The following is a 72,089-nucleotide window of genomic DNA, read 5'->3' as shown; positions in this document are numbered from 1 at the left end:
GGTTGGCCACTATGAGACTAGCTGGACTAGATGGGCCTTTGGCCTGATCCATCCTGCGGGGCTCTTATGTTCTTATGCCCACTAACCTGGGAGTAAGCCCCATTGAACACAGTGGGACTTACTTCCCAGTAAACATGCATAGGATGGTGTGGTAGCAGTATTTAAAGGAGACTTTTTGTTATGTGTCCATAAATGACTACAGCAACTATAGCAATAAAACTGGCCTAAATGAACAACACTTTATAATAGACCACAGGTATTCCCACGAATGTTTAACAAGACTTGTTTGAATTTGCTTTAATTAAAATGTTACTGTTTGCAAAGATCAAAGAGCTGAATCTTTAACATGAGCAAACTTACTCTTGCTAACCAGCTCATAAACATCTTATGAACAGCCCACAATCCTCATCATCTGGGTTTATACTGGTTTACAATTTTTGATGTCTTGCCAGTTAAATCATACTGGGGAAGGCAACAGCTGCATCAAATATTTCATCCAGATAGAAATGACATATGGGCTATGTTCTTAATCAGTGAAAGCCAATGGTACGTTTACCTTCCAGAAGGTCTACATTGCAGCCACAATCCACCACCCAAATGCCAGGATTTGTCAGAAAGAATCTACATTTTCCCAAGCTGAAGGAGGAGCTTCCTTGATGGAATAAGAACCCATATAATCAGAAATGGTGTACTTCCCTTTGATTTGTGAGAATACTTTTTCATTTCCCCCTCTCTCCATGTTTTTAAAGGAAGTTGAAATTCTCAAAACTACTTCAATTGTAAAAAGAAATTCACATCCTTCAGGCTTCTTGGGACTGTATCACATCTGAATGCATGCATGCATGCAGATTGTAGATTTGAATGGAGCCCTAAGTAAAAACTTGCTTGCATGTGGAAAACTAGCTGCTCATTGAGAAATACTCTGCTCTAGCCTCTTCTTGACATGCTAGATTTTCATTTTATCAGGAAAAACAATATGTACCAGGAGTTATTACCAGGGGAAGCATTCAAAGTTGAAATCTAACATATGGAAAGAAGGTTTGTCATTTCATCCAGTTACATGTTTCCTTCCTGTTTACAGACATTACTGAAGTAGTGTGGCATCAGACCACACAAAAGAATATTTCCCTGATCCTGTAACATGTAATTCTGCTCTTTTAGGCTGCAATCCCATACACACTTTCCCCTGGGAGTAAGCCTATTGAACACAATGGGACTTACTTCTGTGTAGGAATGCACAGGCTTCTACTATAATTGAGTGATGATGATACCAATGGCATTTCAGTGCCAGCTACTTGGGGGTTTCAGGTAAAAGATTTATAGTTCTAAAGATGATGATCCCTAAGGGAACACCATCCCTTATATGAAACCCTACTTCTATATATGCTCAAGTAGGTTATCAACTGAGGCTGCAATCCTATCCACACTTGCCTGGATGTAAGCCCCATTGACAATAATGGGACTTACTTCTGAGTAGACAGGCATAGGATTGGGCTCTGAGGCTGTTTTATTTATTTGTTTTTATTTTTGCATTTTTATACCACACTTCCTCTAAGGCAGTGTTTCTCAAACTGTGGGTCGGGACCCACTAGGTGGGTCGCGAGCCAATTTCAGGTGGGTCCTCATTCATTTCAGTATTTTATTTTTTAATCTATTAGACTTGATGCTGCCATGCTATTTGACTGCATTTGGGGAAATGTTACAGATCTGTACTTTGAACAGGCTACTATGTATATGCTTTTAATAATGATAGTCAATGGGACTTACTCATCGGTAACTTGGGTAGGACTGCAGCCTAGGATTGTTAAAAAATTTTCCTGCTTGATGATGACACTTCCAGTCATGACATCACTTCTGGTGGGTCCTGACAGATTCTCATTCTAAAAAGTGGGTCCTGGAGCTAAAAGTGTGAGAACCGCTGCTCTAAGGAGCTCAGGAGGCTGTGCATGGTTCCTTCCCTCCTTTTGTCCTCACAACAAACCTGTGAGGTAGGTGAGGCTGAGAGAGAGAGTTACTGGCCCAGGGTCACCCAGGAAGCTTCAAGGCTGAGCAGGGATTTGAACCTGGATTTTCCAGGTCTCAGTCCAACTCCTGAACCACTACACCATCCTGGCTCTCTGGTGTTTTAGGTGGCAGATACAGGGAGGACTGAAAGCTGGAGACTGCTTGCTATGCCCTGTTGCAAAAGTTCTGCCGTGAAACCTTTCTTGTCGGCAATGCTTTGTCTTGGACAGCTTTGGAAAAACTTAACTGAATGCATCTTTAATTCCCTTGTGAACTGTTAGTAAGTCTGCTGGCCTGGTTTATTTACAGATATGTTTACAGATATGGTTTGATGCTGATTTTTTTAAAAAAGTCATTTGTAGGCTGCCTCAGGCCTCCTAGTATAGAGCCAAAATCTGAGCTAGAATAAATAGTTCATTGGGGCCAAATCCTGAAGTACTTGCATCAACAGATTCCAGTAGGAAACCTCCAAGTGTAAAGTCTGCTGCCCTTAGTACATATTAAGCACTATGTAAACAAATGATTACGAGCAACCACAATTAAACAAATATTTCAGCTTTTGGGCTTGACATTTTCTGTCAACTGACTTGAAAACCCTGAGCTGATCAGTGAAGTGTCTTTCCAAAACGTACAGCAACACTAAGTATAATTCCTGAGGAGAGGTAGCGATTGGTTGACAGGTCTTATGTGCCCCAGAGCAGCGCAAACACAAAAGGTAAGGTGAGCTTATTCAAGCATGGGTTGGCATTGGCAGGTATCCCAACAACTTGAGACGCTGTCGAATAGAACTGTCTTTCATGAAAATGAGCAATGAACCTTATAATGAACTTTGCCTCGCGCATTACGGCACGTCACAGTCTCTCCTTAAAATGTGCTGTTGCGTTCTTATTGTCGCAAATAAATATCAGTTTTATTAAAGGGAAAGAAAGGGAAAGAAACATGGACCTCTGTTTTCAGCTTTACAGCAAACATTGCACAATGGACTGCAACATCTTAGATGTTTTAGAAGACATGAAAAACAGTCAGTATAGCTGGATTGAGGGGGAGATGAAAGGAGACAACTGGAGGAGTTTGAAAAGAGGCTAAAAGGAATTTCAGAACTATTAATTGTATTTCTGAGGTGGAATTAGCTGCACCTCTAATCTCCAAATTTCACCTCATAAGAAATTCAGGGGGGATTGGGAGAATTCTGCTGAGGCAAAATATCTGCAGGAATTTCAAAAGAAGCTTCATGAGTTTTGACAAGATTAGCAGAACTTCCCATAGTGTGTTCACACATCTCTAGTTAAGGACATGAGGTACTTTGCTCAGGCTAGAAACACAGAACTCAGGTGGCACGACTCAGCATGCCATCTCAAATGCATCACCTCAATAAAAACTTACAGCCTGATCTAACTATGCCCCTGCTGCACTTGCAGCACCAGTGCTGGGTGTCACCAGTGTGTGGTAAAGCACATTTGTGGCACCCCAAGAATAAGTGGCACAGGCAGGGAGGTCTGGGCTACCCCGTTGACTTAGCTGTTGAACCATCAGCTGCTGGCGGAGCAAAATTAAATGCCAAGCACCAGAGGGGCATGGGGAGGGTAACTTGAGGGGGAGAGGTGATTGAGTGGAGGGGGAGGGTGGAACAGTGGTGGGACAGGCCTCCTTCAACAAATGCTCTCCCAGGCTGAAAAGTATGCTTCTTGATTATGCACCAGTTATGCTTGCACAGTTCCAAGAAGCCCTATTGAGCAGGCTTGGGCTTTACTCAGGGGACATATGTCCCCTTACTCTGCGGAGACCTCCAGTCTGCTCAGATTCAGCATAGGATACAGTGGCTGCCATTTGGTGCCAGTGATTCTGTGCTGGATAGGATCAGACCTTTCAGGGTCTTTAGGCTGGATAGCCCAAGAAATAGATCATTCCAGTTTGTCTGCAATGTAGAAGTTTAGTCAATCATGTATGCTATTGTTGTGCAAATTAGATTGCTATAAAACAAATTGCACACCTTGCTGCAGTCTAAACTCAAAGGAAGCGGCTCATGCACATGGTAAAGCCAATTTCTCTGAAGGATAACATTGTGGCAGGAAAACGCAACCCAGGCCCTGCTGATACAGCAGCTGGGAGGGGGCACGAGCAGGCAGAGTGAGTTTTCCAACCAGCTTTCATTTTACCTTTACTTACTTTTGGTTCTTTCTGTCTACAGGCATCCTTCTCTCTGTTCATCTTTATCCTTCCTTTATACTGAATCCACTTTTCTTTTTTAATCAAACACTGTAAAAAAAAAAAAAAAACTTTGGAGAAAGATGTAGATAAAGAGTGGTGGTCCTTGAATTGGGGAAGAAGAAAGAAGAGGACTATAGGAAACTATAGGCCGGTCAGCCTAACATCCATACCGGGTAAGATGGTGGAATGCCTCATCAAAGATAGGATCTCAAAACACATAGACGAACAGGCCTTGCTGAGGGAGAGTCAGCATGGCTTCTGTAAGGGTAAGTCTTGCCTCACAAACCTTATAGAATTCTTTGAAAAGGTCAACAGGCATGTGGATGCAGGAGAACCCGTGGACATTATATATCTGGACTTTCAGAAGGCGTTTGACACGGTCCCTCACCAAAGGTTACTGAAAAAACTCCACAGTCAGGGAATTAGAGGACAGGTCCTCTCGTGGATTGAGAACTGGTTGGAGGCCAGGAAGCAGAGAGTGGGTGTCAATGGGCAATTTTCACAATGGAGAGAGGTGAAAAGCGGTGTGCCCCAAGGATCTGTCCTGGGACCGGTGCTTTTCAACCTCTTCATAAATGACCTGGAGACAGGGTTGAGCAGTGAAGTGGCTAAGTTTGCAGATGACACCAAACTTTTCCGAGTGGTAAAGACCAGAAGTGATTGTGAGGAGCTCCAGAAGGATCTCTCCAGACTGGCAGAATGGGCAGCAAAATGGCAGATGCGCTTCAATGTCGGTAAGTGTAAAGTCATGCACATTGGGGCAAAAAATCAAAACTTCACATATAGGCTGATGGGTTCTGAGCTGTCTGTGACAGATCAGGAGAGAGATCTTGGGGTGGTGGTGGACAGGTCGATGAAAGTGTCAACCCAATGTGCGGCGGCAGTGAAGAAGGCCAATTCTATGCTTGGGATCATTAGGAAGGGTATTGAGAACAAAACGGCTAGTATTATAATGCCGTTGTACAAATCTATGGTAAGGCCACACCTGGAGTATTGTGTCCAGTTCTGGTCGCCGCATCTCAAAAAAGACATAGTGGAAATGGAAAAGGTGCAAAAGAGAGCGACTAAGATGATTACGGGGCTGGGGCACCTTCCTTATGAGGAAAGGCTACGGCGTTTGGGCCTCTTCAGCCTAGAAAAGAGACGCTTGAGGGGGGACATGATTGAGACATACAAAATTATGCAGGGGATGGACAGAGTGGATAGGGAGATGCTCTTTACACTCTCACATAATACCAGAACCAGGGGACATCCACTAAAATTGAGTGTTGGGCGGGTTAGGACAGACAAAAGAAAATATTTCTTTACTCAGCGCGTGGTCGGTCTGTGGAACTCCTTGCCACAGGATGTGGTGCTGGCGTCTAGCCTAGACGCCTTTAAAAGGGGATTGGACGAGTTTCTGGAGGAAAAATCCATTATGGGGTACAAGCCATGATGTGTATGCGCAACCTCCTCATTTTAGGAATGGGTTAAGTCAGAATGCCAGATGTAGGGGAGAGCACCAGGATGAGGTCTCTTGTTATCTGGTGTGCTCCCTGGGGCATTTGGTGGGTCGGTGTGAGATACAGGAAGCTGGACTAGATGGGCCTATGGCCTGATCCAGTGGGGCTGTTCTTATGTTCTTATGTTAGGACAAGAATCACAATCGCCCCCTTTAAGGAGGTGATCGGAGTTTGTTTCGCCTGACCAGGACACAAGGGTCCCTCCCCAAAGGGGAGGTGTAGGGGGCTGGGTCGGGCAGCTACGGTGGTCCTTTAAAAGGGGACAAGACCCAGCCCTCTTCCTCCTTGTGCACATGGGCACCATGGGAACGCCCGCCCGCCCGCCCGCCCTAGAGACAGTCTGAGTTTAACTGGTTGCCGTTTGGGGCCGGGTAGGAATTTTTTTGCTGCCTGCCAAGATTGGCCAAAGGGCAGGCAGTTTTTTCACCTACCCCAGACTGTTATGGGCCAAGGGGTTACACTCCCCCTGTTTGCAAGCTGCCATTGGTCACTTTAAGAGGGCAGGTGGTGTGGGTTGAGAGGCGTGAATGGGACTCTGGCATGCACCTTCAGGCAGCATAGGCAGGGCAGAACCCTATTTCATTCCTCAGGGGCTTGGCGGCACGAGGACTTAGACGGGGCCCTGGCCGGGATCGCAGGGACCACCTCAGAGGCTTGAGGTGGCGCAGTCTGCGGTCCAGCTGCCTTCCCCTTAAGGGATAGACATGGAGGAGACGCGCCGTCCCAGCAGCGGGGCGCGACTCGGAGTCGGGTGCATGCCCGCCTGGGGGCAGAGGTTTCTGGTACCACCCAGAGGTCCCTCCCCGCACCACAGGGGCTTTTGCTGCCTCGGATGCTGCAGGTCTCAGCCTCTGCTCCTTTTGTTTAATGTACAATAAAGTGGCCCTTTCTTCCATATCTGTTGTCTCGAGTGTTCATTGGACAGTGCTGAAACAAAGCAAGGGATTGGCCAGAAGACCCATTGCAGATCCTGAATGGCACAGAACAAACTCAGCAATAAGACGACAAGTTACGTCTGGCCATAAACCAAGATCAAACACCCATCTCTGAATTTGGATAAACTCTGATGAGCAAAAATTCACTGCCTGATCTGACCAATTTCTGACATCACCCTGCACATAATGCAGAAATTGCAGGGCTAAGGAACAGATCTTGCTTGTAGTGATGTCAGTGGTGATGATAAAAGTACAGTGGGCCCTCCTTATTGTCAGATAACCGTAGATTTCAGCATCCGTGTATGCCAAACCCGTAGCTGGAGGGCCTCAGAGGACCCTCTGGACGCAATTGGATGTGCCTTTCAGTCGCATCGGGGTGGTGTTCTGAGGTGTGGGGAGGTCGCACACGACCTCCCAACCTCCTCAGAAGGCCGCCTGGACACAATCAGAAGTGACTTCTGGTTTGCACCATGACTTCCTTTCTCATCTGGAGGTGTTCTGAGGAGGCCGTGCCTGACCTCTGGAGGAGGTGAGTCCCTGTGACACCACAATCCTGGTTCCTGAGGATTTAATTATCAGTGGAATTCAGTGTCCTGTAACGAATTCCCCGCAGATACTCAGTACCCACTGGAGGAGTATTGTGTCCGATGTGCGTATGGGACTATGCAGATGAAGGGTGCAATCCTAACCCCTTATGTCCGTGCTTTCCAGCATTCACATAAGGGCAATGCAGCTCTGAGGTAAGGGAACAAACATTCCCTTACTTTAAGGAGGCCTCCATGAGTGACACCCAACTGCAGACTGCAGTACATGTCCCATTGGCACTGCTATGGCAGTGCTGGGATGCATTGGGATTAGAATTGTGCCCGAAGTAACATAAGCAAAAGGCAGGTTCCTGTCCCAAAGTAGTAACAGTCTAAATTCAGATGCTGGGAGTGGGGTAGGAAGGGGAAGACAACAGAAGAAGGAACTGTTGACAAGGGATGATAAATGCTTGCAAATGCAATTACACACATTTAGGCTTCAGTGCAGTTTGGGATGCAGACAAATTACCTTTGGGATTGTCGATACAATGCCAATTAGCATCTTTTAAGCAGCTTCCAAATTGTGCAGATTGTTGATTGTCAGCCTTTTATGATATACTAAAAGGCATCCAAGAGGCATGAAATGTGGCATCCCTCTGTGTCAGCATACACTAATCCACTAATCTATCAGAAGACACTCTTGTTATTTAGGAAAACACTCAGATTGATTAAGCCTGACACATATTGTACCTTACAAAACTGATTATTACTGTGCGTAATCGGCTAATCCTTAACTTGAGGAAGGATTGCTGTTTTGCGCACAAACAAACTCTTTCTACTGAAGAACTGAAGTGCTTTTGTTTCCATCTGGTGGGCCCATTTTTATATAGGGCAAAATACTTTATGGAACTGCTCACACTACTGTGGGTGCTGAAAGTTTTGTCTTAAAATTCTCTTTATTTCATGATCAACAAGCGTAGGTGTTAAAAGCACATCCAACTAACATTTAGACCACAAAATTAAGACAGTTTTGGAAATGGGGAAGGTATAGAGGGGGAAGATGGTGCACACCACCAACAGGCATTTTACAACAGTGGAATGCTGTAAAACCCTCCACATGCCAGCACAGTTAGGATTAGACTGTAACAGCTCGATCCTATTCAGCCTCTCCCCATCCAATACAGCGATGCTGAAATGGCAACCATGGCATCCTGTTAGGGGGTGTTGTGGAAGTCTTCTCTGGGTAAAGTAACAACCTCAGTGACACGGAGAGGGTCTACCTAGACCTGTGTTAGCAAAATTGCTGACACAGGTCCTCATTGACCCACATCAGTGGATTGGGTCCAGGAAGGGGGTTAGGATTTGATGGCCTCCACTGCCGCCGCACCCACTCCCTTCATTGCATAAGAACGTAAGAACAGCCCCACTGGATCAGGTCATAGGCCCATCTAGTACAGCTTCCTGTATCTCACAGCGGCCCACCAAATGCCCCAGGGAGCACACCAGATAACAAGAGACCTCATCCTGGTGCCCTCCCTTGCATCTGGCATTCTGACATAACCCATTTCTAAAATCAGGAGGTTGCACATACACAACACGGTTTGTACCCCGTAATGGATTTTTCCTCCAGAAACCTGTCCAATCCCCTTTCAAAGGCTTTGCCCATCCCCTGCTCCTGTTGCCACCCCATTCCACTCTCTCCCACATTGATCCACCATCTCCCACCCCATCCCGCCTCCCTTGCCACCTTATCTCCATTGGCTGCTGCTTCTGGCTGCTCCAGACCATGTGAGAAAGCTCAGGCCTTCTCACTGGTGCTCACAAATTTGCACACTGCTAGACCGCTTTTTATATCTGGGGCTGACTGCTATATGGTAGTCAGTGCTAGCAAAACACATGTTCCACTGCCATATTGATTGGACCATAAGTATCCTATAGACTGTGCAATGTAAAGATGATTGCTGAGTTTGGGACAAGGCTAAAGTAGCAACTAATGTCAAACTATCCACAATTCTCAGTCACATGAAAAGAAACTGGTATATTTTCTGTACCAGGAGCAACAGTTTGACACACTTAGAAGAAAAGACTGCTGGCAAAACCACAACAATAATTTTGGTTGTTCTAGAAACCAGCTAAGCATATGGTAGCATCTTGTCCTAGTCCATCATGTTAACCAGGGTGAAATATGTAGCCGCCTTGGGTGCCCTTCGGGGAGAAAGGCGGAATACAAATCTAATAAATAAATAAATAAAATACATATGTATTTAGATGTTAGCAAATTCTTTGCTGTCTGGCACTTATGCAAATAACCTTCAGACATGGTTAGGAGAACAGAAGATTCACACAAGCTTATAAGAGAGAAGTTACTTCATGCAGAATTTGACACTCTTCACTTCTATTGTTGAAACAGGTTTCTAGCCTTTAGGATTGAGTTTAGGCATGACTGGGGAGGAGAAGGCCTCCACTGGCATGGAAACTAAGCAGAAGGTGGTCCATTGTATGCTTGGAGTTGCCTAGACTGCAAGCCCTAGCTGGATTGTGGCTGGCATCACAGCAGCAGAAGAGACTGCTGATGGGAGCCAACATGGAATCTAAGAAGGGGGTCCATACAGTTACCGTACAGCGAGACCGATAAAAAGAAAAGGTTAGTCACCAGCTAGGGTGAGAGCCAAATAGTCTGTTTTAGGGAGCTTGGTACAAAAGTGCAAATGAAGAGAGGGCCAATGGGCAAATAGGCAAAGGGAAGGGTGGTAAATTTCAAAGTGCAGGAGCCTGTCCTGACATCACCCCATAGCCGCACCCTATTGAGATTATTCCAAAGCAATCAGCTTTACACGTCTTCATTAGACTGTTTTCTTCAGCCACTTTTATTCCTACTTTGAAACTTATTATGCTTCATTTAAAGATGTTACCCATTCATCCCCAACTCATGGAACGGATTGCAATAGTTTTGAAACAAATATATTCCATTTGAGAAAAAAGGATTTAAAAGAATCCCAATCAATATAAAGTTTATGAGAATGCTAAACTATGCATTTTTATTCAGAAGTAAGTCCCACTGTGTTCCCTAGGATTTATTCCTAGGTAAATTGGCAGAGCATTGTAGCCTTAATATAACACAAGCTACATATTGTCTGTCATCAGAGCCCTTGGGAAAGATGATAGCCAAGACATTAACATGTGTCCCTAGGCAAATTTCTCCGTTTCCTTTCTGCTAAGCCTGATGTTGCTTCTCAGATAATTTTTTTTGGATGAAAAACAGTTTTAAAGGCAACACCTGAGCACTCCTGCTATAGGGTTACATTTCCATTCCTGCTGTAGATGTCATTTTCAACTGCACTACCTCCATAAAATGGTAGTAATGGAAACCAAGTTTGACTCTGCCCAGTCAAAGAGCCATAGGTGACTCAGGAGTATGTGTAGCTAGGCTAGATCAATGCAAGACCATGCAAAGGTTATTTTGCTGCCCTAAGCAAACTCTAGTCTTACCATATCTTCAGTGCCTTAATGTATGCTGTGCAGCATGACAAGAGCATGTTAATATTAAATGATCATGACTGTGATACTGTTTTATCATAATTGCTTATGTTTGTCACTTCACTTTTACCATTTTACAATTTAGAACATGAGTGTCCAAACTTTTTGGCAGGAGGGCCACATCATCTCTCTGACACTGTGTTGGGGGCCAGGAAAAAAAGACTTAATTTACATTTCAAATTTGAATAAATTTACATAAATGAATATTTTAGAGATGGAAGTTATATGAGTGAATGAAGGTCTTGCAATAGTTCAAGGCCAACCTTTCCTTTGCTGCCACTGCTGCATCAAAGACGTGAAACAGCAAGCAGTGGAGGGAGCCCTTGTCCCACAGCTCACACGAGACGTCGAATGGTTGGCTGTCACGCTGAGTGCAGTTGCATCAGGCCAGCACAGGCTCCAGCAAGTCTCCAGAGGGCCAAAGGCTCATTGGAGTCTGGGGGCTCCCTGAGGGCTGGATTGGGAGTCCTCAACTGGGGCCACAAGTGGCCCCAGGGATGGGATTTGGGCATCCCTGTGCTAGACGTTCAACTATTTTCAACACACTGGTGTGCCGTGAAAGGTCCACAGGCTTGACTTTGGAGCACAACAGTTGAAAGTGGCTGAAGAACTCTTTCAGGCTATGCCAGGGCTTTTCAAACTGGGGTGTCCCAACGCCCCAGCCTGCGGGCCCTGGCCCCTGCCCCCTTAAGGGGCAGGGGCAGCCTGGAGGCAGCAAGGAGGCAGCGGCACTATCCCCAGGATCGCACCACTCAGGGGGGCTGCAGGGGCTTGGGTACGTGTACCCAGGGGCTTGGGTACGTGCCTCCCCCCTCCCGCCCACATAAGAACTTAGTGGCTCTCAAACTCTCCCAGAGAGTTTGAGAACCACTGAGCTATGCAGCTCTGTTTCTAGGGCAACTGTTTGTAGTAACAACTTGTCTGAGTTGTTATGGAAATGGAGCCACAAAAGAACCTAGAATAGACTCCCGGAAGCTGGAAGTGACATCATAAAAGATAAATAACATAGAAGTCAGTATGACCTGAGAAGAAAAATGTTGAAAATCACTGTGCTATATATAGCCTGAGAAACCAGAAGCTCTCCCTCATGTTCCCTTGGTTGCAGGGAAGATAACCAAACATTTCTGTTGTGCTGTTTATATGCACACCCTCTAAATGTGAAGGCAGTGGCAGTTTGCCACCACATTCATGTGGAGCAGAGACCTACGCCCCTAGAATTTTGACATCCTGTGTAGTTCAGCTTGTTTGCCTTTGTGGTTGGGTCACACCTCTTTAAGAGTGGACCTAAAAGGATGCTGTGGGCAAGGCGAGCCCAAGACCTCCTGGAACCTGAGGCAGTGCACCTAATGCTGTCCGCCTTACCCAGTGTCATGCCAGCTGCCACCTCTGCTACCCCTCTTCCTCCTGCATTTGAAAAGAAAGAGGAGAATGAAGAAGGACTTATGGAAGAGAGAAGAGGTAGAGGTCCTCTAGCCAACACATTTCTGCTTCCACTCCACCTCCCCCTCTCTTCCTTTTTCAATCCCGGGAGCAGGAGAAGGAGGAGTGGCAGGGGCAGGTGCTCTCTAACAATCCATGGCCTGATGCAGCTGCCTAAGTTTGCCTCATGGATGAGCCGGGCCTGGCAGTGAGTGGTGTTGAGCTGTATTGTATGAAGTTCTGGTTGCCACATCTCAAACAGACATTGTAAAAATGGAGAATGTGCAGAAGAGAGCAACCAGAATGATTTCTGGCCTGGGTCACCTCCGTTATGAAGGAAGGTCACATCATTTGGGGCTGGCTCTTCAATCTAGAAAAGAGGCATGTGAGGGGGGGGCATGAGTAAGATGTGCAAATTAAGCAGGGGGTGGATAGAGCAGATCGAGGGATGTTCTTTTCAATCTCACCCAACACCAGAACCAGGGGATATCCACTAAAATTGAGTGTTGGGAGAGTTAGAGCAGACAAAAGAAAATATTTTTTCACCCACTGTCACCCATTAGTCTTGCCGCAGGATGTGGTGATGGCATCTGAACCCGATGCCTTTACAGGGGGATTGGATGGATTTCTGGAGGGAAAGTCTATCATTAGTCTATTAACCCCTGCTAATTGGGTAAGAGGCACTTTTTCAAGTGGGTGCTCCTTTTTTTAGCAGGGGGAGAGTAACTGGCCCACCTCACCCCAGCACTGTCTGTTCTAGTGGCTGTCTGCTGGTATTCCTTGGTATCTTTTTAGATTGTGAGCCCTTTTGGGACAGGGAGCCATTTAGTTATTTGACTTTTCTCTGTAAACCGCTTTGTGAACGTTCAGTTGAAAAGCGGTATATAAATACTGTTAAAAATATATATATATATCATAGGTTACAAGCCATGATGGGTATGTGCAAAGTCTTGATTTGAGCAGTAGGCTACCTCAGAATGCCAGATGCAAGGGAGTGCCACCAGGATGCAGGTATCTTGTTGTCTTGTGTGCTCCCTGAGGCATCTGTGATATGCCACTGTGAGATACAGGAAGCTGGACTAGATGGAGCTTTGCCCTGATCCAGTGTGGCCATTCTTACTTCTTATGAGCTTCTTATGTGAAAAGAATACTACTACTTCCTCATTCTCATATATTGTGTTATGAATCTAGCAAATTCAAGTATTCACTTAATTAGTTATGGCTTGTAGCTTCGATGATCTACATCAGCGCCGCACGAAGTGCTGGTCAGTGCCATTCTGTGAGCCATCAGTTGCCATTCCACTGTCAGTTTCCAGGACAGAAAGAAACGACAGTGATAATATGGCACAGATTTGGTACGTTGGCACATTGGGGGGACAACGACTGGCATTTGAGAAGCTCAGCTCTATACATGACATTCTTCCTTGGATGCTCTTCTATTTCTGTGCTCATGCATTCCATTCCTTGCCTGCTTCAGTTTCCCCTCCCCCTGTTTCTGTTGTTATCTCAACTTTTGCCCCAAAATCTCAAGTAGAGTACCTTGAAAATGAGTGGAAGCAGAAAGAATTCTGGCACTTACGTAAATATGTAGAACTATTTAGGGATGACTTACATGCTCACTATTCTGAGCAGAAGCAATGGCGACTTGGCTGGGTTTGTTTTAGTCAGAACATTGCACTGTCTGTAGAAATTACTGGTTTTGACTTTTTCCCCCCTCCTGTTTTATTGCCACCTATTAGCGCAGTGTTTGTACAGTAACCTCTAGGCACAAATTATGGTCCTAATCAGAGCCATAAAACATTAAAACTTCAAAGGTATTGGGCAAGGATCTGGCTGTCTGCCTTTCCCTTTTCAGCACCTTCCGTTACCTTAATTCCTCTGAACTAGACATCTCCCATCCTGCACTTCCTTATGAAGAAAGCTAGACTAGTCCCCTCCCATTCCGCTGCTTAGGCTGACCTAAATTGTGCTTGGCAGACTCTGTCAGAAAAGTTTACGAAACCCAAGAAACTCAGTGTTGCTATAAACACCTCAGCTCAACAAACAGAAGGAGAAAGAATTACTTTATGTTGGCCAGAAGGTAGACAACGTACAAACACGATGACTTCCAGACACAATCCCCAGAAAGAGTCTGAGAACCTATTGAAAAGAAAACGCAACACAACTTAAATTTCACAAAGTTTTCAGCAAAACCTCTGCTCTGATTAAATATTTCCACTAAGGATAGACCTACCCCAGGGCAGTGAACATTGGTACCTCAAGCAATAGATTTTGGATGCTCTCTGAGAGCAGAAAAAAAATTCAGTTTAGAAGTTTTAAGCCAGTGGTATATGTCCTTAATTCCTGGCCAGCATTTCATACATAAGAACATAAGAACAGCCCTACTGGATAGGCCCATCTAGTCCAGCTTCCTGTGTCTCACAGCAGCCCACCAAATGCCCCAGGGAGCACACCAGAGAACAAGAGACTGGCAACCTGGTGCCCTCCCTTGCATCAGGAGGTTGCACATACACATCATGGCTTGTAACCCGTAATGGATTTTTCCTCCAGAAACTTGTCCAATACCCTTTTAAAGGCATCCAGGCCAGATGTCGTCACCACATCCTGCAGCAAGGAGTTCCACAGACTGACCACGCACTGAGTAAAGAAATATTTTCTTTTGTCTGTCCTAACCCTTCCAACACTCAATTTTAGTGGATGTCCCCTGGTTCTGGTGTTATGTGAGAATGTAAAGAGCATCTCTCTATCCACTTTATCCTTCCCATGCATAATTTTGTATGCCTCAGCTCCCACTTTATCCTTCCCATGCATAATTTTGTATGCCTCAGCTCCCCAAACCAGTACTTCTCTACCCACAATTGTTCTTAAATTTCAGAGTCGCATACACAATAAACTATGAAATTGTTATTTTATTCATTTGTTTATATATTTATTATGTGTACGTCTACATAGTGTAGACGTACACTATTCCCCTGGGGGCTGGGGATAAGAATAGGCCCTCAGTTTGGCTGTACTTGTCGTAAGAGGCGACTAAACAGCAACCGGGTAGATGGGACTCGTCAGCCTGGGAAGGCAGCTCATCTGAGAGAAGGAAAACTCTGATCCCAAACCTCCACTGCCTTGTGGCTACATCCAGTTATGGAAAAGGCTTCAGGAGTCAACCTCGAGGCAAAATCCAGAGCCGGAGTCCCTGAGGCAGTTCGTGGCTGAACACAGTCACGTTCTGGCAACTCCTGTGATGCCGCTGGAACCAACCGTATTGGCCTCTGCCTTTCCATTGGACCATTTCAGTGAGGTGGAGAGGGGGGATTTGCTGCATGGGTAACAGCCTATCCTCCATACCTACTTTACCCAGGCTTCGCACACTGGAGAGGACACTCTGTTCCAGAACCACCATTCAGAGCGTGACACCATAGTCTTCCGAGACTGAAGGATGCCAACATAGTGTAACAAAGATATTACAATTCACATAACATCAACAGACACATCTGTTACAACAGTGGTCCCCAAACTTTAGCACCAGGATGGGACCCACCTAGGTTTATAAGACTTTAAAAAAATCTAGAAAGAAATAATATTTTTACTTTTTTATATATTTTTTTATAATGTGTATTATTACACATAATAATTAGCAGGAAAAAAAAGTTGCTTCAACATTTATCTCCCTTGCAGACTGCAAGGACTCTTTGCAGGGCAATTCAGATTTCTGAAAAGCCTCAGGGCTTGAGACAATTAGTTATCTGATCCTTCTATCACCTGTGTTTACATTGCAGGCTCTGCTCAGCTTCTATGGGACCTGCCAAAAATCACAACCCACAAGTGGGTCCTGACCTATATTTTGGGAACCACTGTGTTACAATGATCAAAAAAAAAAAATTCTCAATATGTGCAGTAACATCCTGAAAAAGAAAGCTGTGGATGCACTATTTCCAAAACCTCATACAATAGAAAGTTGCCAGTGAACCTTAGGTTGCAACAGGATTCCATATCCTCCAACTGTATCTGTTTTCAGGTACCTGGCCTTGGTAAGTCACTCTCCCTGTTTTTGTCTCTTGAGGATTTCTTATGAACAAGTTGCTAGTATGAGTTCCTGCCCCAGGATTTTAATAGTAAAATCTCTGAGCAAGGATTGCTCATTGTTTCTGATGGACTTCCATATAAAAGATGGGCACAAACATGGGTAACCCAATCCTATGCCAGCCTTCTCCGGCGGAACCCAGTATACACACTGTTGCAAATGTGCTGTAAAGCATGCTGCAACAGCACGGAGGCCCATTCTGCTTGGAAGGTAGGAACTCTGCAGGATGGCGGGAGGGGAGGGGAAGGCGAGACGGGGTGAGAAGGGGTGTAACATGGTGGGGATGTGGGTGGATCAGGGCCGGGAGGGTGCAGCAACTGCAGAGGAGGCCTCTGCCATATTCTATCCATCCTTCTGAGCCTGAAAGCCTGACATGGGTTGGCCTGGATTTGTACCAGCTATACAGGTGGTTTTGAGTATACAACTATGCAGTGGATTTGATTAGCCCCACAGAGGCTTTTGGGGCTTTACCTGGAGTAAGGGGATGAAAGTCCCCTTATCTCAAGGAGACCTCCAGCAGCCACAATTTGCAGACTGGATGTGATGGAGGCTGCACCAACCTTGCTACATGCAGCACAGGAGTTTGGTTAGGACTGGGCTGTATGTAGTGCACAGCTTCCTATTTTACACACTGCAGCTGCTGAGGTATATTTTGAACTACTGATAATAAATATAGGACAATTATGTTATTCTAATATACTCTTAACTCAAAGAGGAAACATTCTCAGTCCTGACTATTGCCGATGATTGCGCAATACATGAATGATTACACAGGGTAGAGTTTTCAGCAGTGTCCAAAACTAAAGGCCTAACTACACATTTACAAGGAGTTGGCCTGTGATTTTTTTTTTTCTCTTTTAAACTGTGCACAAGTATGTGTGAAAAGTGGGGTAATCTCAGCTGGGTAAGGCCTTTAGCACTTTGTCCCTGCCATATTCCAATCCTGATTGCAAAGCACCACCAGTCCATTAGTGCAGCCATTGGAATTTTACTGTAGATTGCACAGGGAAGGGATCATTACAGGGTTTGGAACCAAGGTGGAAGCAAGGTCTAAGAGCTAAGCTCCATCCTTCCACCCTTCAGCCACAGTTCCCCCATTTCATGCACTCCCTGCACAATGTTTTTGAAAGCAAAGGAAAAAAAACAAGTTGCTTATAACATGTAGTTTCACCTTAAGGGGAAGCTTTATCAGTGATCAGTGCTACAAGAACAGGAATACTGGTATCCGCAGATACCGGAAATCACAAAGGGAACCCAAACTTACTGTTTTGAGACGCACTCTTCTTGAGAGCCTCCAGAGGCCTTTTCTGGGTTGTGTCAGGCTGGCCACCCACTCTAATGGCCTCCATGGTCCTTAGAATGGCCCTCAAAGGCTACTGCCGCTCAAACTGGAAGTTGCATTTGCAACTTAGAAGTAATTTCTGGGTGCTCTGAGGACCATTCTGAGGGCCACAGAGGACATTAGAGTAGGTCAGTGACCCAACAAGACCCAAAGGAGGCCCCCAGAGTCTTCCAAAGACAGACTGGAGTGCTTCCAAAAAAAAGTTAATGGGCATGGATGCATGTGTGTGTGGAGAACCATGGAGAACTGGATCTGCAGATACCAGGGGACCACCTGTATCATAAGTACAGGCATGTCCCTATTTTAATCTGTGATTTGTTGGAGAGTGTGGAATTTCTAATTCCTCTTTCATACCAATCACTTATCATGATATTAGTCATATGACCTCTGTCCTGTACATTGTATTTTTGAGAAACTGCAGCCACCCCTAGGAAAATATATTGATGTTGCTGAAAATAGCTTTCAGCGGTGGCCAGAGGAGTGCAAAGGGATAGAATCAGTGGTGGGATTCAGCCAGTTCTCACCTATTCTATAGAACCCTTACCTAATCCAGCTGTTGGTTCTAAGAACCGTTTGCTGGCCAGGGAGCTCGCGCCTTGAAATGTCAGGGGTAACCCTCCTGGGGGCAGCAGCCGTGCGGGGCCAACCCATCCCAGGGGAAAGGGGGTCGCTCCCAGCGGGCGCCGAGGCTGCTGGGGCTGAAGGGGCGAGCCAGATGCGGCCAACTGGAGTCTCCCGCGACGCGGCTGCTGCTCACCAGCCCTTGCGAGCTCGCTTTCGCAGCTCCTGCGAAAGGGCGCGAACGGCCAGCGCACCCGCAGATGCAGCCTGCTGACGAGGGCGAGAGAAGCAGCCCAGCTGCCCGCCCTGCACCTCCCCTCCCTGGCTGAGCTGGCTGACTGGCGAGTAGACTGCTCCTCCGCCTGGAGGCTCCTTGGGCTTAGCTACCCAGTGGGTTGGGGGTGCAGGCGGGACAAAGAGGAGGGCGCCAGAGCAGCTCCTGCCCAAAGAGTTCAATTGGTCTTACTCCCAGGAAAGTGTGGATAGGATTGCAGCCTTTGACCAGAATCCTATGCATATCTACTCAGAAGTAAATCTCATTATAGCCAATGGGGCTTATTCCCAGGAAAGTGGAAGTAGGATTGCAGCCTTAGGGCACAATCCTATGCATGTCTACTCAGAAGTAAGTCCTATTGTGCTCAGTGAGGCTTTCTTCTAGCACCTGTGCAGTCACAATGCAGCCCTGAGGTAAGGGAACAAATGTTCCCTGCCCCCCACCACAGGATGCAGTGCATGCGCTATTGGTACAGCTGCACTGGCACTGGAAAATTGGATAGGATTGGGTCCTAAGTCCTCTTAACTGTAACTTTCCAGCACCAAGTCCTGGAGGTCTCCTTGTGACAAGGGAATGTTTGTTCCCTTACCTCGGGACTGCAGTGTAGCTGCATTGGCTCTGGAAAGTTGGATAGCCCTTAGGCTGCAATCCTACTCACACCTGGGAAGCAAGCCCAATTGACTATATAATGTGATTTACTCCTGTGTAGGCTTGCATAGGATTGGGCTGCTATTCCCAGGCAAGTGTGCTGAGGATGGTACAGTTAGCATTGCTCCTTCTCTAGCAGAAAAGTTCCTTTAGGTTATTCTCCCCCCCCCCCCCCCCCCCGCAAGTGAAATGGCAGGCTGACTAGAAATTGAAGATTTTTTGAACAAGTTTGCAAATTGGGTTTAGGTCTTATCACCTAATGAAGAAGAACTGGAGAAGCACTGGGAAGAACTTGTGATCAGGGTGAACCTCAAAACCTGCAAGGCTTGTTACATGTGATGTTAATTTTCATTTTTAGGCTGGGTTGTGGGTGCTTGGGCACCTACACAGCTGCAACACTTTCGAAGGACTGTGGTGGGGAGGTTGTGCCTCACCTGCCTCCCCACCCACTGCAGGCCCCTGCTTTGCACTCCCTGGTCAGTAGCAGCCCTCAAACTTGTGGGAGACTCGCCACTAGAGTAGACCAAAGTGATGGGTATCTGCTGTTGCCTGTCGGAAAGCAACCTAGAAGAACAGTCCCCTCATAGTACTTTTTTGCTCATTAGTGAAACTGTCCTTCAAGACTGCCGTTCTCTCTCAAACCCTGGAAATCAACAACTCCCCTTGAACTTGTTGGGCTTCTGAGTAGATGTGCATTGGACTGCAGAGTTGGAAGCTGGAGGGGAAAGCTTTAGAGTTCACTGGAATTCTTTTTGGGGCTGGGTGGTAAAAGCAATAGAGCAGCATTTCTCAACCAGCAGTACTCATACCACCAGTGATACTTGAGGTGGTGCCCAGTGGTACTCATGGCAGGACCGCCCCCCCAGACCTCCACTGCCTGGCAGTGAGACCAGCAGTACGATGCAACAAACAGTGGTAGGAGGCTCAGTTCTGCTTTTCTTGCACTCAAAAAAGCCCTCCCATCTACCCTGGGAGCCCAATCCTATGCATGTCTACTCAGAAGTAAGTTCCATTATAGTCAATGGGAGTTACTACCAGGAAAAAGTGGATAGGATTGTAGCCTAAGCCTCTTACCGTGGTTTGTTGCATCATGTCTGGCCTCTTAGTATGGAAATAACTGGTGATAAAGTCATTCCAGTTACTTCCAGTTGTACTTCCCAGAGGTGGGCCATGCAAAATGGTACAGCGGGCGAGAGGCAGATGCTGAGGAATACTGTAAAAGAACAAAAAAGAAGGGGAGATGTAAAGATGTTACTATGCTGTTGTTGCTTTTGGTTGATGGTGAGGTGTCAGACTATGTGCTGACCAGATGCTCACCACTAAAAGTGAACCAGATCCTTGAGAGGATTGACTGCTCTGGTAAAAATCACCAAGTTCCCACTGAGAAGGAAGGTGGCCCAGCTCAAAGCCCAGTGCAACAAGTTGGTTTGTGCAGATGTGAACGTGCTATGCTGCTGTGGTGTCTCCAGAGGTTGGTAACCTGGAGCCCTGGCAGTTCCCACCTCCTCTTCTTGGTGCCTTCCTTATTTCATTATACAACTGCCTTGAGAATTAAAGAAAAAATGTCCATTTGAAGTGTGCATTTCAGCCACATGTTTATCCTCCTTGGAAACTAGTGGCCAGAGGCCTGTAAGTATGACTATAGACAGAATTGCAGCCTTGCAATTTGGATTTAAACATTGGGCTAAAGTTACAGTAACTTGGTTAAAGTTACAGTGCAAACCTATGACTGTCTACTCAGAAGTCCCATTATGTTCAATGGGACTTACTCCCAGGAAAGTGTGTACTGTACAGTATAGGAGTGCAGCCGTAGTCTTTCAACTTCCTTTGCAGCAGACAATTGAAGCTGAGTTGCTCATTGCTCATTAGGACATAGAACCTGCTGTTAATTTATTTGAATCCCACCACTGGATAGAATCTATGTCTAATAAAGGTTCATTCATTCATTCATTCATTCAAGGGATAGAAACTTGAAATTGAAACAGCAAACAGAAAGCAGAGACTCTCAGAATGTGACATTCATAATCTAGTACCCAATTGGGTGCTTTTCTGCACATTAAGATTAAACACAGCCTTGAAGGTTATCCAAATTTGGAGGTAGGTAAGTGCATTATCTTATGCAATTCTAAACATTTTCAAATAGGTTATATTTTAGAAGTGTAATTGAATTCTATTTTCATTTTTATCACATGTACTTTTCAGTCTATTTATGTATTTTTCAACCAACTATTTGTTCTGTCCACTTCTCACTATGTTGAGAATGGAAGGGTTTCAGTAAACCTTAAAATGTTCAACTTAATTTTTTATGATACCAGACAAAGTTCTGTGAAGCAAAAAGCTGAAGCATTGCCCAGCAGTAATTGGATATAATTTCATTATTATTGCACTCTATAAATATAGAGTGAGACGCTACCATTACTATTGTATTAAACAACAAGCAATATAAGCCTAATAAAATGTAAGGTAGAATTTTCTCATCATTTTTATTAACTTTAAAAAAATATATGAGGACATAGCAGAAGCTATAATCACAAGAGAGACATAAGTAATAGGTAGGGAAGGGTAGGGCAGCCCAGATCCAAGGGAAAAAAAATGTTATAACAAGATGGATGTTGCACTTGCAAGTTTGATTGTTATCATTTAGCATCATGATGTGTTGCCAAGAATGAAACAATGTGTCCAATCCAGTCACACTACAAGCTGGATATCTGAAGTCCTCCATGCGCTCTCACACAAACCCACAACACAGAGAGGCGGTTGTGATGAGGGCAGGTGTGGGAGTCCACATATGCCCAACACCTCCCTCATCCAGTCACATGCATCAGAATGCTGGTATTGGTGACACAAGGAGGAACAGGGAGACAGGCAGGGATGTGTCAGAGTCACAGCGCTGAGTCTTGAGCCCTGAATCTCTACCCCCTTTGACTCGAGTTGCAAATGAATCCTAATGGGAGGCCTCTGTGACTTATCCAGAGCCATTTTGCGAGCCATTTCGACTCAAGTCTGAGTCTTTTCAAGAAACAAGTCAAGTCACAAGGGGCAGAAATAAAGCAAGCATACACACAAAACAGAGTCACACACACAAAAGCAAGTCTTAACTCAAGACCAGTTTAAAAAAAAAGACTCAAAAAACCAGTTTTTTGCAATTCGAGTCCAAGTCTCAGATGTGAGTCCGCATCCCTGGAGACAGGTTGGGCTAATCTTACTGGTACCACTAACAACTCACACCTCTGCTTTCCCAAATCTAGCATACAGGGTGCCTAGTCGAAATGAAGCCCTCAGAGCTCATCTTTATTTGTCACATGTAGTTTGGCCCTTTCTACCTATAGCAGTCAACGGGGCAATTGTTCTGGAGTGTTTCAAACTCATCCCCATTGTCTTTTTTGTTCCCTTTCAATTTATAAAATTATACAGAGAGGTCCTGCATAGTGTTCTTGCCATCTTGAACTCGACTGAAAGGCAATCTGACCATGGGCTTTTTCAGGAGTGCTACTCATTACGGAATATCTAGTGTGGGATCTTCACTTGGAATTTGGGGGCCCAACCCTATTGGTGCCTTGCACTGTGAGAACTAGCATTCCAGGAGCACAAGACCCTTCACAGCAGCATGAAAGCCATGCCACCATTGTGTGCTTCCAGGCTGCCGGCCTGGCACAAATGGGCAGTGAATGACATGCACAGGAGTGGCTCCAGAAGCTTCCATTGGTGCCAGTAAATTGGAGGGAAAAGCATGTCAGAAGCAGGGAAGGGGAGATGGCAGGGGAAGTTTCAGGGCAATTGAAGCCCAATCCTGAGCTTCCTGGTGCCTGCTGGAGCCACGGAGACAAAAGCGGCTACCGCTATATCCAGTGGGCACTGGAAAGCAGCTGGAGGTTTCTATGGGGGAAGGCGACTTTCCCATTCCCCAGGAAAAGCCCCAAGCCCTGCAATGGGGCTTCTCAAGTCTGCACCAGCTATTTTGCCAGCGCAGACTTAAGAGACCATGTTGGGCCTTCTGGCTCAACATGGAGTTCAGGATCCAGTGGCATCCCACTCTGGTTCCTCCTCCACTCTACCCTCCCCCTGCCCTCGTTCCACCCTCCCTGCCACCCTGAGGTTGCACCACTGTCCGGGGGTCACACTTATGCCTGGCAGTGGCATGTCCTTCTACCAGCACTAGGCCTGGTGCCTGACTGACGTGGGCCCAGCGCCAGTGCTCCTTATTCTCTGGGTACCATAAACATTCTTTATGGCATGCTTATGGCACCCAGCACTGGCACTAAGGCTAAGCGCCAGTGCTGAGGGAGCACAGGATTGGGGCCTCGTACATCTCATTAAAAGAAAAAAATAGAAGCATGTTTGACCACAGCGGCTGACTAGGAACATCCATTTTGCAAGCAGAAGAAGGTTGAAAAAGTCGAGTCTCACCACTACCATTCTGCAGTATTTGTACACATTTGTTCTTGACTTGTTTCTCTTCTCTAACAAAGTGGAATCGCAACTCTAGAAAGATTGCTGTGAAGGTTGTGCAAGAGTTGATTTGCATTGCCAGACTGCAACAAGTGATTGCACAGATCTGCACCACCCTTCATTAGAGCCCCAGATATTCCTTCACACCCTGTCCTGCCTGGCAGAGGCAGCGTTGCACGTATGCCTCCAGACAATGAGGCTACTGCAACTTCTGCCTCTAATTAAAGTGATTAAGGGATGAGTTGCATTTCAGACTGTGGCGGAAAGGCAGCTGCAGAGATAACACTGCAAGCTTTCTAAGAGGCAGCCCTCATTGCTTCCAGGTAAGAGATTCACAAACTGTAGACTGGGGGGGGGGGGGAAACCTGATCAAAATCTCACAACAGTCACAGTTGTTCCACTTCCACTGCTCCTACCCAGCAACTAGAGCAGCGATTTCTAATCTTTTTAATCTCACAGCACTCTGACAAGGTGCTAAAATTGTCAACGCACACCATCTATTTTTTTTTTTTTACTATTGACAAGGCACACCATGCTACTGGTAGGGGTCTCCCATCCCCCCAGTTGCCCTACTAATAAATGACCCTCCTTCAAACTTATGTGGCACACCTGGTGTGTTCCATTCCCAGAACCCCCACGGATGCAGAGGGCCAACTGCATAAACCACTTTGAGATCTCTCTCTCTCCCCCCCCCCCCATGTGTGTGAATTCAACTTGGGTATACTTCACTATCTCTTTCAAGCTACAAATTATCACAAAACCAATAACTAGAGAAATAAAAAAGCATAAAACATATGAACAGAACCCAACGCATTTTTTTCCCTTGCTTGTCTTAAAGGTGTGGTTCTGCCTTAGATGATCAAGGCAATTTCTAATTCATTTGGATCAAATTCACTATATAATTAGGGAGCGGTTCAAGAGTAAAATTCAGTTGTCAGCATCTCCCTTCAGGGAACCCAATCCATCATTCTGCTGAAGAATTCCAAAGTAGACTGAAGAACCCAGATCTTTAAGCTGACTGCAGGGGTGTGACTGGAAATTCAGGCAATGAAGAACTCTTGTCTTATCTGAACAAGATAAAAGAAGAATCCATCACCTTCTCGCAGCTATTTTGAACCTTATATTCTACCTATCTTCACACTGTGCTTTCGTTATTTTAACTCATACTTCATCTTTCTCTGTTTGTTAACTCACTGCAATATCAAGTAAGACTTAATAAAACAAAAAAGTAGTGGCCATTTTGTACCACTAAAGATAGTGGAGGATAATTATAGCCTGAAGAAGAGACTGAAACTGCACAGTGTGGCTGCTCCTCCGACAGAAGCAGAACAAACACCGTGCAAAAAGAAACCACCTATTTATGAGCCAACATCCACAAGACAGTCCATACCATCCACACTACAGTACGTCATGAACAGAAAGCAAGTTCAGCTGCAGAACTCATGGATCCAAGTCTGCTCGAGCAAGAAAGCCAAGCCACACACTTAAATGAAGAGGTGGTTTGTTTTGTTTCAGAAAAGGAGATTTTCAGCCAGTAGCATAGTTGGAGGGGACAGTAAGTACTGCAGGTGCCACAATATGCTATGTAAGTGGCCCCTACCACTCACTGTTGGAGCCATTCCAGGCAGTGATGGCAACGTGCAGGAGATGCTGTTTGGTTCGGCAAGCTCCTGCACATTGCCATCACTGTCTGGAATGGCTCCAATGGCGGCTTACACAGTGCATTGAGGCACCTGTAGTACTTACCGTTTTGCCCCCCTCTAGCTACATTACTGTTTTCAGTGCAATTCTGTGTATGTCTACTCAGAAGAAAGCCCCACTGAGTTCAATGGGTCTTACTCCAAGATAAGAGTGTGTATAGAAATGTAGCCTTTGAGCCTGAACTTCTGGACTATTTAAGATATGCTAGCCTGAACTTCACAACAATGTGACTCATGCTCAGATTCTCCTTTTTCTCCTTTCTGTTTTCCTTTTCATTGGCAAGGCTGCCACCACTGAAGCCAGCAGCTCTGCAGAAATTTTCTATGATGTATAGGCTCACTATGGATTGCACACTGAGATGTGAAGTACACTGTTAGCAGGCTTCAAACATTGCATTAGTTACATGCGAACCTACAATTCTGTTAAGCACACATAAAAAATATGAAGTATGAATGTGACAACCAGGTGTTTAAAAGCACATGTGCCATACAGGTATACTCATTAAAAATGCAAGATTGGTTCTGGTTCCCTACTGAGTGTGCAGTCAGTGGCAAACATGAGTTAGGGCCCGATTCTATCCAGTTTTCCAGTGCCAGTGCAGCTGTGCCAATGGGGCATGCACTGCATCTTGTGGTGAGGCAGCAGTCACAGAAGCCCCCTTTAAGGCATGGGAACATTTGTTCCTTTACCTTGGGGCTGCATTGCCGCTGCACCAGTGCTGGAAAATTGGATAGGACTGGGCCCTTAGTTGCTGTGTAAAGTGTGAAAAGACTTCATGGCAGAGCTAGGTCACCAGTGCCATACAGGTTAAGGAAATGTCAAGCGCCTCCTAATTTGGGAACCTTGACAAGACAGTTGTGCCTTAATTGTGCTTAAAAATGCTATATTTTATTATCTGAAGATCTTTTGTGTCACTTAATGGGATAACATCTGTGCACTAAGATCCAGAGGGTATCTGGCAGTTGAGAAAAGAGCTATTCATTCTGTAATAATTATACTAATAAATTGCTACATAAAATAACAACACAGTGACCAACCTTGAGGAGCAATGCCCTCTGCATTTATTCTGTTCTGGCCAAGTTTCTACTACCTTCACCGCACAATCCTAAGCATGTCTACTCAGAAGAAAGTCCCATTATGTTCAATGGTTACTTCTGCATATATGCTCTGAAGGCTAAAATTTTTGTATTTATTCATTCTGGAGATTTTTTATAAATCTCAACTTTTGGCTTTCAAAAGCTCTCCAAGGCAGTTCATATCAATTAAAGCACAGAAATACAATAAAAACATAAACATCTTCACAAAATCTTACTTCTCCTCCTCACGGGACAGTGGTGTTGCTGTGGCCACTGGGAGGGGGAGAGCAGCAGAGGCCAAGCTTAAAGGTACACCTGCAAATGGAGGCAGTGAGGATGTTTCTCTGCCTTGCTGGCTTCTTTCCTGTTCTTCCTCCTCACAAGGCAGTTAGTGTTCTGTTTATATGTTCCTTATGGCTGCATGGCAAGTGATATGCAATGCATCACTTTGGAGATAATTAGGAACACTTATAGCCCAATCCTGAGCTGCCCGGAGCTGCGGGACCCGGCGGCTCCACAAAGGGCTCCCACTGGATCCAGAGTAAGGGGATTGTCCCCTTTCCCCGAGTAAGGGAAACAGTCCCGCAATGGGACTACTCACTTTAGCTGCGACTGGTTGCCACTAAAGTGAAGGTGCTCGTGTAGGGCGTGCAGCCCTGCCCGAGCGCCCTGGATCCTGCGGAGCTTAGCTCCACGGATCCACCTCTCCCCCACCCCAACACACCTCCCCCACACCCCCAGTCATGCCTCCCCCTCCTCAGAACGCCTCCCCCACACCCCCAGACACGCCCCCATTCCCCGTTCTGCAGCCCGGCAATCACAGACACCGCCGAGACATGGAATGCAGGCACCCGCTGTGCGCTGGCTCAGCGGATCCACCTTTCCCCCACCCCGACACACCTCCCCCACACCCCCAGCCATGCCTCCCCGGAACACCTCCCCCACGCCACTGGACACGCCCTCATTCCCCGTTCTGCAGCCCGGCGGTCACAGACACCGCCAAGACACGGAACGTGAGTGCCCGCCATGCACTGGCTCAGCGTCGGCCAGAGCTGAGCCAGCTCTGGCGGGAGCCTGGCGGTAAGCCCCGCAAATGTGCCTTACAGCACGTTTGCGACTGTGGTCTGCACCACAGAGGCACGACGTGGACCACAGGATTGGGCTCTTAATGCTGCTTCATAATGGCGTGACATAACCTGATTTGGAGCAGAGACCTCATTCCTAAACTGAGTAGGGGGGAACCCTTTCTCAGAAACCATTGCATGTTGAAATGTAAACACAGGTACATGGGAACCTGAAAGTGTTACGTGGTAGTGGAATGTTGTCTTTAAATTCTAGGATGAAGCCAGCAAGGCTCATTCTTGTATGTTCTATCTCACGCATTGAGCACAAAAGGATCATTTTGGCATTGGCGAGCTAGTGAAAAGACCCACCTGGTTTTTCACAGGGTTTCTGCCAGGCCTGAGGAAGTCCTAGAATTGGCCTGCTGGCAAAAATACCTCTATGTCCAGGTATAGCAGCAACATGTTCCTAGTCCCTTTCAAGATGGCGGCCTCCTCTCCCAATGGTTTTTGGCAAGAGTTTCAGAGAAGTCTTGTCAAGATTGGAAGAGATCCATTCAGCTGCAGATGTACTGAAAATAGATCACCCATAAAACCATAATTCCCTGTATGATGGAAGAAGACCGACAGTATGCCACAAGAAAGAATGAAAGAAAATAAACAATAAAAGGCAAAGTAAGGGAGTAAAATGGGGCTTAGCTCAGTGGCACAACACAAGCTTTGCATGTGGAATCTCTGACATCAAGTAGGGCTGGGAGTGACCCCAGTTTGAAACCCTGGAGAGCTGTCAGTCAGTGCAAACCAGCCATTTTCATCTCATGGCACACTGACAAAGTGCTAAAATTGTCAAAGTACACCACCTATTTTTTGACAATTGACAAGGCATGCCATGCTACTGGTGGGGGTCTAATATGCCCCCATTGCCCTACTAATAAATGACCATCCTTCACATTTCTGCAGCACACCCAGGGATCATTCATGGCACACCAATATGCCACAGCACACTGGTTGAAAATCACTGACGGAGACAATACAAAGCTAAGGTCTGACTCAGCAAGAGGCAGCTTCCTATGTTCTCCCCTGAAGTCACCCACAGAGGAAGCTCTGTTTGACACATTTTTGCATGGTTCTCTGTCTGACCTTGCCTCCTCCCCTTCAGCCTCTTCTGGAGCTGGGAAATTTTGAAAGGATGTGACCAGACCTTTACTCACTCCTGATATAAAAACGCAGCAGAATTATTCATCCTCAGGGAGGCTTTCTGTTGTTTCTCTGCATGAGTCTCTGCTCTGGCCTCTTAATATGGAGCCATGCCCAGAATAGTTGGTTACTCATGGAAAAACAAAGTTGATTGGCTCCATTGACTTATTCCTACCACAGTCTAAAAGTGTCTTAACTTTTCAGTGTGTGTTACACTCTGGGAGGGGTGTAAGAGTGAAGTAAAACTGGATAGCTCTAGTTTTCATTCAGAAATTTAAAAAGCATTGCTCTCAGAAGGTTAGAGAACACATTCTAGAGTCTTCTTCGGATTGTATTTCCTTTGTTTGGTGGTTTGCTGGAGAAACACCGGAATGGAGCAGCAGGTCACCTGCAGAAAACCAAGTACTTGGAAAATTTCAGAGAGGGAAAGCCTCCACAAGATGTTAATCCTCTTGTAGGTGCACTCAGCATGACCTCCCCATCAACACAACTAGAATCAGCTTGCAGAAACTTTTTTTCCTCATTCCCTTGGCATAATTTGAATGAGACCCTGTGGGAAAGGCTTACAAAACCTTATTAAATCGAAACACGCTATGGTGCTCGACTCGATGTGATTAACAGTTTGCAGCAACACCCAGGGGAGGTTTTTATAGATTTTTCTAAATTCAAATCGCCTTCTGCTAGCAGGTTTAGGCAGAGTGAGGAGCAGTCAGCATCAGGGAGGAGAAAAACATACCTTGCAAACTTTGTAGTCCTGACTCGGTGTTTTGACATGCAGCCAGCATGCCATCTTTTCCACCGCTTACAAGGTTTCTGCTGTTCTCCACTTAATAGTTCATGGTTGATGGATGAGTATATGGCAAAGTGAGACAGCTTTGTTTCATAGCCTCAGGCAAGATAGCAAGAGAAGGAGGAAGAGAAACAAGTATCAGCAAAATAAATTGCACAACAACCAAATCATGAGAGTTGGAGCATACACATATAAATAGATTGTGGCCTACATACCAAGGAGACTATTGCTTTATTTTATATCTTGCCTTTCTTCTAGGAAAAAAATAGCATACACAGAGGCTCCCAGAAGGTCACCTATTCAGGCATCAACTAAACCTGCTAGCTTCAGTAAGGTGGCCATATCACAAGCTCTTAGACCAGCCATTGTCACAGTGTGCCTTGTCAATTGTCAAAAAGCTGATGGTGTGCCTTGACCATTTTAGTGCCTTGCCAGTGTGCCATGAGATGAAAAAGGTTGAAAAACACTGTCTTAGACCATGGCCTCAGCCTTGTAGTAACAAAGAGGACTTTATATTTTGCATGCTTTAGGATGACCTGAAAGTTTGCCTACCTGGTGTTTCCCAACCTGGGGTTGTGACCCCTCCCAGGCAGTCGTGCTTTTGGGATGCTATCCCTTTAAGGAAGGTAGCAAACCAACTGGGGACCCATAGGTGTCATCAGTACAGCACTGCCAGGTATAAGAACATAAGAACAGCCCCACTGGATCAGGCCATAGGCCCATCTAGTCCAGCTTCCTGTATCTCACAGCGGCCCACCAAATGCCCCAGGGAGCACACCAGATAACAAGAGACCTCATCCTGGTGCCCTCCCTTGCATCTGGGTGATATAACCCATTTCTAAAATCAGGAGGTTGCGCATACACATCATGGCTTGTACCCCATAATGGATTTTTCCTCCAGAAACTTGTCCAATCCCCTTTTAAAGGCGTCTAGGCTAGACGCCGGCACCACATCCTGTGGCAAGGAGTTCCACAGACCGACCACATGCTGAGTAAAGAAATATTTTCTTTTGTCTGTCCTAACCCGCCCAACACTCAATTTTAGTGGATGTCCCCTGGTTCTGGTGTTATGTGAGAGTGTAAAGAGCATCTCCCTATCCACTCTGTCCATCCCCTGCATAATTTTGTATGTCTCAATCATGTCCCCCCTCAGGCATCTCTTTTCTAGGCTGAAGAGGCCCAATCACGGTAGCCTTTCCTCATAAGGAAGGTGCCCCAGCCCCGTAATCATCTTAGTCGCTCTCTTTTGCACCTTTTCCATTTCCACTATGTCTTTTTTGAGATGCGGCGACCAGAACTGGACACAATACTCCAGGTGTGGCCTTACCATCGATTTGTACAACGGCATTATAATATTAGCTGTTTTGTTCTCAATACCCTTCCTAATGATCCCAAGCATAGAATTGGCTTTCTTCACTGCCGCCGCACATTGGGTCGACACTTTCATCGACCTGTCCACCACCACCCCAAGATCTCTCTCCTGATCTGTCACAGACAGCTCAGAACCCATCAGCCTATATCTAAAGTTTTGATTTTTTTTGCCCCAATGTGCATGACTTTACACTTACTGACATTGAAGCGCATCTGCCATTTTGCTGCCCGTTCTGCCAGTCTGTAGAGATCTTTCTGGAGCTCCTCACAATCACTTCTGGTCTTCACCACTTGGAAAAGTTTGGTGTCGTCTGCAAACTTAGCCACCTCACTGCTCAACCCTGTCTCCAGGTCATTTATGAAGAGGTTGAAAAGCACCGGTCCCAGGACAGATCCTTGGGGCACACCGCTTTTCACCTCTCTCCACTGTGAAAATTGCCCATTGACACCCACTCTCTGCTTCCTGGCCTCCAACCAGTTCTCAATCCATGAGAGGACCTGTCCTCTAATTCCCTGACTGTGGAGTTTTTTCAGTAGCCTTTGGTGAGGGACCGGGTCAAACACCTTCTGAAAGTCCAGATATATCATGTCCACAGGTTCACCCACATCCACATGCCTGTTGACCTTTTCAAAGAATTCTATAAGGTATAGCTGCTGTCACTACCAAACATTGGTAAGTAAAAAAGGGATTTCTAACTTACCTGTGTTGAGCAGCAGCGGCAACAAAACTCTGTACGAACAGCACCTATGGGTCCCTGGTCAAGTTACTCCCCTCCTTAAAGGGGTAGTGCCCAGCCAAAGGTTGAGAACTGCTAGCCTAGAGGAATGCTGTACTCAGAATTGGGTGGTTAGGGGAGAGGAGTTAATTTGCTCTTCAAAACTGTTTCTCACTTTTTCACTGCTGCTGACTTTGTCACAGCTCTGGTTCTCACTGCGGAGATGCCCAGTGTCTTGCAAGTGCCATCATTTTGTTTCTCCCCAAAATGCCTAGGGCAAGGGAAGAAAGCACTGATTTCAGAACAATGCTACATCATCACATCACATCATTCTGAAGCCAATCAGAGAGAGGGCACAGCTTTCCGTCATCACTCTGGCAGCTTTTGGAGAACAAATAGCCATCAGCAACTGGGAGTCCCAGGAGCATTGTCACACTGGCCAAAAGTTTTGCCCTCTTTCCTTTCCCAGATGGCCAAAATGGTCCCACCCTCTTTGCACATGAGGTGACAAAATCAGGGCAAAGAGGGTGGGGCCATTTTAGACATCTGGGAAAGGAAAGAGGGCAAAACCAGAAGTAAACTTTTGGCCAGTGTGACACTCCTAGGGCCCACTCCTAACAGACAAATGTGTCATTGGAATTTGCGTTTATCATGATAAGCGGGGTCATGAAATGCAAACCACTGTTGTGCACAACCAGGCCACTAAGAACATAAGAACAGCCCCACTGGATCAGGCCATAGGCCCATCTAGTCCAGCTTCCTGTATCTCACAGCGGCCCACCAAATGCCACTGCCAGAAATGATGAGCGGCAGCTTCACGACAGCAGTGATCCCAAATGTGGCACTAGGAACTTGTTGCAGGGGGTGGGCAGAATAGGGCGGGGAGGGAGAAGAATAGGGAGGGGACCAGGGCAGATGGGCAGTTAGCATGGGTTGATATCTGGGAGGATGGTACCTCTTGGTAGCAGGGGACTTTTTTCAGAAGCAGAGGATTTATAAGCACAAATAATAAACTATATATTATGTAAGCTGCTCTGAAAACCCTACAAAACTGAAAAGTCATGACCTAAATTATAGATGTTAGTTAGTTAGTTAGTTAGTTAGTTAGTTAGTTAGTTAGTTAGTTAGTTAGTTAAATAAATAAATAAATAAATAAATAAATAAATAAATAAATAAATTCTCCTCCTCCCAGAGACTTACCCAGGTACCAGGTCTTGTAATTTCAAGTATTAGTCATGACATAGAAATGCATAATTCCACCAATTGGGTACAAGCCAACAGATGTTGTCTGTGAGTGTTGGAGGGAACGTGGCACATGAATTCTGTTAGAGGCAGTGCCAGGTTTAGGCATAAGCTAAACAAGATACAGTTTGGGGCAGCAAATTTTGATGTAATATTTTAACAGGGGACCTTCTATTTGTTAACAAGGGGCATCCAAGCTTGATATAGCAGAGGCGGCCAGACTTACTTAATGTAAGAGCCTCATACGATAAACTTCAAATGCTTGAGAGCCACATCGTTTAAGAAACCTTGAAATTGTTAAATATATTTACTCACCATGAACACTGAACTTACATTTTTCTCCAGTAGACTCTCAGTTTATACCCAATAAATAATTATAAAGCTTGAAAATGTTTTATTTGCCTTTTATATTAATTGTGATGCAAAATGGAGCTCAGCCAACATATTTCCATATGTCAAAAAGCCGCTTGTAGCTCACATGCTGTGGCTTGGCCACCACTCCTGTTATATGGCTTAAGGCCTCATCAAGTCTAAATCCAGCACTGGTTAGAAGTGATGTTTAAAACAGGGCTGAGTCCCACCATTGACAAGAATTCAGTTAGTAAATCTTCTTATGGCCCAATCCTATCTTGTATTCCGGATAGTGCAAAGCCCTTTTCAGCGGCATGAAAAAATGGGCTGCCATCACATCAAGCACTTCCAGGCTATTGCCACAAATGGGCCGAGGTGCAGCACATACACCAGGGGATCCCAGAGGCTCCAATACTCTTGTTAATTTGGCAGCAGGAGTGTGTCATAGGTAAGAAGGGAGAGGTAGTTTTGGGTTGGGAAGAAGAGAGGACCGAGGGCAGGAAAAGGGAGGGAAGGGTGGATCCCAAATATTTGGGGATCAACTATCATTACTATTCACAGCCCAATCTTAAGCTTCTCTGGCATCCAGTGTTACAGCAATGCAGAAATGGCCACTGCTGTATTCTGGGGGCCAGGGAAGCTGCCAGAGGTCTTCTCAGTGTAAGGGAACATTGATTCTGTCACCTTGTGTTGGCCTCCATGGCTCTGGAAGGGGGATAGGAAGGCAGCCTCCACTACCATTCCTCCTTCCCCCACCAGTTCCACCCCTTCCCCACCTTCCCCCCACCCTAAAAAGCCTCCCCACTGCTCGGTAGGGTTACTTACGGCCCAGTGATCCTCCTGAGCATTCTTTGTGCTCTGAGGCTCAGTGCAGACAGGTACGGGCTTCACCACCAGTGCTGGGTCTCTCCTGCCAGCAGGAAAGTGCCTTATGGCACTTTTGCAAAACTTAGCACCAGCACTGCAAGTCAGAACTGGGCAGCTCAGGATCAGACTGTAAGTAAAGTATTTGAAAAGGGTACATTATGACTCATGAGACTGGCCAATCATTGGATCTGATTAGGGTCATTGGTTCCAAATGAACCTGACTGCAGTTCATCAGAGGCCCATTTCCCTGTGCCCCACCTTCTGAAGTTAGGTGGGGCGCAGGCAGAGATAATTTCTTTTTAATAATAAAATCCCAAGCTGTGGAATACACAAGGGCCATTTGGCCGGTGGCTAGGATCACTTTATGTGTCAGATAAACATTATCGTCTTCCTTCTAGCTTTTACTGATGATACATTTATTACTGTCTTGGCTGTTTTTCTTTTAAATGGTTTGGGGTTTTTTTGCTTTTACTGATATTTTTCCTTTTATTTCTGTTGTTTCTGTTTTTACTGCTGTTTTATTGTAGTTTTATTGCTTGAAGTTTTAAGCATATAGACTTCTTTCATCGTCAGGCACTTTGGAAGCTTTTTGTGTTCAGATGTGGGATATCAATCTTTTAAATACAATTGATAAATTACTATCTCCTGTTGGTGTAGATTTTTTGGATGAATTTAATACAACCTCTGCCCTTGCTTTAAATCATGAAAGGAGCAGATCGTTTATTATTATTAGCTACATTTGTTAAGAAGGAAATGTTACTTTTGTCATTTCAGCTGATATTGTATATAGATAAGTAAGTGTGGAGTAAAGTAACACATTCTGCTTTAATCATCTAAATTGTCTCTAGGCAGCCAAAGAGTAGTGGAGCCAAATGGGGAGAGAGAGCTGTAAGTGATGCACGGTTCCAAAACTCACCATGTAAGCTGCCCCTCCCCCTCAATCTTGGAGCCTGTACAGGGGAGAAAGCAATGTAGAGGAGACACCTCCATACTGCTTTCATTCCTTGGAAAGTGAGGGGGAGGGGCAGCTTACACAGCAAGTTTCAGAACAGTGTGGAACTTTCACCTCTGCCCCTCCCTCTAGCTCCACTATTGCAGCCAAGCAGAGTCAATGGGCCAATTCAGTGGTTCCCAAACTTTTTTTTAGCATTGGGAACCACTTTTTATAATGACATTCTATTGAGATCCACCTAGCTTTACAAGACTTTTAAAAACATGTTTCTCTTTACCAGTCGCTCACGCCTCCATTTTTAACCTTTTTTTAAATGGTGGGGGGACCGCCTTCTGGAGTGTTTGTTGAGTTCCATGTTCATTGGATTGGGACCATTCTGGTGGCCTTGCATTCCCCTTCACTTGGCCTTCAATAAGAGCTAAGGCACAGTCATCAACTCACAAGTAAATGTATAGCGTGTCCTGTTTTGCTTTCCATGGAGCTCAGTACATTTTCCTAGTCAGCTTGTGTGGGGACTTCCTTCTCATGAATTTTTGGGGGGCTGCATTCATCATATGGGGACCATTCTGGTGGCATTGTGTACCTCTTGGCCTGCTCTTCAATGTAGACCAAGGCACATTTGGTTGATTCCATGAGCCAGAACGTCACCTCAGTCTTCAATAAATATTCTGACTTTGCTTTAACAATGATTTTACCAAAACAAACCATTCATGGACATTCAGTAGCTGTTTGATATAATATCATTAATGGTGCTGCTGAGAGCTGTGCCTTTTTGTGCCACAGAGAAATAGTATGCTGTTTTGGAAAATACTAGCACCCCTTTTATTTTTGGAATAAAAAAAGAACTGTCAACCATCCTGGTTCATGTTATTTCTTCATCTATAGATTCTCATTTGCACTTCTTGCTTCACATACACAGAAAGTCTGATGCTAATCTGCCAGTCTGGCTACCACCATTTCACGACTTCAAGATAAAGAAGTTATGAAACCTAAAAAAGTAGTTCTCTACGAAGTCACTGGTTGCAATTTTGGCTGCAAAGCTGTCATCATCAAGAACCACAGACTACCCATCCAGCCATGTTTAACAACCAGCAGTGAATAATAACCAAAGAATGGTAGCACAGACAAGATTAACAGTGCTGTGCCCAAATTCTAGGAGGGCCAAGGTGGACCCTGTTGGAGAGGTGACAACCTGTGACCTAAAGCAGTGGTTCCCAAACTTTTTAGCACCAGGATCTACTTTTTAAAACAACACTCTGGACTCACCTAGGTTTACCAGACTTTTAAAAAGGAGATCTAGAAAGAAATATTTTATTTATAAGTAATAATGACCAGAAAAAAGACCCTCAAACTTTATCTCTCTATATTTGCACTGTTGGGGAATAACAACACTGAGTAGTGGTTATTAGTTGAGTATCTGGTTCTTTAATGTTGAAATTCTATGTGGTCCCTTTAATGGTCTTTTTAAAGGGTGTGACCCCTTGCTGATTCCTCCTTATGTATATATAGCTTCTTGTTTGCTGACTTTAGTAGAACAGGAGAGAGTATTTTAATCTCTGTTTTAACTATTGGTTTATTATACTTGCATGCATCCAGGGGCAGCTTTTTAGGGCTCCTGGTCTTCTAGTTTTAAGAACCTTGATGTGAGAAATGTTTGTATAACTCTGCATCAGATTGTAAGTAAACTGCCTTTGTTCTTAACTTTTGGATCTGAGTTTTTGTGCCTTAGCTTGCAAGCAGCCTGGGTAGAAGATTTGAAGAGTTTTTGCCTGAACCAACAGGTTATGGGCCCAGGTCAGTGCTTTATATAAGAGTAAAGTGAATTTTTTTAATATACTCCTTGAATTAGTTTTTTTTCCCCCTACCCATTTTTGAAGGCTGTTTTGCTTGTATTTTTTTGAGTAATTATGGCACAAGGAGGTATAATTTATCAAGCAGTGGAAAAACTGAATCCTCATGCTTTCCAGAAGTGGAAGTCAAGAATCAGAATGGACTTGGAACTACATGGAGCTTTAATTGCTTTAGATGATGAATGCCCAAGTAGTGGAGGTGAAGCAGTTGTTGAATGGAAAAATGCAGACATAAGGGCAAGATCAATTACAATGAGATCACTTACTGATGAGCAGCTGACATACATTGAGGAGGCAAAAACAGCAAAGGAAATGATGAAAAATCTCACTGATGTTTTTGCTAAACTAGGTGGAAAACATCAAGGTTATTTATTGAAGGCTTTGGGATGTATGAATTTAACATCTAAGCAAGATTGTGAAAAGCATATTCATGAGTTTACACAAATTTTTAGAGATTTGGAATTGACTGGTTTTAAATTGGATGAGGATCAGCGTGTTTGGATTTTCTTGGGATCACTGGATGAAGACTTGTTTGGTGCCTTCTCAAGTATAGTGTTGGGACGTGAAACCAATCAGTTCAACAAAGTATTAGCTGAATTACGAACATATTGTACCTCTTACAAGTATAAAGAGAAGACTGGCTCTAACTATAAACTACAAGGGAAATTTCAGGATAAAGACTTATTTGTTTGTTTTTCTTGTGGAGGTAAGGGCCATTTTGCAAGACAATGCCCCAGCTCAAATTTTTGTCCTCCTAGAATAAAAGGAAGGAATAATAGGAGAGGAGATAGTTTTCACCCCCAGTGGAATGTAAATAGTAGAATCTTAAGTGAAGATAGTAATTCTTCTCAGTGTAAAGATTTTAATGTAGAGGGGAATATGCAGTTGAGAGAAATATCAATGAAGGATGAAGAGAAAATTGTAGGAAAATTTTTAAGTTTAACCCAGCCTAACCCAGTAAAACAAGTTTGGATAGTGGACAGTGCGGCTACAAGCCATAGTACAGCAGATAAAGAGTTTTTCTATAATTTGAATACGAGCACAGGAAAGGTTGTTACAGCAAGTGGACAAACTTTAGATGTTACAGGTGAAGGACAAGGAAGATTAAGATGTATAACTGATGATAAAATTGTCAATACAGTAGCACATAATGTGCTGTACATACCAGGCTTGCAAGGAAATACTTTGGGTGTATCTCAATTGGATAAGAAAGGACATGACATCAATTTTCGTAATGGTAGATGCACTATAACTAAAGATGATAAGCTTATTGCACAAGCCTTTTTGCAGGATGGTGTGTATGTTTTAGATTTGGCTTGTGAGAAAGTAATGTATATAAAGGAAGGTTGTAATCAAGAATGCCTCCACCTATGGCATAGAAGATTTGCACATCGATATGTAAATGCTATTCAGGATCTTCAAAGAAGGAACCTGGCAACAGGTATAAAGATAAAGCCTTGTGATAATCATAATGTATAGATTTTGTAAAGGGAAAAGGTAGTAGACCATCCTTCCCACAAAGGCATGAGCAGCGTACTATAAGACCATTAGAGCTAATACATAGTGATTTGTGTGGACCTTTTCAGGTTCCATCTATAGGCAAAAACAGGTACTTATTAACCTTTATAGATGATTATTCTAGATATTGTATAATTTACTTATTTAAAGAGAAAAGTGAGACACATGAGGCAATTAAGAAATATGTGGCGGTTGTGAGTAATAGATTTGGAAGGAAACCTCAGAGTTTGCAGACAGATCAAGGTGGTGAGTATTCCTCACACCTTACACAGAATTATTTAGAAGAGCAGGGAATTATACATAGATATACAGTGGCCTATACACCTGAACAGAATGGAATAGCAGAATTTAAGAATAGATCTTTGTTAGATATGGTAAGATGTATGCTTATAGATGCAAAATTACCATATCAATTTTGGGGAGAAGCAGTAAATACAGCTACATATATACAGAATCGTCTGCCCACTAAGGGAGCAGCAGATGGTAAAACCCCATATGAGTTGTGGTATGGTAAACCACTAAGTATAGAACATCTTAGAGTGTTTGGGTGTAAGGTTCTTTCGCATATTCTGAAGGAAAAGCGCTCTAAACTAGATTCTAAGACTGAAGAAGGTATTTTTGTTGGTTATTCTGAAAACTCTAAAGGTTATCGTGTCATGGATTTGAATACAAGTCGCATGACAGTAAGACATGTATTACATTTTATTGAGGATGAGAAAATAGATAAAAGTCAAACCTTTTTTGATGAACTGGCAGAACCGGATGAGAAGATTATACTTGTTCCAGCTTATCAAAGTAATACATCTAGATCCTCAGATTTAACCCCAATGGTTAGTGTAGAATCAGAAGGGGAAGTTATACAGGAATTAGATCCAGAAGCCAGTACATCAGTAATTGCCAGGATTAGATGATGTCTTGGAGGAAGATCAAGTCATCATACAACAACCTAGAAGCTCCCTTCGAGAAAATAAAGGTGTACCACCTGTCCGGTTAACTTATTCTGCAAGATTGGTGTCGGAGTGTGAGCCAGAATCATGGGAACAGGTTGAAAGAATGCCTATGGATGAAGCAAAGAAGTGGAAAGATGCAGCTCAAGAAGAGGTGGAGGCGTTGCATAAGAATGGAACATGGACTTTAACTCACTTGCCTCCTGGCAAGAGGGTAATAGGTTGCAAATGGGTTTTTAAGCTTAAACAGGGTGTAAAAGGGAAGGTGCAACACTACAAGGCTAGGTTAGTTGCTAAAGGCTACTCACAGAAATATGGTGAGGATTATGATCAAACTTTTGCACCTGTTGTGAAATATACAACTATCCAGATGCTTTTGAGTGTCGCTGCATCTAAAGGATTGTGTGTTAGGCATTTGGATGTAAAAACTGCCTTTTTGCATGGAGAAATAACAGAGCAAATATTTATGAAACAGCCACCTGGTTTTATAGATCAAAAGAGACCAGATTTAGTGTGTAAGCTCCATAAAGGGTTGTATGGATTGAAACAAGCTGCAAAAGCTTGGTATGAAAAACTTCACCAAATGCTGACACAACAGGATTTTAAGCAGGGACAGGCAGATCCATCTTTGTATACAAGATATAGCAATGGTAAATTGATATATCTTTTGGTCTATGTTGATGATTTACTATTAATTTATGAGGATGAAAAGGATTATAAAGATATTGTATCTCAACTGAATAGGGAAGTGGAAATTAAAGAATTGGGGGATGCAGCCTTTTATCTTGGCATCCAGATTGAGAAGGATGTGGAGGGAAGTTACTTTCTTAGTCAAAAACCAAAGATTCTAGATTTAATAGAATCTTTGGGACTTGAAGATGCTTATTCAGTTGTTACACCTATGGAAAGTGATTTCTTTAAGCAAGGAAAGACTGAACCTTTGTCTAGTAATGATAAATACAGAGAAGCAGTGGGAAAATTACTTTATTTATCAACCACAACTAGACCAGACATTGCTAATGCAGTGGGAATTTTGAGTAGAACGCACTCTCCCACACAGTTAGATTGGATTGGCATTCAAAGGGTTGTGAAATATTTGAAAGGAACATTGGATTTTAAGTTAAAGCTTCCAGCTAGAGATAGCCCAAAGTTGGTAGTATATACAGACTCTGATTGGGCAGAAGATCCTTCAGATCGCAAGTCAACTAGTGGACACTTGTTTATGTATGGTGATGGAGCAGTGAGTTGGGGAAGTAAAAAACAAACTATTGTTGCCTTATCTACTACAGAAGCTGAATTGGTTTCAGCATCTGCGGCAAGTAGGGAGGCAACATGGTTTTGTAAGTTACTGAATGATATGGGAATGCAAGAAATACTTCCAGTGCAAGTTAAAGAAGATAATCCAGGCTGTGTAAAACTGATGCAATCAGAAGGATATAATGCGAGAACAAAGCATATAGATGTAAAGTATTATCATGTACGTGATTTGGTTATGCAGGGTATTATTAAGATCAATTATTGTCCTACACAAATGATGATAGCTGATTTACCCCCACACCCGCAATAAAGACACCAGACTTCGGCTTGGATGGAAAATGGGCCACTTTATTAAACTTCAACTGCAGCAGGGCAATAACACTGAACATCAATCGTGCGGGGCAATATGGGGGAAACAGTCCTAGCCATCTGCCTCCCCCTACATTCTCATTGGGCGTACCACCTGGCTCGAGACCCCAGCCGTCAATCGCCAGCTTAGGTCTTTCAACGCCACCCCCAATGGGGGCAAGGCAGCCGGACTCCAGGATAGCCGGCCGCGCCGCGCCTTCCTGTCTGTCCAGGCCAGGGGTTCGCCTGCCTGCCTCCTGGAGCCGGTCAGGCATCATAGGAGTGGTTCAGACTTACCCCTCACCCTGCTGCCTTGGATAGACACCGAGCCAAGTCCCTACCTACCCAGCAACCGCACGTACCCTGCCATAGGGGAGGACAGCCTAGCGCTTGTCCTTCCCGCTCCCCACAAGGATAAAATCCTTCAAATCCTGCTGCAGGTCTGCCAAAAACAAATCGTTGCCGACCGGGGACAGATGCACCCCATCGCTGTGGAACAGGGCAGGATCCTTAAACCCAATCGCTGGGTGCCCAATAACTGCCCCGCCCTGCTCAACTACTACCCTCCCCAGGTAATCGTTAACTCTTTTCCGCGTAACGTCTATCCTACGGAAACTACGAGCACCGTGCGAGACTCGCCGCGGGAGAAGGTTGGACCAGAGGATAGCCATCCCCGGGAACCAGCTACGTAAAAGTGAGAACTCCCTACAGGCCTGAAGCCTCAAGGACATCGTCCTCTGGCCCAGGTCATTCTCGCCTAGGTGCACCACGATTACCTGAGGAGGGGGATGCCATTCCAGATAGTGCAGCAGCATAGGCATGAACTGGCCCCAGCGCATGCCCCGTCTGGCAACCCAGGTGACACTGGCAAGACCCCCCAGTCCCAACTGGGAGCCAAAGCTGCTGGACAAAGCTCTTTTCCGGGCCCAAAAGATAATCGAATGTCCGCAGATCAGGACCCTCACTGGAGTTGACCGACGGAGACCTGAAACAGAAAAGGCAACATGAACGATGTGTCAACACCCACAAAATGCCCTTAGGCAACACAACCAGGGACCCCCTCCGGACAGTCCCCACTACACGAAGGCTAGCCACGCCAGTCAACACGTCCCCCCAACCACTGGGGGAACCCGTAGCTCGACTGCCCCGGCCCTTCCTGCCCCCACAGGCCTATCGCACATAATACCAAAAGGCACCAGAACGCCGCCAGCCAATCCTTTGAATGGCCCCTGACGAGAAACCAAGCCTTGCCGCAGTGGACGCGGCACCAATCCGAAAGGAGTGCAGGCCGAAAAGACCAGGTACAACTCCGAGCCTCTGCAAGGCAGCGTGAAACACTGCCCGGAACTGATACACAGTTAAAGGAAGGGCATTCTCATGACGAAAGAGAGGGCCCGCCCCCTGCGGGGCCCCCCACCGGTAGGCGACTACAGCCCGCACCGGGCAGATCTTGCCATTGGCCGCCTTCTGCAGATGGACCCACTGGCCTCTACCTCGTTGATCTGTCTTGGAATGCCTTAAAAACAAAGAAACACGATTAGGCCCCACCTGACAATCACCCCAACGGAGGACCCTATCCCCGGGATTAAACTTAGAAACGGACAAAACCTCACTGGGGCGAAAAGCTCCAAAAAACAAAACTAGGCAACAAGCCTTAAACAAAACCATCTCGTATGGAGACGTACAAAGTAACCCAAACTCGGCACAAAGGGCCTGCATCATGACAGGAGTAACTGGTCTACGGGCATCAAAGGGTCTGGGACAGCTCCGCTTCAAACCCTCCAGCATCCTCCTGACTCGAAAATCTGCGGTATTGTCTACCCAACCCAAAGCCCTGGCCTGAAACGACAGGGCGGCCAGATAGACAGCAATGGAGCGAGCTGACAGGTCCCTATCCCTGAGAGCAATAATGAACCTCATCAGGTGTGCCACAGGCAGCGGCCACGCGTCCTCAAGACGCTGCTGCCTGCGGAAAACCAAAACCTCTTGAATCTTCCTTGCATAACTAACCCTGGTGGCATCTGCCAGAGAAGCCCAGATCATGTCCTGGGCGGTGCTGAGCCAAGGCTCCACAGCCATAGGGGCATGGGCTCTGGGTCCGGCCGTGCCTCTGGAGCCAGCTGCCGGAAACGCTCCTCCTGGAAACGAGAGAGAGCGTCGGCAATGCTGTTGCACACTCCGGGCACATGCCTTGCTGAAAAAAGAACATTAAGCGAAAGGCACTGGAGAACAAAAGCTCTCACCAAGCGCATAACCCTAGGGGACTTAGAAGTCTGCGAATTAATGATCCTGACCACAGCCTGGTTATCACACCAGAAGCAGACAGTAGAATCAGCAAACTCCTCTGCCCACACATACACTGCCACTAAAATGGGAAAAAACTCTAGGAACGTTAAATCCCGAGTGATGCCCTCCTGCACCCATCCACCAGGCCATCTGTCGGCGCACCACCGCCCCCTAAAATAAATTCCAAACCCTAAAATAAATTCCAAACCCCCTAAAATAAATTCCAAACCCTGAAACAACAGGGCGGCCAGATAGACAGCAATGGAGCGAGCTGACAGGTCCCTATCCCTGAGAGCGATAACGAACCTCATCAGGTGTGTCAGAGGCAGCGGCCACGCGTCCTCAAGACGCTGCTGCCTGCAGAAAACCAAAAACTCTTGAATCTTCCTTGCATAACTAACCCTGGTGGCATCCACCAGAGAAGCCCAGATCAGAGAAGCCCATGGCCCCCTGCTGCGTCGGATTGCACCTGCAGCTCGGCTTCCACCAGAAACCGGGCCCTCCAAAACGACACCCCATTGAACTGGTCAAGGAACGTGAGCCATACAGCCATGTCCTCCCGGAGAGCTGCCGTGACCCTGCCGTGACTTCTGCCGTGATCCAGAGAAGCAGTTGGCCCTCTGGATGGTGAGGGAGGGAAAGGGGAGATAAAAGGAGACTTAGAGATGGCAGAGAAATTAAATGAGTTCTTTGCATCTGTCTTCACGGCAGAAGACCTCGGGCAGATACCGCTGCCTGAACGGCCCCTCCTGACCAAGGAGTTAAGTCAGATAGAGGTTAAAAGAGAAGATGTTTCAGACCTCATTGATAAATTAAAGATCAATAAGTCACCAGGCCCTGATGGCATCCACCCAAGGGTTATTAAGGAATTGAAGAATGAAGTTGCAGATCTCTTGACTAAGGTATGCAACTTGTCCCTCAAAACGGCCACGGTGCCAGAAGATTGGAGGATAGCAAATGTCATGCCTATTTTTAAAAAGGGAAAGAGGGGGGACCCGGGAAACTATAGGCCGGTCAGCCTAACATCCATACCGGGTAAGATGGTTGAATGCCTCATCAAAGATAGGATCTCAAAACACATAGACGAACAGGCCTTGCTGAGGGAGAGTCAGCATGGCTTCTGTAAGGGTAAGTCTTGCCTCACGAACCTTATAGAATTCTTTGAAAAGGTCAACAGGCATGTGGATGCGGGAGAACCCGTGGACATGATATATCTGGACTTTCAGAAGGCGTTTGACACGGTCCCTCACCAAAGGCTACTGAAAAAACTCCAAAGTCAGGGAATTAGAGGACAGGTCCTCTCGTGGATTGAGAACTGGTTGGAGGCCAGGAAGCAGAGAGTGGGTGTCAATGGCTAATTTTCACAATGGAGAGAGGTGAAAAGCGGTGTGCCCCAAGGATCTGTCCTGGGACCGGTGCTTTTCAACCTCTTCATAAATGACCTGGAGACAGGGTTGAGCAGTGAAGTGGCTAAGTTTGCAGACAACACCAAACTTTTCCGAGTGGTAAAGACCAGAAGTGATTGTGAGGAGCTCCAGAAGGATCTCTCCAGACTGGCAGAATGGGCAGCAAAATGGCAGATGCACTTCAATGTCAGTAAGTGTAAAGTCATGCACATTGGGGCAAAAAATCAAAACTTTAGATATAGGCTGATGGGTTCTGAGCTGTCTGTGACAGATCAGGAGAGAGATCTTGGGGTGGTGGTGGACAGGTCGATGAAAGTGTCGACCCAATGTGCGGCGGCAGTGAAGAAGGCCAATTCTATGCTTGGGATCATTAGGAAGGGTATTGAGAACAAAACGGCTAGTATTATAATGCCGTTATACAAATCGATGGTAAGGCCACACCTGGAGTATTGTGTCCAGTTCTGGTCGCCGCATCTCAAAAAAGACATAGTGGAAATGGAAAAGGTGCAAAAGAGAGCGACTAAGATGATTACGGGGCTGGGGCACCTTCCTTATGAGGAAAGGCTACGGCGTTTGGGCCTCTTCAGCCTAGAAAAGAGACGCTTGAGGGGGGACATGATTGAGACATACAAAATTATGCAGGGGATGGACAGAGTGGATAGGGAGATGCTCTTTACACTCTCACATAATACCAGAACCAGGGGACATCCACTAAAATTGAGTGTTGGGCGGGTTAGGACAGACAAAAGAAAATATTTCTTTACTCAGCATGTGGTCGGTCTGTGGAACTCCTTGCCACAGGATGTGTTGCTGGTGTCTAGCCTAGACGCCTTTAAAAGGGGATTGGACAAGTTTCTGGAGGAAAAATCCATTATGGGGTACAAGCCATGATGTGTATGCGCAACCTCCTGATTTTAGAAATGGGTTAAGTCAGAATGCCAGATGTAGGGGAGGGCACCAGGATGAGGTCTCTTGTTATCTGGTGTGCTCCCTGGGGCATTTGGTGGGCCGCTGTGAGATACAGGAAGCTGGACTAGATGGGCCTATGGCCTGATCCAGTGGGGCTGTTCTTATGTTCTTATGACCCTGACGCGGTGGGATGGCCTACGCAGCCCCGCCATCACCGCACAAATACGCCTCAAAAAGGCCCGACCTGGAGCCACTACCCGACAAGCGAAGTTGAGGTGCCCCACTAGCACCTGCAACTCCCTTAGGGTCAGTTTCTTGGCCTTATGGGCCTCCCGAAGCAAGCCAGACAGCTTGGCTAGCTTAGCCTCCGGGAGCCTACTACATTGATTGATAGTATCCAACTCTATCCCGAGGTAAGTCAACCTGGCTACAGGGCCCTCAGTCTTGTCATGTGCCAGGGGAACCCCCAACTGCTCGCACAGCGCCACAAACGACGCAAGCAGGATTTCGCATGTCCCAGAACCAGCAGGTCCCATAAATAAAAAATCATCAAGGTAATGAGCAGTGGTCACATGACCAGTCCGATATTGCACCGCCCACTCCAAGAAGGTGCTGAAACATTCGAAATGGGCACAAGATATCGCGCAACCCATCGGCAGCGCCCGATCAATGTAGTAGGCGCCCTCGAAGCAAAAGCCCAAGTGGCAGAAATCATCGGGATGGACTGGCAACAGGCGGAATGCTGACTCGATGTCTGCCTTTGCCATCAACGCCCCCACGCCACAGGACCTCAACCTCCCCACAGCCTGGTCCAGAGATGTGTACCTAACCGAGCATAGCTCGCTGGGGATACCGTCATTGACTGAAGAACCCTCTGGGAATGACAGGTGATGAATCAACCGAAATTCCCCAAGAGCCTTCTTCGGAACCACCCCGAGAGGAGAGACCCGTAAATTGGGAATGGGCGGGGCTGCAAACGGCCCCACCACCCTGCCCAGTGCCAACTCCTTGCCAATCTTCTTCCTAACCACATGCTCCAACCCCTTAACAGAACGCAAATTCTCGGACAGCACAGGTGCGGTGGGCTGCGCTGCGGGAATCCGAAACCCCTTTGAAAACCCCTCCACCAAATGACCGGCAGCAACTCTGTCCGGATAAACTCGCAAACATGAACACAACTGTGGTAACTTAATCGGCATTGGCCCCCTTTCCATAGGGAGGATTGAATGGGGGAGCGCCACCCCAGCGGCCACGCCCAGCCAGCTGCCCGGGGGCCTGTCTTGGTCTGCCCAATTTAGGGCACGCAGACACAGGGTGCTTTGCACCACAAAGTCTGCAAGCGTGCAAGAAAGTGCAGTTATTTCTTCCGCACTTCCCTGAGGCGTTGCATTCAAAACACGTCCGCGGGTTCTAAACCCACTGAGCACCACTAGGTGCCTTGCTGGGATCTGGCTTGTTCCTCGCGATGAGGTGCCCGCTATCAGAACGGTCACCCCATGCGGGCCGGGACGGAAGGACTAACTGCGTCCACAATTCCCATTGTGGAACGCGCCAGTCCAGCGCAGGATCGTGTGCCGCACGTAGTCTGAAATGGTGGTCATACGCCACCCAAGCTGTCCCCGTGTAATCCCTAAACGCCCTGTGCACTATATCCAAATATTTAAACAGTGCCTGGGCGCGATTGGGGTACATCTGAAGCACAACCGAGGCATAAATGATGAAGCCATTTAGCCAGTTGGCCCAGTTCTTATCAATCTTACGCCTCCTAACCGACTCCTGGTCCCTAATCAGCTCACCCACCTTCGGGACGGACTCAGGCTCTATCTGCAGAAGGCTGAACATGTCCACGTACTCACCTCTCCAGAATTTTTCTTTCACAGACAGAGCCAGATGCACACCGAGAGGAAGAGCGACATCCCCGTATGAGACCCGGGAGCGCTCACCTGGCTCCATATCGCCCCCACCTGCATCCCTGGGGTGGCCAATAGGCCCATCAGCTGACCCAGAGGGGGAAAGCCCGGCACACCCTGACCACCATGTGCCCAGGCGGGAAGCGGGGGAGTGCCGGCCCCAACAGCAGGTGCCAGAGCCGGAGCGCCCCCACCAAACATGCCCCGATGCAAGGCACCCCATGGGTAATAAGAATTGGCGTTCCCCCACTGAGTCCATGGAAACCACTGAGGAGCGAGGGCCGCCGAAGGAACAGCAAATCCCTCCCTCTCATCCCAGACAGACCCCACATTGGTGCCCAAGTCCTGTCCTGCCTCACCTGGAGCACCGCCTACTGGCTGCCCGCCGCTCGGAACAGCCTGCGAGGTGCCTGTAATCTCGACCTTCGGAGCGTGGGGCACCAGAGCGGGAGGCTCCGACTCGCTAACCTCTCCTGGTCCCCGCACACGCTTCCTGGAAGACAAAATCTCACTCAGCCTAGCACCACGCCCCTTTCTGGTTGATCTGCGCAATGGGGTACCGACACCTGATACCCCGCCACCATCACCCATCCCCGCCTTCCTCAGGGCCTTCTCCTTCTCCCTAGCATCAAAATGAGCAAGCATAGCCCTGAGCTCATCAAACTCGTCCTCCCCATCGGACGAAGAAGCCGGAGGGGAAGGAGGAGGGGGTGCAGGTCGCCTGGGGGCTTCCCCCCCCCCGCTTTTGACTCTTTTTCCCCATGGTGAAAAACCCAAGAAAAAACCACACCCCCCCCCCCCCCGTGTGCTAGAATTCACAGTAGGATACAGGTGCTATCAAGCACAACAGGGGAAGAGGTACACTCCTAGATCCCCAAGTGCCCAGTAGCACGCAGGAACCGCCTGCCCGCCACGCGGGGCGAAGAACCAGTGCTCCCTCGAATCGGCTCCTCCTCCGTCCAGGCGCCCGCTACGCTGCTGCTGCTCCTGCGGGTCTGCTGCCTGCTGCTCGCCGCTGCCCCGCCACCGCAGGCACCGCCAAACCGCCTGTCTGCTCGCCAGAAGGGGCGCGGAAGACACTCCCTCGTCACCCCCTTTGCTGCTCCTCGCCCTCCTTGCCGCCCACGCTGCACACGGGGAAAGAAGGGAGAGGCTGCGCGCCACTCAGAGCTCCCTGCCGCCGACGCAACCACCCTCGTTGCTGGCCAGGAACGCTCTGAGCCTGGCTGGGGCGTGCGCTCCGCGCCAAGGCTCTGGTCCCGCCTCCTCAACCGCCTCAACCACTTGCGGCTCAAGCCTCAGCCTCGGTGCACGAGGTGGGGCGGGGGCAATTTCCTGCTAGCGCCTGATTGGCGCTAACAGCCTTTATTGACAAAACCATTACCAAGAGATAGGTTTCAGAAATTACGAGCAGAAATGAATCTTTTAGATTCACTTACTCAGTGTTGAAAAGGGGTGTTGGGGAATAACAACACTGAGTAGTGGTTATTAGTTGAGTATCTGGTTCTTTAATGTTGAAATTCTATGTGGTCCCTTTAATGGTCTTTTTAAAGGGTGTGTCCCCTTGCTGATTCCTCCTTATGTATATATAGCTTCTTGTTTGCTGACTTTAGTAGAACAGGAGAGTGTATTTTAATCTCTGTTTTAACTATTGTTTTATTATACTTGCATGCATCCAGGGGCAGTTTTTTAGGGCTCCTGGTCTTCTAGTTTTAAGAACCTTGATGTGAGAAATGTTTGTATAACTCTGCATCAGATTGTAAGTAAACTGCCTTTGTTCTTAACCTTTGGATCTGAGTTTTTGTGCCTTAGCTTGCAAGCAGCCTGGGTAGAAGATTTGAAGAGTTTTTGCCTGAACCAACATGCACATCCTTGTAAACTGCAGGAGCTCAGCTCCTTGCAGGACAGTTAGCAACTATCCTACAAACTGCAGGAGCTGAGCTCTTTGCAGGGTAATTAGCAGCTACAGTATCTGATTTTTCAATAGCCTTGGGGCTTGAGGCAATTAGTTATCTGATCCTCCCATCACTCTTTTGGAGACCCACCAAAAATCAGGTTGTGATCCACCAGTGGGTTCCGACCCACAGTTTGTGAACCATTGAGCTAGAGTTATATAATAACAGTGGGTGTGCGTTAATGCTGGCTTCCACCAGTAAGGGGAGTTTGTTGTTTGGTAAAGTCTTGTTGGTTGCTTCTCTTCCTACATATGATTAACTTCTCTTTGACTTTTTTTTTCTGTTGTTTCTGCCAATGTGTAAAAATGGTTACATTTCTCTCTTTATCCCTGTAAAGTTCTTAATGAGAGTCTGCTTGCTGTGTGTGGGGCTCCTTTAATCCCTCAATGTTAACATAACCAACAATCTCACTTGTTATGTAAGCTCCTCTATCTGCTATTTTTACTGGGGCTGGGGATAGACAGTCGGAAGATGCATGAGTTGGCTGAAATTGGGGGAAATTGGGAATTGGCTTGGGGATGTCATTAACAGCCTCTTACCATTCCCCTCATCATTGGCATTGCTAGGAAAGGGCAATTGGGGTGGACCGCCCCAGGTGCGGAACTCCAGGGGGGTAACAGGCATACCACCCGAGTCTTCTGCGCTTACCGTGATGACTGAGGAGCTCTGCACTGTGTTTGGAGGCAAAAGTGCCCACCTGCCCACCCTTGTCTGATTGGCTGCAAATTGTGGCAATTGGGTAGCAATTGGCAGTGATATGATAAATGTGACAATGTCATCATGTCACCACCAACCTAGTTCTGGGTGCTGTGCTTTGTGTCTGACTGCCAGATGCCATTAACCCTGAACTAGGGTCCCTGGTCCATTGACCCTGGACCAGGGTGGGACCAGGGATCCACTGCCAGCAGCACTCATTGCTCATCATCATGAATGAGGGGGGTGTCATGTAGGAGAGGGTATCACCCACCCTGGTTGTAAAATGCAACTGCAACACCACTTCCCCCCATAATTCTACTGCTGACATTATGTCCCAGAATCATCAGGAAGATTAGGTGAATAAAGTTAGAGAAAGGAAATCTGAAACGAGGAATTCTGAGGGATTTGGGCTTAGTAAATATGCATTCAAACAAGCAATTTCCCAAGGGCATATCTGCAGTAGAACTGAACTGCCTCTGAGAGAGGAATCTCTACCCTCAGACTTGAGCTATACTACAATGTATTTTATAAACAGATCTTTATTGTCATTTTTCATGCATTCACTTCCTTCAGCTGACACTACAGTTCAGAGTCTGAATGCTAGACTTTAATGTTTATTTTACTTCTCAAAGATCAATTCCATAGCCCAGGGGTAGGCAGACTTTCAACTTGAGGGATCCTGGACCATTAACAATCCTGTAGGAAAGAGAATTTCAGCAAGTACAGCTTGTTATCTGTGAGATGACAAGCTGCACCTGCTTAAATTCTCTCTTCTATACAATTGTTAAAGGTCCAGGATCCTTAAAGTTGAAAGTTTGCCCACCACTTCGATAACCAATTAACTCACTCCTGTTTTGCTGGCTTTCGTGGCATGAATCATGCTGCCTACAGGTTTCACAGTTTATTTCTACATTGGCCTGGCCAGCTTTAATATTTCTGATCTTCTAACCATGATTGAGAGATTGGAAGCACACTCTTTCCTCCCCCTTGCCCCTTCTTTATAAATTTTTCAGCACAATCTTAGGCATGTCTACTCTGAAGTAAGTCCTATTGTGTTTGATGGGGCTTACTTCCAGGAACGTGTGTATAGGATTGCAGCCCTTGTCCCCTTTTCAAAGTATATTCATTCATTCATTCATTCATTCATTCATGCACATTTTTATACCACCCTTCCTCCAAGGAGCTCAGAGTGGTTTACATGGCTTCTTCTCTCCTTTTGTCCTCACACTACCACCATAGTGAAGTGTAAAATCAGCATCTATATTAATACTAACCATGGTTAACTCAAACCAGAATTTTCAAACTCACTTCTAAACTCAATCTTTAAGTTAGCTGTAGTTAGTATTAATATCAGTGCATATGTAATACTACCCACCAGTCTTCCAGATATGGTAAAAATTAAGCTATTATTAAATGATTGCTCACCTTCAGAGTTGAAAACGGTTTCAAAATTCTTGATGGCGGTGATAAGCCATAACGACTGAATGATGTTTTCAGTCCTATAACCGAGAGGGTGGTAGTCTATCTGTAGCTGATGGTGGCAAGTAGACCAATGAGAAGCTATCCAGTATATTCTGTGTGTTAGGCCAGTATGTTCTACGTGGGTCAAATATGCCTGATTTATTTAGATGTTATGTATCCTTATATATCGTAGGCTTATACTCACTACTGTTGTTCTCTTTGTTGTGTGGTTGTGTTCGTTATGTATGCCAATAAATTTTTATTAATTATTAACAGTATTTATATACCGCTATTCAACTAAAAGTTCACAAAGCGATTTACAAAGAAAAATCAAATAACTAAATGGCTCCCTGTCCCAAAAGGGCTCACAATCTAAAAAGATGCAAATGAATACCAGCAGACAGCCACTAGAGCAGACAGTGCTAGGGTGAGGTGGGCCAGTTACTCTCCCCCTGCTAAAAAAAAAGAAGCACCCACTTGAAAAAGTGCCTCTTACCCAATTAGCAGGGGTTAAAGATCTATCTACTATCTACTATCTACTATCACCCACTACCCACCATTGATATGCCACCCGCCAAAAAGGAAGAGGAGATTTGCACATGAAAAGGAACTACATCAACCTGGGGTGCTGAGTCTTTTAATCATAATGATGACTAAGGAGCATTATGTCTGCATCAGGGCACTGAAGTAAATAAATTGCCAGCCCTAAGGCACTCAGGGCTAGATGAAAGAGCATAAGGCAGAGGTTCTCAAAGTGTGTGTCATGACAACCTGGGGTACCATGGACAGATGAATCATGTGATGTCCCAATGCCCCTCCTACTGGCTCTCCCGGGCACCACTGTCTTGGATCATGCAGTAGACTTAGTGCTGCCATCTTGGATCAGTAAGAGATTTTGTGTGATCCAAGATGGCAGCACCTGGCTGAGCTGGGAAGAAGGCACTGCAAGGACGCAGTGACCCCAGTAAGTTTGGAAACCACTGTATAAGGGCTATATGCTGAGCTTTTTAATTTCTCTCTCAGTAGTCAAAGCAGCTGGTTAATCACCTGCTTCATACCTGAAAACTCAGAGTAAAAATAGGCTATGTAGTGCCCTATTCTAGACCATACTTAGCAGAATGGGAAATATGGTCTTCAACTGTTTATAGAATTGATCCACTGTATTAAGTGTGAGTATTAGGAAATAGGATCTAATTTTTAAGGAAATGTACATTTCAGATTTTCTTTTTTTATTCAGACAGCAGTTTAGAAAAAAGGTAGTGTGTTTTATGCATCAGTGGAGATTTGGCCCCACCCTTCAATATGCACTGTCCAAGAACACTTAACCATATGAATGCACAAGAACTGACATTTGGATCACTAACTGCCTCCTGCTCCCACTCAGAACAAGTTTGCAAACTGCTTCCAGACTCTAGCAACTTGTATTATTTTTAGCCTGCTGCAGCCATGATGGATGGTCTTGGAGCAACTTTTGCCTCAGACTCCAAAGGAGAGGTGAGGAAGGGGATTGCGAATTTCCGCTGGTGATAAGCTCACATCTGTTTCAAACTGTAAAAATGGCCAACCCTCTTCAATGCCAAATAAGCACAGTACTGAAAGAAGCACATAAAGCAATGATTGAAAGACATTGGAGGAAGGCCAAGGGAACATGGCTAATGTTTCACCTAATCTTTCCCTTTCTCCTTCCTCTAACAGTTCTGCTCGCATGATGTGAACTTCAGAGTTGGAACAGACAACTTCTTGTCTGTGCACTGTCTGCCTGCTTGTTGGCAAAAGAACAAAAAAAATCCATAGAAGCCAAAAGTATAAAGCTATAAGAGATTAGCAACTGCGTGGTGACCAAGAGGCTAGCAGTATTCACCTTTCACTGTGGGGATAAGAATTAAAGCCTCACATGGGAAACTGATTGCCGCGATCCAATCCTGCAGCAGCTTCACAGCCCAATCCTATCCACACTTTCCTGGGAGCAAGCCCCACTGACTACAATTGGACTTACTTCTGAGTAGATATGCATAGAATTGGGCTGTATGTCACCAGTCATGCATTATTGAAGAATGCTTGGCTGTTCACCGATGAAAGGCCAGGAACCATCAGCCGGGAACTGAAATACATGCAATTTTCCTGACTGAAGCAATGGCAGTCCTGGTGGGTGATGATTCCTTCATCTTGGGGCAAAGATATTTGATGGAGCAGCTTGGAAACCCAGAGTTTCTCAAACTTCTTACCATTACATCATCCACAGTGGATCTAGGGCCCACTGAGGCCAGGAAATTGCAGAGTAAAATGCTGCATGATCCATAATTCACTTCTGGGCTGCACAGACATGCAACCCCTGGCAACATTGTGCTGCAGTTCTCAAACTGTGTGTCACAATACACTGGTGGGTCATGACCCAATTTTTGGTTCAGGAAGTAGTGTGATGCCGAAAGTGAAGCGGGTCATGCCTTAGCATGACCTGAAAGCAACTTCCAGGTCATGCTCCATTTTACTGCACTGTTTCCTGGTCACAGCGGGCCCGCGACTCACTGATGGTTAGCCTTGACCATTTTAGTGCCTTGCCAGTGTGCCGCGAGGTGAAAAAGATTGAAAATTACTGCCCTATATTTACACAAACTATATTTACACAAAAGTAACCCCATTATAGGGCTACTCGCTTTACCTAGGAGAAAGGGACAAAAGTCCTCTTCTCCAGAGGAGGTGGCAGTGGCTACCTGGGGCGCACTGGATGTACCGGCAGCCATTTTCATCGCCACGTACTGGGCAGTTCAGGATTGGGCTGCCAGTTATCTTTCCATCACTTGTGTTTTCATTGGAGATTCTGCGGGACCCACCAGAAATCAGGTCATGACTCACCAAGTGGGTTCCAACCCACAATTTGAAAAATGCTGGCATAGACCACAACCTTTGTGGCTAACAAAACAAGCTAGAAACTTCGCTTTAGAATCAATTTTATAAGCAAGCAAAGCAACAACACAGAAAATGATGAATAAGACAGCTGGAAAGTGTCAGGCAAAAAAAGATGAATCTTAGACTGAAAAAACAATGTGTTTAAGTGGAGAACGCATTACCCCTTTTGTCTCCACATTTGTACCTTTTCTGCAAGGAACTTAAAATAAACAAGAAACATACCTTTTCAATTTTTTTAAGATCCACTAAAAATAGTTTAGATAGTTTTCTATTCTCTTGTGGTTGTTGAAAGCACAGTGAAAATAATGAAACACTGAAGAACAGGAAATTCCTGTGGTCTTGAGGGTCTTGTGGTCTTACTGGAGGGGGTAAGTAGAATTCAGGCCCTAGAAATCCCCCTGAAACCTTGAGAACTCAGAATTACATGCAAGAGCTTGTTTGTGCAAGATGGCCAGCCAAGTTTTGCAGATTAAAGCTGAAAATACAACCCAAGCCATCCCCCAATCATGTCTAACAGCGCAATCCTAAACATGTCTACTTGCTTGGAAGTAAGCCCATGTAGTTCAATGGGACTTACTTACAGGCAAGCGTATAGAAAACTGCGACCTCAATTGCATTGTGGAGGTCTGTTTTTTAGAGCAAATGGGCTATCGGGCTGAGGGGAGGTTAACACTTTCCACACTTATCATTCATTTCCTTTCAAGTACTTTTCTCCCAGCCAAGCTCACTTATGGTTTTGAGCTTGGCTGAGACGAAAATTTGTAGGGGTGTGGGTGGAGGTGGGGAACAGACATGGGAAGAAGAGCCATGGCTGAGGTTTGCACCCTCACATGCAGACTCCTTTTCCTGTAAAAAAAAAAAAAATGGGCACACTTTACATTTTTTGGTCTATACCAGTGGTACTCAAAGTGGTGGGTCGTGAAGTAAAAAAGGGCCATTGGAAGTAAAAAAAAAGGTCCATTTCCCCATAAGGGGAGTGGCCCAGGAAAGGGTACCCTGGCAGCACTGCAGCAATTGTGGCATCACAGGGACCCAGGGGCTTATTTCCCTACCTGGGGGTGGGGGGTCTACATGCCTTGTAGAGGGTTCAGGAGGCCCACAGCCCCCTTTTCAGGTCTCCCCAAAATTTGTTATTGCTCCAGTCTGCAGGTTGGGCCTCATATGAAAACTGGAAGTGCACTCCAACATGTAGATCAGTGCAATAACAAGCTTCAGGGAGACCCACAGAGGGACTGCGGGCCTCCCTGTCTCTCTCCATGGGATCACTGCAGCACCATCATGGCACATCCCCCCCTCCCAGTTCCTGCCCCTGCCAAAACTTATCACTGGTTCTCAAACTCTCGGAGCGGTTTGAGAACCACTCGTGTACACCTATAATGTTTTCTCTATTCAGCTTGTACTAAGCTTTCTATTCCAAAAGTGCAACTTCAATGCTCTACCCTACATGGACCTCTTCTTAGAAGTTGCTCACTTCTACAACATCTAGGATGCTGCACACATACACCTAAAAATATGAAATGTGTATACAGCAGATATAGCTGTGTGTATACAGCTGATATTATAATGCCATTGTCCAAATCGATGGTAAGGCCACACCTGGAGTATTGCGTCCAGTTCTGGGTCGCCACATCTCAAAAAGGATATAGTGGAAATGGAAAAGGTGCAAAAGAGAGCAACTAAGATGATTACTGGGCTGGGGCACCTTCCTTATGAGGCGTTTGGGCCTCTTCATTCTAGAAAGGAGATGCCTGAGGGGGGACATGATTGAGACATACAAAATTATGCATGGGAATGATAAAGTGGATAGAGAGATGCTCTCTACACTCTCACATAACACCAGATCCAGGGGACATCCACTAAAATTGAGTGTTGGGAGAGTTAGGACAGACAAAAGAAAATATTTCTTTTCTTGGCGTGTGGTTGGTCTGTGGAACTCCTTGCCACAGGATGTGGTGACAGCATCAGGCCTGGATGCCTTTAAAAGGGGATTGGACAAGTTTCTGCAGGAGAAATCCTTCATGGGTTACAAGCCATGATGTGTATATGCAACCTCCTGATTTTAGAAATGGGCTGTCAGAATGCCAGATACAAGGGAGGGCACCAGGATGCAGGTCTCTTGTTATCTGGTGTGCTTCCTGGGGCATTTGGTGGGCTGCTGTGAGATACAGGAAGCTGGACTAGATGGGCCTATGGCCTGATCCAGTGGGGCTGTTCTTATGACATAGGTAAAATCCAAAATACATGACAGGTAACCATGATTGCATGCAGTTCTTCTGTGGCATATAAATGTGATTTCCTTTTGTTGTTGTGGGACATTTCCATGCAAAGAATGAGCTCTGTAACATTCTATTTCATGGTTTATGGAGCGCAGTCCCACAAAAGTGAAGCATCTTTCCATCCAAGTTATTTCAGTAGGAAAGTGAAGCCTAATGGTTTCTCACTGAAATGGATGAAATTTCAAAGGATGGAACTCTGGTTGGATTGTTGATATTGTTCCTTCTGTAAATGGGACTTCCTCCATTTTCTTTTCTTTTACACTGTGCCATTCAATCTGATCTTGTTTCATTTCTGAGTTTGGGGAAAAACAATTGATGTGTATGTGCAGCTTCCTGATTTTAGAAGTGGGTTACCTCAGAATGCCAGATGCAAGGAAGGGCACCAGGATGCAGGTCTCTTGTTGTCTTGTGTGCTCCCTGAGGCATTTGGTGGGCCACTGTGAGATACAGGAGGCTGAACCAGATGGGCCTTTGGCCTGATCCAGCAGGGCTCTTCTTATGTTCTTAAAATTAACAACCATCCTGTGTAATAAACAAGATGAACAACTTGAAAGAATTGCTTTGTAGTTCTCTGCAGGATAACCATTCTTTAACAAAGACCAACATATGGTCTTGAGAAAAAGAGCCTGTGCTGACGTTGTACATTTTTGGAGAACTTCTTAAGTTGCGTTTACCAAGTGAATCCCCACAAGAGATGAAGAAGAATGAGGAAGACATGAAATCCAATTTTACAAACTTCCCATGCTGCCCTCCACCTGGTGTTGGAAATGGTACATCTTATGACCTCTGTACGAGTATATCTTAGGACCTCTGTACCACATTAGTTATCTGAATGTGCAAATTGGCTTTTACTTCCCTTGGGATTGTAGCCTTTGTCTCCTTTAATGCCATAACTCCTGGCCTAGTTCTCATTTAGTAAAATCAATTTGCATGTGTTGTCTATTCTTTTATATGAGAAAAGTGAAAAAAGAAAGTTTGCAATCTGCCATCTTATCTTTACTCATACATGCAAAAATGCAGCAATACGATTTTAATAAATGAATGATAAAGGGGAGTAGACCAAATGTAGACAAAATCATCACATGGACATTAAAAAGACCACAGTATGTTTGGATTCAGTTACGACTAAAACAGCTGCTTTCAGAGAAACTGACATCTCCATTAAGATGCCACTAGGGAACCTTTCTACCACTTTCAGGAAACCTGGATGAAAGGATTACGACAGGAAGTGTTCAATAATGTTGAACTGCAGGTGCATGCGATCAGAGCAAGCACACAAAACACTGAAGTGTTCTCCCTGTTGGGCCATGTGCCAAAGGATACACTGCTATCCGTGACTTTTCCCCAACTCTGGGTTGTTTCTGTTGCATTACAGATGGAGGGGCAGGCAGGGCTCAAGCAAAATGCAGAATGAAAGCACTAAGTGGAACTGGGGCCTGCTGGCGGAAGATACTGAATGAAATGGTGATAACACCACCTTGAACATGGGTGGTACTTCCAAGTGTTCAAAGCGGGTTACATGTATCATCTGAATCCTTCAAACAATCCTATAAGATAAGTAATTATTATTATATTTTCATTAAGAATATTGATGATGATGATGATGATGATGAATAGTTAAATATTGCTTTTTAATGTTCAGTGTGGAAGGGATTGTCACTCCCGAATCGGCCTTTTCAGCCACACTAGACGCTGTTCCAGAACCACCATTCAGAGCGCGATACCATAGTCTCTCGAAACTGAAGGTTGCCAACAACAAGGTGGTGTACATAGCATAATACGTTTTAAAAATGGTTCCCTTCCTAAAAGGGTTCACAGACTAAAAAAAAATGCAAAGGGGGTCTCAGCAAACAGTCACTGGAGAAGAAGCTCTGCTGGGGTAAACAGGGACAGTTGCACTCCCCCAGCTAAATGTAAGAGGTTCACCAGTTTGAAAGGTGTCTCTGCCCAGTTAGCAGGGGTATTACATACATCCCTAGCTTTATCTATCTATATACCACTTTTCATCAACAACAACAACAACAACAAAGGTTTCTGGAACAGTTCACATAGTGGCTTATACAACCCCATATCGGGGTGGCGGTGGGGATTGCTGAGAATGAAAGGCAGCAGTTTCCCTAAGACTCCCTTGCGAGTTCATAGCACTCGGTGACATTGGGTGTTACAGTTTTTTATTGTTTTGTTGTTGTTTTTGTACTGCTTTAAAATAATTTTAAGCCACCTTGCACACCCTATCATGAGAAAGGCAAGGTAAAAATCTATTAAATAAATACAATAAGGCTGCAGTCCTATACAGTCTTACCTGGGAGTAAGTCCCATTGAACTCAATGAGACTTACTTCTAAGTAGACATGGTTAGGATTGTGCTGTAAATAGATAATTGATTGCAGGAGAGAGCCCAGCCACTGGCCTGCCAGCTGGTTAGCTCTACAACTTGAAATGACAACTTTGAGTGTGCTGAGAACTGTCATCTTCTGCTAGAGGCAGTGGTCTTCTCTATGGGATTTGTCAGAGTAAATGGCAAAACCCATTATCCCAGCAGGAAATGATGTTTCTAAACAATCTAGGAATTGTTATTTCCAGGTTGACCAAACTGCCTGCCCTTCTCCGCCTGGGAACTAGGGCTCCCCAGCGCTGGTTTCTCCTCCTTCCCAAACGGCTTGCTTGTTTGCAAAGTTGAGTGGGCATGATCTGGGTTTTGCTTCATTCCTAGTGATTATTTTCAATAGTCTTTGAGGCTTGTCAAATACTTGTAAGGAGTGATATAAAAATCTAGATCAGTGGTTCCCAAACTTTTTAGCACCAGGACCCACTTTCAAAAATGACATTCTATTGGGACCCACCTAGTTTTACAAGACTTTGAAAAGGTGATCTGGAAAGAAATGATTTATCTATTTATTTACAAGTAGTAATCACCAGAAAAAGACCCTTAAACATTTATCTCCCTATATTTACACATGCCTGCAAACTGTAGGAGCTCAGCTCCTTGAAGGGCAGCTAGTAGCTTGTAGTAGATTATTTTGAAGGCAAATAAGGGAATGTTTGCCCATTCCCAAAGAGACATAAGATTTCAAGTGTGGTAGAAGTGTTTTGGGAAGTCACAGTGCATTCTCAGGCGGTTGTTTTCAAGGCAACAAAATGTGCATTTTCAAATCACTTTTTGCTGCATTTTTAATATGACATCTGTCTTTACCCAAATTGTTCTTGCATTTGAATTCTATCTGCTTTTACCTAATCCACTTCTAAATGTCTTGACTACTACTGTATAACTTTCAAATACAGGAAGAATGCACGAATCATTAAAAAAATAACTTTTTAGTTCAAATATTTTGTTCTTAACAGAAGGGAGTTGGGGAAGTGAAAAACACTGAGCTGGTACTATCAATGAGACATGCATTCAAACCTTTAGCATCTGCTTCTCTCTGCTTTTATCTAAAGGGGAAGGATACAGCTTGACCTCAAGGGAGTGGCTTGCTAAGTGGAGTTGAGAGTGATTGAGCTAGTTAACAATATCAACAAAAAAACCCTCCAGTAATCTTAGTGTATTGGCAACCTTCAGTCTCGAAAGACTATGGTATCGCGCTCTGAAAGGTGGTTCTGGCACAGCATCTAGTGTGGCTGAAAAGGCCAATCTGGGAGTGACAATCCCTTCCACACCGGGAGCAAGTGCAGTCTGTCCCTGGTCTGTCAAAGACTTATAACCGGTAAACTGCTGCTTCCCGTGTTGTGCCGATGCCGTATGACGAAGTTGGAGTGTCCTCTCCAGTGCGCGAAGCCTGGGTAAAGAAGGTATGGAGGATAGGCTGTTACCCATGCAGCAAATCCCCCCTCTCCACGTCGCTGGAATGGTCCAATGGAAAGGCAGAAGCCAATACGGTTGGTTCCAGCGGCATCGCAGGAGTTGCCAGAACGTGACTGTGTACAGCCATGAACCGCCTCAGGGACTCCGGCTCCTGATTTTGCCTCAAGGTTGACTCCTGAAGCCTTTTCCACAACTGGATGTAGCCACAAGGCAGTGGAGGTTTGAGGTCAGTGTTTCCTTCTCTTAGATGAGCTGCCTTCCTAGGCTGACGAGTCCCATCTACCCGGTATTTAGTAATCTTACTGAATGGGAAAAAGAGAACATGAAAGCATGTATATGTATGTATATAAAGAAGGGAAGAGTTAACACCAGTAGAGGGGCAGGTACCAGAAGGTAAGGCAGGGCCATCAAATGAAAATATGAGAAACAAAAAGCTATGGGCCTTTGCTGTAAAGTACTGTAGACTTGAATTGTTCTAAAAATAAAAAAAATACTGAGTATGGAGGGCCAAGCAAGAGTGTGTCAGCCAGCACTGCCTCCCCCAATCCGCACATGAATAGTGTGTCTGCACTGACAATCTGTCTGTCTGGTGATCTGGCACACTGAATGCTATCATTCCAGATGATGGGGAGAATGTACAGCATTTGTCAGTGCATACAAATGGGTGGGACTCTGGGAACAAGTTGGCATAGATTTAGGCCTTGCTCACTTCCCCTCCCCATCATATGATCACTGCCCAAACAATTTAGATTGGTGCAATGGTTTTCTACTCTCTGTCTGGATAGACAGATCAGAGACAGAGAGGCCCTTGCTCATATCCCTCAAAAGACCCTCTTGAGATTAGTCTTTTCCTTTCAAGTTCTTTCTTTTGGTTTTATTTTGAACTGGTTAGCAGATTTTGTCTGGCAGGATTTCTTTTATTTAAATCCACAACAAACTGAGAACAATTAGGCTGAGTTCCAGTTAATTGGAAAAAATGCCCTCTGATTACACAGGTCTGCAAAACTGAGGATCAGAAAAAACTTTTGTTAAAAATTTATGGTAGTTTTATATGAATTTGTGGTGCTGATTCCAAAAATGGCATGTTTTGCCTCATCACATCTGGTTTTGGATTTACAGCATAGCCTCATTAGTGAATGGTTAAAGCAGCATCCTCGTGAGGAAGCCATGGCATGTGCTGTATCTCTGAAAGTAGATGTGAGAGAGCAAAATTGATGTCATTTTTGGAAGCAGCACCCCAAATATACCCAGGAGTAAGTCCAACCTTTAAGACAACAAAATGTGCATTGGCCTATTGGTATTTGTGTTGAAGTTTGATCTGATTTCTTATGAGAGAGAAGTATTCCTCTTCCTTCAGGGAGATCTACACTAGTTTTCTTCTCCTAGTAGGGTGATAGTTTCTCTGTATCTGATGAAAGAAGCTTTTGAATACGAAAAGCAGATGCTAACAAATTAGTTAAGTCTTTAAGGCGCCACATGACTCAGCTTTTTCACTGACTAGGTCACTATAAAAGAGACAAAGTTACAATAAAACCTCCTGATTTTAGAAGTAGGCTACCTCAGAATGCCAGATGAAAGGGAGGGCACCAGGATGCAGGGCTCTTGTTGTCTTGTGTGCTCCCTGAGGCATTTGGTGGGCCACTGTGAGATACAGGAGGCTGAACCAGATGGGCCTTTGGCCTGATCCAGCGGGGCTCTTCTTATGTTCTTACGTTCTTGCAGAAGGAAACACTTGATTCATATCTACAGCTGTACGGAATATTTTCAGGTTCAAATTTTGGACCACCATCACCCCCAAAGTGACAGGCTGCCCTGCAACCTTACACGTTTTCATGCCACTTTGCAGACTATTTGCTACCCCTTGCAAAGGTTGCTTCAGCACCATTCCCCCCCCCCCATGTCCTTCACCTCCCCTCTCCCAGGCTGGGCCAGGTTCAGGTCACTGGGCCAGGTCAAGATGCCTGTTTGGGCCCCCCTTCTTTATTTTGTAATAAATCTGTTTGGTACTGTATAATTTTGCTTTGGCCTGGCTCCCTGGAAGCCCGGGCCCTGGGGATTTTGCCCCCTGTCCCCCTCCTCAGGCCTGCACCCTCACCCTCTCCCCCCCCACACACACATATACACCAGACCTCATTCCTCACAACAAGATTCTAATTAATCAAGAATTTTGCTGTGAATGTGAAGATGTCACAAATCTATAACCAATTGGAATTGGCATTGTAATAGGGTATATAGTGCATATCTGTCTCCAAAGATATGATTACTTCCTGTTTCATTTCTTGGTACTTGCCAGTCGTCCAAACAGCCTGCTTCTCAATGTACTCAAAACTTAACAGCAAGGGAATATAACCACCTTGAGGAATAATATGAATTCCAGACGTCCTATTCTAATCACTTCAACTATTATCCCATGCTTTTCCTTTTCTTTCTTTTTCTTTTTGCATTCCTCTGAGTTTTACTGTTTCCTTCATTCGTCATCATTATTTTGCTTCACCATGTTTTCTCAAAGCAAAAAAAAAAAAAAGCCACACTTCCCTGCTAACAGGGACCAAGTGACTGCTCATTTTAAACAAAACGGCACGTACTGTACTCATCTAACACTGGCAGCTGACTTCAACAGATAAGATGTACATTCGTTGGGTCCCTGGCACAGCCCCAGGCTCAAAGGCCACACCCTGATGAGCACATCATATGATGGATATCCCTGCTTAATACATCTGCACAACTCAAACTCGTGTTTTGCAACATACTGAAGTCTCCAGGGAGACTGAGATCATTGGGAGTCGGAGTTTTGTTAGTTACTCCTTGGTTGAATCGGGAAAGAATCCTTGGAAATCATTCGTTCAATTAGTAAAATTTCAGATTCCAAGTTTGTTAATCCTTGTTTTAAAACTCAGTGTCCCCGCATATATTAAAAAGACAGTCTAAAGATGTAATCCTGCTCCCATTGAACTCAGTAGCGAAAAGTCTTATTGATTTCGAGGTCAAGTGCACCACAAATCAGGATTACACTGTAAAATTAAGCCCTAAAGACGTGTTATTCATGCATGATACAATGTTCTACTTGATGCATTTTTGTTATTAAAAAATACAGATTTAAAAAATGTGTGTCAAAGGACATCAACAGCACTCTCTCTACTTATGTCCTCTCCAATTCCTCAGCCTTCCACTCTGCATAATCCACATAGGCTTTCAAATGTCATTCTGGGAAAGAGGTGTGGTCTGGAGGTGGACCTGTTGCCTTGCCTGAAAAAACTAAGCAGGATCAGCTTGGATTTTTGCCTTGGATGGGCTACCAGAAGCTGCTGGCTAGAGATGAATGAACATGGACTGGCAAGAAATGGATAACATCCTGAAGTGTGTTTTGCAGCTGCCTGTGGAAGCTTGGAAAGTGCAAGAGCTGTGCAGCCAAGACTGCACTATGACAAGAAACATCTGGAGAAATGGAGAATCCTATGAATTTCTCTCAAAGAATAACACTTGTTAAAACCTCATTTGGAAAAAAGCTTGCCTGTTTAAACTGCCCTGAGCCTATAAGTCTACAAGTCTACAAGAAAGGCAGTATATAAATTCTGTTAATAACAACAAGCAAGCCAAATTGTGCAAAAATCTAATAATACTAATAAAACTGGTTTGTTTTATCCAGACATCAAATCCTTCCCAAGGATACCTGATTTTTATCCTATTTCGATATTATAAATACTGTCACAAAATATAAGCTATTTCCAGTAAAGTTGCTTTTTGCAATGGACTGATGGTAATTTCTGTGCCCCTATGTTGTCCAAGTGCTCTTCAAGGTGCCAATCACCACTGGGATCACTTTGGTCTTCTTCTGCCACAGCCTTTCAGTTTCAATTTGTAAATCTTTGTATTTTGTTGTTTTTCCCCAGTTATTTTTCTTCTACTGTCACCTGGTACTGCTATATCAATAATTTTGACTTGTTTTTCTTTCTTCTCTTACAGTTATGTCTGGTGTGTGATAGGTGTTTGTCTGTAGTCAGAAATCCCATAATATTTTGGCATCTTCATTTTCAACAACTTTTTCAATTTTGCTGTCTCACCAGTTTTTGGCTACAGGTAGTGTTACCCTGCATGTGCCTGATCTTGTCTGATCTCGGAAGCTAAGCAGGGTCAGGCCTGGTTAGTACTTGGATGGGAGACCGCTTGGGAATACTGGGTGCTGTAGGCTTATCCCATAGTCTTTCGAGACTGAAGGTTGCCAGCCAAAAAATAGCTTGTATTTTTACAAATGTTCCAGTGTATCATTGTTACTACCTTATCATGCCTTTTTTTGTAGTCCGTTTGTGCAGTTTTCTTACGGCAACTAATTAGGTGGTCCACCATTTCATCTCTTTCTTTACAGAGACAGCACTTGCTATTTGTTTGTTTATTTGTTTATTGTTGTTGGTCCCCCCCTTAGAGGTGCAACTGGGCCCACCACCTTTTTTATGAAGAATATGCTGCCCCCCACAGTTATATGAGAACCATCACCCATCTTCTACGTGTTCTCTCGGAATGGATTGTCCCATTTGGCCAGAGTTCAGTCATGTACAGAAGCCAGGATCATCTAAGCCAGGAGCCTCTGGAGTGATAAAGGAATTTTCACCTCTGATGCAAACGTTTTTCCTGGAAGCACCTCCCCATCTTTAAATCAATTAGCCATGCAAGATCACCTGAGTGCCTAAGCCACCAAATTCAATCACCATGAACTGTTGTCCATGAATTCCCAGCCAACCTAAAGGCATTTCAACCTTAACAAGAAACACACCCTGTTTGTGAGTCAAGCCTCAGAACCTTTGCTTAGTTTAGTAAATGACACCTCAGCTCAGTCCAGGTTTCTGTCTTTGCTAAAAATGCCTCTATCTCAGTTATCCTGGACTATTCGGCTCCAGAATCCTTCTGTTACCCTTTGTTTTTAGACATATATAATTGATCTACAGGCATACCTTGACTTTCATCCACTTGACTTATCGCTTTGCTCTTTCAACCACTTTCACTTATAACTTCATTTCAAATTTCATCCACATGTTTCCTCACACATCTGCTTTCATCCAACCTTTCATGATGTTCATCCATGTTCTTATGTTTTATTTCTGTTCATTTAGGTTTCATGCTTATTTGCATGTGTTATGCAGTTAGTTATGTTTTTCACAGGCCAAAATAAATTTACAAGCTAAATCAGGCAATGCTTTGACATTCATCCCTTTTATACTTTCATCTGTGCAGTGATCCCTAATCAGATGGAAGTGCAAGGTATTGCACTCAAGTCACCTGGTATCCACTTAGGACAGGGATGTCAAACTCATTCCATACAGCAAACCAAATAGCATTTGTGGCACCTGCAGAGGGCTGAAAGTGATGTCATTAATCAGGAATTGACATCATAAGAACATAAGAACAGCCCCACTGGATCAGGCCATAGGCCCATCTAGTCCAGCTTCCTGTATCTCACAGCGGCCCACCAAATGCCCCAGGGAGCACACCAGATAACAAGAGACCTCATCCTGGTGCTCTCCCCTACATCTGGCATTCTGACTTAACCCATTCCTAAACCCATTCATTAAGCAGATGATCAGAAATAAGCATGCTTTGCTCACTTAGGACATCATTAGTCATGCAAGTGACTGAAGAGAAAATATGCAAGCCTTGATTGTATTTTCAAGATATGGAAGACCCAATTATTACACAGGCTGCCTTTTCTGCAGTGCTGTTTCATCAGAAACATCGCTTTGAGGCTCAGCAGTGGAGAGGTGCTCTGCAAAGTGACGCCTCAGCAGAAACAGAACTGCTGGAAAAGTGACCAGCAAGAAAATGAATAGACTGGTGGTAAGAGGCCTCAGGTCTACAGGCCAAGAAGGCCACAATTCTAAGGAACTGAGTAACTATTGAACTGAGCTATGCATGCTCCAGATTCGAATGGTCCTACATTCTTCGAATTCAGGTGGAATCTTAACAGCTCCAAAATTCAAAGGGGGTTTACAGTCTACAAATAGCAATATTTTACCTTGTGGCCACAGCCACCACCTAAGAGTTTTTGATTTTTCAGAAAACAAGTGTAACAAAACAAAAGAAGGATACCTGACTCCAGTGGTCCTCACCAACCCCAAGTTGGCTTGTTTCCAACCCAATGGACCTCCAGACTAGCCACTGTACCCTCAACTGGATGTAAAAGATGAAGGAAGAACCCAGCAGGGGTCCTCAACTAGCAAAAGAGGATCCCTTGATAAGTTCCACCCCAAAAGGATCTCATATGAGTCTAAAAGGAAAAGTCGGTAAAAACCCTGGGCATTAGAACCTTGTGGCTGCAATCCTAAACACACTTTCCTGGAAGTAAGTCCCATTGAGCACAGTGGGGCTTACTTCTGGGTACAAATGATAGGATTGTGCATTCTGTTGTTCTGTTTTCATTCCTTTATCCCATCCTGCCTTGCTGTCATGTGTCATGGGAAACCACAATGCCAGCCAGCACTCAGGATCAGTAACACTCTGCAGTCCTTTCCTTTCCAGCTTTCTCTCTTGAAGCTGCTGAGCCAGTATGGGCTGGTCAGTTCTTTGAGGGTCAACACTCAATGCACCCCTTCTCTCCAGGAAAGCGGCATGGCTCCCTCACCCAGCTTCTCTCACTGAAGGCTACTACCTAACTGCAGGTGAGCGTTTCCTTCATAGCTCTTTCCATTTGTAAGGTCTTACTTTTATTGAGGTTAGCTTGGTCTTGGCACCCTTGACCTGAAGCCCCTGAAATGTTGGCTATCTAGCCTTGGAGAAATGAATCAGTAAACTTGGTTATAGGAGCACCCTTGCCAAAGATCCTGAACTCTTATCTTTCCTTATCTCTGTCTTGTCTGCAATCAAATGGACAACATGCTGTTTGTGGCTTTCTTCTACTCTGTGAGTGTTGTGTGGTATGTGTGTAGATGTGTGCAAGTGAATTTAGTTTGTTTTTCAACTGTTTTAGTAGAGATCACCCTCAGGCCTCCTTTGAACAAATCTCCTCCTTGGCTGATTTATCACCAAAAACCAGTAGAATCTGCCCTTCCAAGTCCTTTCAGAGACTTGGGACACTGGTGATAAGTGTTTATTCAGTGGGATAGACTGGCTCCCCCACTGCAAGTGGGTGAAATAATTTTACAATATAGAGATCTACTCTCAAGTCACAGCTGTTTGCTGTGGCCAGAAGCTCAGAAACTTTATCCTTCTTCTTTTCTGCTAATTGCCCCACTTTCTTCCTCTTTCCTCCCTCTCTGCACCCCAAAGCCTGCTTTTCAGGCATAGGTTCCTCTGGGAAACCTACTTAGAACACAGTCCTATCCACGCTTTCCTGAGAGTAAGCCTAATGAACAGAATAAGACTTACTTTTGAGTAGACATGCATAGGATTGTGCCCTTAATCATTTGTCTCCCTTCACCCCTTTCTTTTCTCCATTCTCACTCTGCCCCTTTTCCTTCTAAGAACTTCCCTCATTTTCCTATTTCCTTCCAACAACAAGGTTGCATCTTTGGTTCAATTATGTATGTTCAAGTGAGTCCCTTATGTTGAATGAAACTTACACCAAGGTAAGTGGGTTTAAGACTGCAGCCTAAGATCATTGAGCTACACTAGGATAAGACTGAAAAGCCAACAGAAATGGAACTGTTGTGTGAAAAATGAAATATGTTGCAGGTTGATTAGCATTTCAGGTTCATGGGAGGACCGTCCGTGTATATGGAAATTGATGCTCAAAACTGATTTCCAAAGGCTTATGCAAGGAAAGGTTCCACCTAAATATTCAGTGATTTATTTTCTTGTGGTTTGACTGAGGGTTCTTTTTTTTCTTCTCCCAGCTGTAAACTTTGCTGTAGCTGACTTTGAAGTTCTGTGCACACCTGTGCAGATCACAAAGAAAGTGAGGCTAGACCTCCCACACCCTTGACTAGAAATTCACAATGCAACATGTCAGGTAAGATATGCCCTCCAGCACCTTGTTTCAAAGCCAAACCCATGCTTGTTAAGTTTCTACTCAGTTTAACTTCTGGTCTGAAAGAAATGCCACACTATCAAACAAGGAAAAAACATGGAGTCAGAAGAACCTACATGAATAACATAAAGAAATTCATATATTAATAAGGAGTTGATATATTAATATGAGTTGATTATGTAACAGCAGCCTAATTCATCAGGGAATTAGCAGTCCATCTAGGCTAGAACATAAGAAGAGCCCCACCAAATCAGGCCAAAGGCCCATCTAGTCCAACTTCCTGTATCTCACTGTGGGCCACTGGATACCTCATTAAGCACACAGACAACGATACCTGCGTCCTTTTAGAATCCACTGGAAAGAACTGTGATCATTTTAGAATCTTGGTCAGCAAAAGTTACTTTTGATGGAAGCGAATTTTGACCATGGCCAAGGGTTCCTAATGACCTGATGTCAAATCCCACTGTCACTGATGCCATTCATCTATTCCTCTTCAGCCTCTGGGACTGACACGGGACAGACAGGCAGCACCCTTTGTGGGCCAGATTTGACCCAGCCAACTAGTTCCTGACACCTGCTTTAGAAGAAAGTTAATGCAAGATATACCATCACATCATGGTGTTCCTTTTTCCCTGGTTCAGAGTTTAGGTCAGGACATGCAAATGTGGCTACATATTCTTACCACCAAGGCTGACATATCCATAAGACCAACTGAAACAGTTGCCTCAGGCAGCAGATTGGAGGAGGACATTCTTCTCTATCCACCTACTTACCTCCACTGCTCTGCTTCCACTCCCAGGAAGTGGGGGACAGAGAAGAAGAGGCAACATGCAGGGGCAAAGAATGCTAAGCTAGAACATTGGAGAGTGGGAATGCTGGCACAGCATCTGGTAACAGGGACAGCACTTGGCATGCTATCTCAGGTGTCAGGGGCTCTTGGGCCAGCCCTACTTACCACCATAATGGTGGTGTTATTAATATGCTCCTGGCTCTCTTACTGGACTTTTACAGCTTTCCAATAGAGGCCTCTCATTCAAAGAGGCACCCTTGATCTATTTGACAAAAGCCTGCAGTCATCTATCGTGATCCTGAAACCTAGTTTCCAAAGTTTTTACTTAACATGGAGACTAGTTAACTTACAGCCCAATCCTGCCCTCCTCCCCAGCCAGCATAACTAGTGTTGTGCCAACGCAGGCTGTTTTACGGCTGTTGTGAAGCAGCCTCCGCTGACATATGCTGCAGGCCCTCCAGTGGGGAGGCCAGAGTGACTTTCCGTGCTCCAGCAGATCCATGGACAACAGCTGGAGTAGGTAAGCTTCTGCACGAGGTTGGAGAGAGGCAGGGAGGGGGTTGAATGGGGTGGGGTGGGCAAAACAGGGGATGGCTGAGCAGAATGGGGCAGTGACAGGGGCAGGGAAGAGGGCGGATCAGGCCTGAGAGGAGGTGGATCAGCAGCAGTGGTGCATATTGAATCCCAACCCCTTCCGGAGTTAGAGCCACCTTCCCAGGTCAACATGGACTCATGCCAGCGATTGAGCTGCTGCTGGCCCAAGTTGACCGATAGCAGCTGCTAGGGCTTACCCAAAGGAGACCTCCAACAGCTTAAAATCCCCCATGGGATACAGCAGTAGCTATGCTGCTACCGCTGCATTGCCACAAAGAGATTTACTTAGGTTTGGGCTGTTATTTTGCATTGTGCTTTATGATTATTGGTATTGCTTCATATTTTATTCATTTATTTTGGAAGCCTCCTCAAGCCCTGGACTCAGAGAAGTTGGATAAAAATATTTTAAGTAATAAAACAAATGGATGTATGGTTGTTTTTCTGGTATCAGTCAGTTTGCACTTTTTAGTAATGAGTTTCCTCTGCTGTTTTAAGTGGCAAGCAGTCATAGCATAGTGATAGTGAATTGACTGGTTCCAGGCAGAGTCTGTCACAAGGTTCACAAGACATAAGCCACTTAGCACACTACTGCAAAGATAGTGGGTGGGCCAAATTTTGCACATATTGGAACAAACACTTTACTATCTTACCGCATGCTGAACTCTGCACAGATTCACTCAACCCGCATTCTCAGCACAAACCAAGATGACTGCATGAACTATCATGGTCTTTGCATAATGAAGTCCAATGAAGTTACTAACTTTTTTCTGCATTCAGATCTACAGTGCTATTGTTATTAATAATTCTTATTATAATCAAATTATTTTATGATTCATGTATGTAGAAGAGGAGGAGGAAGAAAAGTATCTCCCAAGGAATCACAGTTCAAATTGAGACAGACGGAGCAAAGAATTGCCACTTAACTAATTTAAAAACACAAGAAAGGCATGGACATTGTTTAAAAACTTTAAGATTTTGTCATGGAGTACAAGAAACTAGGAGTTGGTGGTACTGCCATACATGCTAATGGTCATGCAATGTAAATAAAATGTAGTTGATAAAGAAAAAGACAGCCAAGACCAGACTCAAGGGCCAGTACTAGAACTTGATTCTCTGAGACAAACACCCTACATTTGCGTACAGTGCAGTCACCGTTCAGTTAACATCTTAAGGTAACATCTTAAAAATTGAGGACAAATTGTGTGCTAATATGCAATGCACAAACAGTTTGTGTTGAACAAAATTCCATCATATCTCAGTTCATCAGACTAGTTTCTTTGCAAATTTAGGCTGCACTGGCTATTTGCTTTTGATAGCCTGAAAGCTAAGGTGCCAAACCTTAGCTTTCATGGTTGTCAGACAACACAGGCGTCAGACAACACAGACACAACACAGGTGTCAAACACAGAACTAGGCAATGCAGAGCTTGCCAGGGCTAGTAAAATTCATCGCATCAGGAATGTTGTAGGTTGGAAGAGAGAACTGTAGGCAGATTGTCCTAGAACACTAGCATTGCAACCAAAAATTCTTCTGGCGCTAACAGATCAACCAATTAGTTACTACTGCCTGCTCTAGGGATCCCAGCTTCACAACTTCATCTCTGGCCAGCTTGTTGCAGCCTGCCAGGCAGTTTCTAGGTTTTGGATCTAAACAAACTAACCAGATCTGGCCAAACTCAACAGACAGTTGAGCTCAGGGTGGCAGAATTCCAGAGCTTCTGATGAATCATGGAAAACATCTAAGGAATCTCAATGCTCCCTTTCACCCCAGAATCTTGGGAAAACATGATCTGATGAGGGGGCATTTGTGTTCCACACATTTTTTTCCCCTGACTTGTGATGTTTCCTTATTCCATGGCAATAACTGGATCTGAAATGGTTGCTACCTTCTCTTTGTCCCAATTACTTGTGTGGAATAGGGGAACACTTGAGAAAACTCTTGACAAAGAATACAGCCTGGGACCTTTGGCATGCAAAGTACAACTTATCTGTCTGTATGGCATATCAAAGCTATATCACCATGGTACAGGCACCTCCCGATATCCATGGATCCTGTATCCACAGTTTCACTTATCCATGGTTCTCCGTCCTGTGTACTCATTACTGATCTCTCTTCCTTTCCTATGCTCTTCATTTGCAGCCCTTCCTGTTACAGAATGCTAGAGGAAGAACGCAAGAAGCAGTCAGCCAGATAGCTAGAGAAGGGAAACTAAGAGAATGCTATTTGTCTTCTGGCTAACCGCTTCTCACATTCCTCATCTAGCATTGTAACCAGAAGGGTTACAAGGAAAGACAGATGAAAAACAAAGCTAACAGGAAGGGCTTGCATGGTGCCATAGAATTGTAAGGTATAGGGTTCTCTGTGATTGGCAGTTTCAGTATCTGGGGGGAGCAGGAATACATTCCCCATGTATACGGGG

General features: G+C 45.2%; 1 protein-coding gene and 1 pseudogene across 1 annotated transcript; one reads left to right on the top strand and one right to left on the bottom strand.

Moving 5' to 3' along the window:
- Positions 1 to 41,895: 41,895 nt before the first annotated feature.
- LOC136656079 (integrase/recombinase xerD homolog) lies at positions 41,896 to 42,804 on the bottom strand. Its single transcript, XM_066632920.1, has one exon. It carries the CDS (start codon positions 42,802 to 42,804, stop codon positions 41,896 to 41,898), a length of 909 nt encoding a protein of 302 aa, XP_066489017.1.
- Positions 42,805 to 64,401: 21,597 nt separating this feature from the next.
- Positions 64,402 to 64,521, top strand: LOC136656361 (5S ribosomal RNA; annotated as a pseudogene).
- Positions 64,522 to 72,089: the final 7,568 nt, after the last annotated feature.

Source organism: Tiliqua scincoides, chromosome 6 (genome assembly GCF_035046505.1).
Source record: "Tiliqua scincoides isolate rTilSci1 chromosome 6, rTilSci1.hap2, whole genome shotgun sequence".
NCBI lineage: Eukaryota > Metazoa > Chordata > Lepidosauria > Squamata > Scincidae > Tiliqua > Tiliqua scincoides.
The sequence above is the reverse complement of the archived record's forward strand: the minus strand, read 5'-3'. Positions and strand labels throughout refer to the sequence as shown.

Excerpts from the sequence above, each read along its gene's own strand:
- LOC136656079 (XM_066632920.1), bottom strand. The coding sequence starts at position 42,804 with ATGGCTGTGGAGCCTTGGCTCAGCACCGCCCAGGACATGATCTGGGCT.